The sequence below is a fragment of the Callithrix jacchus genome, chromosome 18, assembly GCF_049354715.1.
Source record: "Callithrix jacchus isolate 240 chromosome 18, calJac240_pri, whole genome shotgun sequence".
NCBI lineage: Eukaryota > Metazoa > Chordata > Mammalia > Primates > Cebidae > Callithrix > Callithrix jacchus.
In genome coordinates, this window is record NC_133519.1 from 16854166 (window position 1) to 16910181 (window position 56016).

Here is a 56016-nt window from a genome sequence, read left to right on the forward strand (position 1 = left end):
CCTTCCAAATGTTTTTGGGATGACAGGCTCCTGACTGTAATCTCAACACTTTGGGAGGTTGAGGAGGGAGGATCACTTGAAACCAAGAGTCCAAGACCAGCCTGGGTAACACGACAAGACTCTGTTATACAAAATTTAAAAATTAGCTGGGTGCGGTGGCCCGTGCCTGTAGTCCCAGCTACTTGGGAGGCTGAGGCTGGAGGATCGCTTGAGTCCAGGAGTTCTGAGCTGTAGTGTGCTATGCCGATCGGGTGCGCACTAAGTTCAGCATCAATATGTGACCTCCCGGGAGCGGGGGACCACCAGGTTGCCTAAGGAGGGGTGAACCAGCCCAGGTCGGAAATGGAGCAGGTCAAAACTCCGGTGCTGATCAGTAGTGGGATCACACCTGTGAATAGCCACTGCACTCCAGCCTGGGCAACATAGCGAGACCCCATCTCTAAAAAAAAAAAAAATTAAAAATTAGTCAAATACAATGGTATGCACCTGTAGGACCAGCTACTTGGAGGCTGAGGTGGGAGGATCGCTCAAGCCCAGGAATTCAAGGCTGCAGTGAGTTATGATTATGCCACTGCACTCCATCCTGGGTGACAAAGTGAGACTCTGTCTCAAAAAAAAAAAGTCTTTTTATCTAAGCCTTTATTTGGCAACCACTTCCAAGACCCCAGCTGAAGTGAACAGACTTATTATCTTAATATGGTTTTGCCTTCAGCCTCTGAAAGACTCATAGAGCCTTATAGTTGAAAAGAACCTTAGAAGTTATCTATATCCAAACTTCAGCTGAAGAGAGAATTGCTTCTATATTACTTCTGATCCTGATAATGGTCAGCTAGTGGCAACGCAGGGGACTCTACCTTCAGAGCCAGCTCATTTCACTAGCAGACACCAAGATAATTAGAAAGTTCTGTCATTCACCTACGAAACATGCTTACTAACGTGCTAGATACAGTACTTGGGACACTGGATATATAGCTGCACAGGGTCCCCACCGGCCTTAAGTGACTTTTAGTTGAGTTTTTTCATCTCTAACATGGAGATCATTGAAGGTTTCTTGTGAATTACCTGGTATAAAATGTGTAGAAATGCTCTTTAACCAGCTGGGCACAGTGGCTCACACCTGTAATCCCAGCACCGGAGGCCAAGGTGGCTGAATCATGAGGTCAGGAGTTTGAGACCTGCCTGACCAAGATGATGAAACCCCTGTCTCTACTAGAAATACAAAAATTAGCCAGGCATGTTGGCAGCGCCTGTAATCCCAGCTATTTAGGAGGTTGAGGTAGGAGAATCGCTTGAACCTGGGAGGTGGAGTTTGCAGTGAGCCGAGATCATGCTATTGCACTCTAGCCTGGGCAAAAGAGTGAGACTCCATTTCAAAAAACAAAACAAAACAAAACAAAACAAAAAACAAAGAAATGCTCTTTAACCAAGTGCAATACACATAAGGCTTTCCCTCTCTCTCTCTTTCTCTTTTTGATTGAAGACAGGATCTCGCTCTGTCACCCAGGCTGGAGTGCAGTGGTGTGATCTCAGCTCACTGTAGCATAGACCTCCTGAGCTCTAGCAATCCCAGCAATTCCCACCTCAGCCTCCCAGGTAGCTGGGACTACAGGCACATGCCACTACGCCCAGCTTATTTTTGTACCTTTAGTAGACACAGGGTTTAATCATGTTGCCCTGGCTGGTCTCGAACTCCTGGACTCAAGTGATCCACCTACCTCGGCCTCCCAAAGTGCTGGGATTACAGGGGTAAGCCACCACGCAGGGCCGGCTTTCCCTCTCTTCAACTATGTAATGTACTGGTTTGGGGGGGCTGTGATTCCACTATCATCTTTTATATTACATTTTATACATACAAAGAATAATTACAGTTTATATATGTGTTATATACATAATTAGATGAATACCCATAAATCTATCATTTAGCCCCAAAACTGGACCATTACCAATGGCATCCACCTGTGTGTTTTTTCTCTTCCCATCCCCAATCTCTCTATGGTAATTATTAATACATTTTGTGCTTATCATTCCTTGCTTTTCCAAAAGGTTTTTTTTGTTTGTTTTGTTTTGTTTTGAGATGGAGTTTCGCTCTTCTTGCCCAGACTGGAATGTAATGGCAATCCTGGCTCACTGCAAACTCTGCCTCCCAGGTTCAAGCGATTCTCCTGCTTCAGCCTCCTGAGCGCCTGCTATTACAGGCATGCGCTAATTTTGTATTTTTAGTAGAGACCGGGTTTCTCCATGTTGATCAGGCTGGTCTCGAACTCCCAAACCTCAGGTGATCTGCCTGCCTCGGTCACCCAAAGTGCTGGGATTACCGGCATGAGCCACCGTGCCCGGCCGCTTTTCCCAAAGTTTTATCATATATATGTAAACACTATATTGCTTAATTTTGCTTGTTTTGGAACTCCTGGGCTCAGGTGATCTTCCCGCCCTGGCCTCACAGTGTTGGGCTTACAGGCGTGGGGTTACAGTGCTGGGATTACCTTGCCTGGCCTGTCCCTAAGATTGAGCCACTCCAATTATGTACTTTGTACTCATCTTCCAAGCCCCATCTTCTTCGTGTAGTTTTCTCAGATCACAGGAGCACAAAGTGACCTTTCCCATTTCTGAACGCCTCTAGCACTCATTGTCTAGTTAAAAAAGACTGAAACGGTCTTTCCCTTGAGCTTATGTGCCATTACATCAATAAACACAAGCTCCTTGGTGAGCAAGGAAGCAGCTTACCATGGCCAAAGAGCACTGAATGGGGCCAGGCACGTTGGCTCACGCCTGTAATCCCAGCACTTTGGGAGGCTGAGGTGGGTGGATCACCTGAGGTCAGGAGTTCAAGACCAGCCTGGCCAACTGGGTGAAACCCCCGTCTCTACTAAAAAGACAAAAAATTAGCCGGGCGTGGCGGTGTGTGCCTGTAATCCCAGCTTCTCGGGAGGCTGAGGCAGAAGAATCGGTTGAACCTGGGATATGGAGATTGTAGTGAGCCACTGCGCCACTGTGCCACTAGATCGCGCCACTGCCCTCCATCCTGGGCGACAAAGCAAGACTTTGTCTCAAATAAATAAATAAAATTAAAGAGCACAGAATGTGCAGTTGGGTCTCCTGGGTTCCAGGCCATTTCGCCTTGACAGGCACTGTCCTCGGACTCGTCCCCTTCACCTTCCTGAGTGTCAGCTTCTTTACTTGACAACCTATCTGCTATCTGGAGGGTTTTTTGTGAGGAACCTCTGAGACAATGATTATAACGCATTTTGTAAACTGCGAAGCATCTTCCTCAAATCAATGTTTGCGCCATCGTTGGTCCCCCGCTCCTAGGGCCTCTGCACAAAGACCCAGGCTAAAGACTTTGCGGTGTTTGGGGACCGTCGCATCACCCCTGAGGCAGGGGCCAAGATGCTTCCTTTCTGCTGGATCTCCAAGGTAGCACCAGGTCCCAAGGCAGTGTTGACTGAGGTTAGGAGTTCCGGAAAACAGCCAGGAGGACAGAGGGCGCTGTCTCCCCTCGAACTGAGCAGCGCGTTAGATTTAGAGGCGTTAGATTTACGCATGCGCACCCTCTCCGGGAAGACCCCGCGAAACCCAGCCAAAATTGACTCTCGGCGGTTTTTCCCCCATCTAGGGGCACATCTTCTGGGTACGCATGCGTTCTGCCCAGGCTGCGGTTAGCTAATGATTCCGTCGGTCACTGGCAGAGCCAGTGGGGTGAGGCTGAGGCTCCGCTTCCCGCCCATCGGCAGGGGCGCGGAGAGTGGATTGGGGTCTTTGTCCGCGCCCACTGCAGTGTAGACAAGCCGATTGAGGATCCTGTACGGGCGGCAGGTCGCAGGCTTGGAAGCGTTGGTTGGCGGAACCATTGCCTCATTTGCTGTGTTACAGCGGGAAGGGCGCCAGGGAGAGGGATGAGGGAACTGCTTGCAGGGCGGCGGGACTGGCGCTGCATCCAAGCAGGGTCCCAAGGCCCAGTTGTCAATCAGCCATTTGTTGAGTGTCTTCTGTGTGCCATACACTTAGGAATATGGTGATCTCTGCCTTCGGGGAGTTTACAACATAGAGGAGATTAAACAAGTGACTTTATTGCCTTCCCTCGACCTCCTTTCTACCCCTTTGCCTTAGATGGAGATTTTCTTTCTGAACCCGGAACCGCTCCCTTGTCCCCGCCCGTCTCTAGCTGGCAGGGCAGGGATTGGGTGACACGGCGCCAGCCTTAGGTCTCCGCTGAGGGTAGTGAGACAGGCAAGGACCGGCCCCGCAGGTCACGTGAGGGCGGGGCCTGGTGGGCTCGTGACTCCCGTAGGCGGGGTCCGTTTCCTCCCCGCTCCGGCCGGCAGCGTCGTCACCAGCTTTTATTGGGCACGTGGCGGCTGATGCGCAGTAAATAGGAGTGACTCTCCCCTGCGAAGGCGGGGACCGCACTTTATGAGACCAAACGAATTGCCGGAGCTAAGCCCTAGAAACTAAACACTTGGCAGCAAGTACAAAGCAAAGGTGGCGCGGAGGGGCGGGGGTGTGGGGAGGGGAGGAAGGGTCAAACGTAAATCCGTCCGACTGGAAGCACTAAATCCTGAGCCCCGAGGCTGATCTGAACTAGACCTAGCAGGGAGAAGTGTGGGAGGCTGCAGGAGCTTCCTAGCGCCTCCTCTTCCTTTTGGGCCTCTGGTTTACCAACTGAAATAGGGTGGGGGAATGGACTTCGGGCAGTGACACAGTGACTTAAGACTGCAAACAAATACGAGCGGGCTGTATTGGCATCAGTAACAGCGAGCCATTCTGGAACCTGGGGTGGGTTCGCCCAGTGTCCCTTCCACATCCGCTGTTCTGAAACAAGTTTCCACAATCACAAGGCTGGAAAAGTTACTCAGCCCATGGGACTGAGGGGTGTGAGTCAGAAGAACATGAGCTACAGAGAACTGGTCTGGCCTTCTTGGCTGAAGCGAATACCACCCTTTGCCTCCCGCCTACCAAGAGCTGCCTCTTCGGGTGCAGGAGGCCAGTGAGTGCTAATTCTTCTGTGAACCAATACCTGAGCCCAGGAAACTGGAACCCTAAGGATCTGTGCTGCTTCAGGAGCTGATTTGCAGCTGAAATGGAGGAGAAGCTGCAAAAAGTTACATGCTCTTGATTATTGTTTACTTACTAATATTTTTAAAACTTTTTTATTTTTCTTTTTGATGCCATGTGAGTGGAGGAAACAGCTCTTGAGTATTATTTTTAAAAATCTATAGGGTTTGTAGCAGTCCACGGTTTACAGAGTGCACTTTGACATACATTATCTCATTTTAGCCCCACTGAATACATACTGCGTGCCAGGCATGGAGCCAGACACAAACATGGACAGAACAGTGCATTTTTTCTATTTATTTATTTTTTTTTCTGAGAGGCAGAGTCTTGCTCTGTCACCCAGGGTAGAGTGCAGTGGCGCAATCTTGGCTTACTGCAACCTCCGCCTCCCGGATTCAAGCAATTCTCCTGCCTCAGCCTCCTGAATAGCTGGGATTACAGGTGCGTGCCACCATACCTGGCTAATTTTTGTATTTTTACTAGAGACAGGGTTTCACTGTGTTGGCCAGGCTGGTCTTGAACTCCTGATCTCAGGTGATCCACCTGCCTCAGCCTCCCAAAGTGCTCAGATTACAGGTGTGAGCCATTGCACCCATCGGCTGGGAGCTTCAGTCTGGTTGTAAAGAGAAAACAGAAACTGGTACCTAAATTTCCAGGTAAAATTGGGTAGGTGCTATAAAGAAGGGGCAGATTCCTAAGACACTTCATTGGAGGCTACCACAGTCAGCTGGGCAGGACCAGGGGAGGGAGAGAAATCAGGAAAAATTTAAGGACAGGAAAATTGTAGGAGTAAAACAAAGATAGGAGCTTCCTCGGTGCTGCCTACAGAGGTAGCAGCGATCTCCTCGGCATCATGGCCACCCTTAGACCCCTTGTGAAACCCAAGATCGTCAAAAAGAGAACCAAGAAGTTCATCCGGCACCAGTCAGACCGATATGTCAGAATTAAGCGTAGCTGGCGGAAACCCAGAGGTATTGACAACAGGGTTCGTAGAAGGTTCAAGGGCCAGATCTTAATGCCTACCATTGCTTATGGGAGCAAATAAGAAAACAAAGCACATGCTGCCCAGTGGCTTCCGGAAGTTCCTGGTCCACAACGTCAAGGAGCTGGAAGTGCTGCTGATGTGCAACACATCTTACTGTGCTGAGATCGCTCACAGTGTTGCCTCCAAGAACCGCAAAGCCATCGTGGAAAGAGCTGCCCAGCTGGCCGTCAGAGTCACCAACCCCGATGCCAGGCTGCGCAGTGAAGAAAATGAGTAGACAGCTTATGTGCACGTTTTGTGTTTAAATAAAACTGGCATCTTCCTTCCTTAATTAAAAAAAAAAAAACAAAGATAGGAAGGGTTGCAGATAAATAGGCGTGTAGAGCAGTTTTTTGCTAGACCTCTTCTCGCCCAGATCAAGTATCTATTTTCCTGTCTGACAAGTAGCCGTAAGTATTCTCTTCGGCGTCTACCAAACTCATTTCTTCTCCGTCCTTCTGTCTATGCCTTCCTTCGGTGTCGACTCTATTTCTACTTGTAGAGGTTCCTGACAGGCCACTTGCCTCCAATGCAGCATTCCTTTCCAATTGCTTTTCAGTGTTACTGTCGGAGGGGAACTTTTACTGGCAGGAGCTTTCTGAAATACAAATGTGGCCAAGTCCTTCCTCTATTTAAAATCGTTTGATGACCAAATATCTTCTGCAGAATAAAATCCAAGTCTTGGTAATCAAGGCCTTTCATATTGGGGCCTCTGCCTACCTCTTCGGTTCTGTGTGCTGCTCCTTTGACCTGCGCCACAGTATTTGATTTCCCGAAGCCTCCGTAGTCTCTCCATACCTTATGTGCTATTCCTGCTATAAGGAATGTCTTCCTTACTCTCATTTGCCCAGGCAACTCCTATATGTCTTCAAAATCTAGCTTAAGCACTTCCTCTAAGGAGCCTCCTCTCATTTCCATTAGTTTGGATTTGGTTGTGCCACAGCTCTGATCCCAGAACCCCCCTTACATTCTTTCTATATGGCATTTAACACAGACTGAAGTGTAAACTCTTGGTTCAGTCTCTTGTTGCCATTAGACTGTGTTGCCTGGAGGTAGGAGCTATCTCATTCGTATGTCCCCAGTGCCCAACAAGGTTTCACAGTATAGGTGTTTGATAAATGTTTGTTGCATTTTAGACAGATTATAGCATGAGTCATACCACAAAGGATCTGTCAGGGAATGGATGGGGCTTTCTGGTCTGCCTAGACTCCAAGGGATACACAGGGAGCCATAGGGACTAAGCCTGGGAAAAAGGTTGTGCTGGCTCTTTGAAGGCCCTTCCTGCTCAGCTCATCGTTCCTCTGCCCCTATTGAGGGAGAAGTGAGGGGAAGACTGCGACACGGGCCAAGGAGTTAGCACTTTAGATGGTGGGTAGCAGAGAACCATGAGGTGTTAGATGATCAGAGCCGGGCCAAAGATGGGGAGGATGGGTTGGGGAAGGGGAAGGTGGGGGGTGGGAGAAAACAGGCAGCTATTAGCTCTGTTTTACAGAAACAGAAGCTTACGGAGAATGTGACAGCTGGTAAGTGGCAGAACTAGAGGCTGAACCAGTTACTTCTGGACTATGCCAAGTTCAGAGATCCTTGCACCACGTGAATAAGGAGTATACAGTAGATGAGGCTTCAAGGTTGTCCAAGTGTGAGAGGGATCCTGTAGCAGTCAGGATAGGTTATACTGCAAACATAGTACTCAAAATTGCTGTTGTTTAACAAAATAACGGTCATTTTCTATTCACACAAAGTCCACTATGGTGCTGGATAAAACCTTAGGGCAGCTTACCAATCCAGGCTGCTTTGATCTGCTGGCACTCCTCCTCAACCTGTGCTTCTGCAATTCCCACAACAGGGAAGGAGTGTTTGGAGAATCAGGCCCTGGCTGCATTTCAGAAGGGACACACATTACTTCCCATTATAGGCTGCTGACCTATAATGACTAGTCCAATGACCCCACTTGACTATACAGGGACTGGGATGCACAGCCTTTTGTGTGTCCAGGAAGGGAAGAGAACAGCAAGTATTTGTGGGAAATACTAATGCCTACTCAAGACATCATGGAATGATGCCTACAAGGAAGGAGGCATAGGCCAGTCTTGAACCGACAGCAGATGTGCAGAAGAGAGCGGTTTTGCTCAGGATTTGGGTGTTAGAATCAGGGCTGTTCTGGTCACCACAGAGAAAGGTCCTCTCTTCATGGCTGTGGGTGAGCTAGAGTGTACACTGTACCAGTGGGTTCTCACATGTAGCAACGTCTGCAGAATTTGGGGAACTATGAGGACAGAGGAGAGGGTGACCTCGCTCAGATGGTGGTTGGCAAGAGGCTTTGGTTCTTAGCCATGTGGGCCTTTCCATAGGGCTACTTAAGTGTCCCACAGTATGGCATCTGGCTTTCCCCAGGGCAAACAGAGAGGGGAAGCGGGGAGAGACAGTAGAAGCCATGACTTAGCCTTGGAAGTCACATGCCATCACTCTTTTTTTTTCTTGAGACAGTCTCACTCTGTCACTTAGGCTGGAGTGCAGTGGTGTGATCTCAGCCCACTGCACAACCTCCACCTCCCAGGTTCAGGCGATTCTCCTGCCTTTGCCTTATGAGTAGTTGGGAATACAGGCATGTGTCACCACGCCTGGCTAATTTTTTCATCTTTAGCAGAGATGGGATTTCACCATGTTAGCCAGGCTAGTCTCGAACTCCTGACTTCAGGTGATCCACCTGCCTTGGCCTCCCAAAGTGGTGGAAGTACAGGCGTGAGCCACTGCACCTGGCCACTCTGTCTTTTAATTGCACTTACATACCAACCATGAATCACTGTAGAAGGGGACCACACAAGGGCATGAATACCAGGCAGGGATAACTGGAGGTCATCTTGGAAGCTGCTACAGGGGAACAGGTAACCAACAAGGAGCCTTATCTGGAGGGTGGTATCCTCTTAAGCCCTTCCTGCTCAGCTCATCGTTCCTCTGCCCCTATTGAGGGAGAAGTGAGGGGAAGCCTGCGATAACCTTATTAAGGAAGCAGGACCAGTACAGAGGCTCCACTGCATGTTGCAGAAACCCAGGGCATGAAGCCTGACTCCTATGTGTTACCACAACAGGCTACATGTGCAGCACCCACAGCCTTCCCCATGCCGCCTAGGTTTTAGGCATTTGTATACAGCCCCTCGCACTCCACATTCGTCTCTGCAGCACCTGGGCTAGGTACAGAAGAGCAGCCACACCCTCTTCAGAGGGAGCCAAGCCGGATCTGCTTTCCTCCACAGCTGCTGCATCTGCCCCAGGGCACTACTGTGCTGAGTATGAGGAGGCAGGTTTTTTTTTTCTTTTTGAGACAGAGTCTAGTCTCGCTCTGTTGCCCAGACTGGAGTGCAATGGCGAGATCTCAGCTCATTGCAACCTCCGCCTCCTGGGTTCAAGCGATTCTCCTGCCCTAGCCTCCCAAGTCGCTGGGATTATAGGTGCCCATCACCATGCCCAGCTATTTGTGTATTTTTAGTAGAGACAGGGTTTCACCATGTTGGCCAGGCTGCTCTCGAACTCCTGACCTCAGGTGATCTGCAAATGCTGGGATTACAGGTATGAGCCACCGAGCCCGGTCAAGGAGGCAAGTTTAAGAGCAGCCCACCCTGGCTGGAGGACACCGTGGGGTGGTGTGGTCCTTTGGGGTGTTTGAGGAGGGAAGGTCCTCACCGTGCCACACTCCCACACCCAACATCATTCTGTTTCCAACCCCACGCTGGTGTTTCTGTTTCTGTTCCAGAATCCCTCCTGAAGCTTCTAGCTGGGCAGCCCCTCTGTAGTGCGGGCTGGGGCTGCCTCCTTCTGACAGAACACTTAGAAGAAATTCTCACCTGAAAACCCCACCTGAGACCTGTGGAACTGCCCTGCCCTGCAGGCCACCTCGGATTCTTCCCTGCTGAGGTGAAGTGCTGCCTCTCACCCTGACGGGGCCACACCAGTCCTTCCTTCCCGTCCTAGCCGCACAAAAGAAACCAAAACCCACGCCGAAGTATCAGAAACGTGTATTCTTTTTCTTTTAATAGTAAACCTCTTTACAACAAATATAGTGAAAGAGTTTTCAAACAAAACTCATAAGAATCTCGAGGACTTTGTCTTTTCTTATTGTGTAGAATACTAAGAAAGCATCACCATACAGCACGAAAAGAAATATTGAAAACAAATCAACAGCCTCACACTTGGACTCGCCCTGCCCCAGGACCCAGGAAGAGCCCCAGGAGTGTGGGTGATTGTCAGGTGTGGGGGTGGGGCACCTCCACGGCCCATCCTGCCCCTCCCTTCCTCTTTCTCACCCCCTCCCTCCCTCTGGGACTTGAATGGGGAAGAGAGAATCCAGATTCTCCATTCCAGCCTCCCTCCCCCCATACAAATGCCATTCCTTCTACCAACCAATTTAAGGGGTGGGGAGAGGCAGCAAAGGGGAGTACACGGAGTTCCCAGGCTCCCTGTCTTTCCCCTCTCAGGAAAGCCTAAACTTACCCCTCACCCCACCCCAAGGGATTCCAAAGAGTCAGTTAAAAATATATAGATATAGATATTTCTAGATACACTTTTACATTTCTGTCTCTCCAAACAAATAAATAATCAGCAAGAGAAGGTGCATTACTTCCTTCCTGTCCAAGGTGGGGAGGGCTGGGAAGGGTTCAGGGGTCAGTCTCGCTGCACTGAGTGTGCTGTTGAGGGGGAGGATGGTGTGTTCCATTGAGGTGGTGGTGGTGGTGGGGTCCTCTTGCCCACTGTCCCTGAAAGCTGTGGGAAACCTGGGGAGGGGAGGGCCATTAGATGACTCCAGTGGTTACTTTGGCAAATGCCCAGTTTTTCAAAGGGAGTGAGTGGGTGGAGGCGAATTTGGCTTGAGAGGAAGAAGACATTAAGTCCCCATCTGAGGTCTGGGTTCCCAGGGACCCAGTCATCTGGCTGCCCAGGAGCCCCTACCACTAAAGAAACCTTCGGATACTGAACTGCAGAAATGTCACATATTCACAGACCACCCGGTCCCCAGGGACAGAGAAGAAAGGACACAGAAACATCCACACATGGTAATCAAAAGCTAGGTTTGCCTTTATGAGGCAGAGGGCAAAACTGGTGAATACTGCACCGTGAACTGCAGGGGCCCTCACCCCCACCCTGTGTTTAATGGTGGCCAAGCCCAGCCTATAAAGGTGGGCAGACTAATGGTGGGAACAACCTGAGAAGGGAAGGCCAGGCATTCATTTATTGAGCACCTGTCATTTCAACCATTCACCCATTCAGCATTTATTGAGTGCCTACTATGTGCCAGGCACTGGGCGAGGCTCTGGGGATGCATGCATGAACAAGATTATACCCTGGCTTCTGCCAAGGCCTGGATCGAGGCTTGCCAGTTCTTTTTTTTTTTTTTTTTGAGACAGAGTTTCCCTCTTGTTACCCAGGCTGGAGTGCAATGGCATGATCTCGGCTCACCGCAACCTCCGCCTCCTGGGTTCAAGCAATTCTCCTGTCTCAGCCTCCTGAGTAGCTGGGATTACAGGCGCGCATCACCATGCCCAGCTAATTTTTGTATTTTTAGTAGAGACGGGGTTTTACCATGTTGACCAGGATGGTCTCGATCTCTTGACCTTGTGATCCACCCACCTCGGCCTCCCAAAGTGCTGGGATTATAGGCGTAAGCCACCGCACCTGGCTGTGGCTTGCCAGTTCTTGAAACTCCCTCTAGAAGCCTGTAGGAGAGGTGGGAAGGCTGGACATGCGGTCCCCACCCTATCAGCGGGTTGGGGTTAAGAGTGAGTAAGAACGGATCACTGCTCAGCTGAGGGAGAAACTTCAGGGAGAAAGCGGGACTTGAGTTTTACTCTGAAAGCAGGTCTGGGGTTAGGGGAAGAGGGTACTCCAGGAACTGTGTGTCAAGTGTGGGCGACCAAGTGGACAAGTGTGGGTGGAAGCAGAAATCCCTGGAGGGAGAGGCCCTGGCAGAGGTAGGGCTGCAGGGAGAAGCACAGAGGACCAACTGCCAATCCCCCCAACTGCAGTTCAATGCGTCAGAGCTGAGGGTGAGCACAAGGAAAGGAGCAGGGGAAGACGGGAGTGGGGGTCAGAGAGCTGAAGCCAGGGGTGTGGAGCTGGGACAGCCAAACGTCCCTTTGTAAACACACACCAGCCACACACAGACACAGAGATACCCCAAGAGCTCCAGGCACACACCCAGCCAGGCTTAGAGACACACAGAGGCACACCCGTGCAACCAGACACACACATAAATACAAAGGTACACCCATGCAACCAGACACACACACACGCACACACACACACACACATACACAAATACAAAGCACTCAGACACATAAATACCAGATGCCCTCATGAACACAGGTACATGTGTGCTCACAGGTCCCTCTGCTCTGGTTCCTTCCCTGCATCAAGTATGGAAATACTGCAAGAGGCTGGGTCATAGCATAGAGGTGGGCAAAGATGGTCAGCTAACAAAACTGGGCCTTGTCTAACTCTACTCTCCAAGTGGAAGGAAACCCCAAGGGAGCACCGCACCCCTTGGGCAGAGGAGCTGGGCTGTGTGAAGGAGTGGTGCAGTCTGCCTGCCCACGTCACCCCAGGCCAGGCCCCTTAGTGCGGGGGGTGGTCCTAGAGAGCAGGCTGGGGGCCTGCCCCTCTGGTTTAATCAACGATCCTGCCTGAGGTCTCAGGACTCCGTGCTTCGGCTGCCCCTGGGCCCCTTGCCACTGCCCCGCTGAGGAGGCAGCAGAGAGGGGCGGACTCAGAGGAGGGGAGGGGAGCAAGAACAACAGCAGAAGAATCTCATCTGTACAGTACGGGCCGTTTGAGTCATTATTATTACAATATACTTTGACAAAAATAGAATCTCATTTCATATCAATACAACAACAACAACAAAAAACAGTTTCCTGGACTGTTACACTGCTAACATTTTCCAAAGGTCGCTATTTACAATTACAGTAGCCAAGAGGGAAGGTGGGATGCGGCCTGGAGGTGGTGGGACAAGGAGGTAGCCAGAGACAATGGGGCACCAAGAGCAAGGAGGTGGGGTCAGGAGCAGAAGGAGCTAACAGGAGAAGCTAGGGAGAGGGGCCGAGGCAGAATGAGGGAGGTGGGCCCTCCACGGACCTCGCACCCCGCAGACCATCCCAGTGTCCACTCCCCCAGGTAGTGTGCGTGCAAGGCCAAGGACATCCCCTCACCACACTTGCCCAATGAAAGAGCTCTGGCCTGGATCACCCCAGGGAGGTCCAGGCCGACTCTCACCCCAAGCCACCTCACTGAAGACCCTCTCCCCATTCTCCCTGCACATTGTGGCCAGCTTTACAGGGCTGGCATCAAACGAGGGGCGGGGAGCTATTGCACTGTATATCTTAGAGAAAAGCTGGGGAAGGAGGGGCCCGATTTGCCCCCTGCCTAGCCCTTCTGCCCTCCGCAGCCCTCTCCTCATGGCTCTGTCTTTCTCTCCAAATGTGCTTCCAGAGAGGCCCTCACCTCGAACCCGTTCCCCAGCCTCAGATTCCCCAGGCTGCCTTCCCAGCCCAAAGCTCAGCCAGCACCCACACACCTTGGGGGTGCAGCACACACAAGAATCAGCACAGGTATGGCACGTGTGTGCAGGGCATTTGGGGGCCAGGCTTCAGTATTCTGCTCCATGTGCCTCTGGCCACATGAACCCAGAAACAGAGACCCTTTTCAGAACCTCTGCCTCACTTTCCCCTTGAGACACAAACCCACCCGTAAAGCCCACTTTAGGGTTTCAGTCTATAGTGTGGGTTTTTTTTTTTGTTGTTTGGTAGTTTTTTGGTTATTTCCCTCTATCTGGGGAGATGGGGTGGGAGGGCTCCACATGCAGGGCTCGGCACCTGTCCTGTCCCAAAGGCCTATCGGGCCCCGCACCCCCTTCCTGCAGCATATGTGTACAACGTGCAAAGTGTCCCCCCTTCCCGCGAAAAACAGAGCCCCCCCAGCCAGTGAAAATGGTGGGGGGGACAGAAAGAGGGGATGAGAGCATCCCCCTCTCCAAAGCGAGAATCCAAATTAAAAAAAATATAATAATAATAATAATAATATAACAATAATTATACACAAATGTAACCGTCAACAGGACATGGAGCACAAGAAAGGAGGTGGGGGTCGAGCGGGAGGAGCCCGGGGCAGGGAAGGGCGGGCGGTGAGATTGTCAACTCTTCATCAGGGAGGCTGAGAGGAGGGGAGTGGGAACCGTCACTTTAATGTCTGTGAAGAGAGGAGATGGAGAAGGGGGTATGAGGGGGTGGCCCAGGCTATGGGTGTGCACCCCCCACTCCCCTTTCCCCATAGGGCCGGGATTCTAGTGGCAGGGCCAGCTGTGGGGGAGGGGAAGTCATCGAGCAGAGGGACTGATGCTGGAGGGAGGGAGAAGATGGGCCTTGGGCAGGGGTGAAGGGGTGTTGGTGCTGCCCTAGAAGGACTGGCGAAGGGCTAGTGGGCCACAAGTCCTCTTGGGTGGGAAACAAAACAGGATGGGGGCACGCAGGGCAGTCCCTGGGTGTAGCAGACACTGGCAGACAGGAGAGGTGATGCTACAGTACCCAGGTATCGAGCCGCATCCTCTTCACAGCTGAGCCCTCAGCCTCAGGCTCTGCGGCTGGGCGCAGCAGGCCCAGTGTGGGCCCGAAGTCCCCCCGTCCGTCATCCCGGTCCCCCGTCTCATAGGATCCCCCGGCCGGGCTGCTGAGACCATCGCCAGGCTCAGGGCGGGCAGCTGGGAACACAGCTGGAGGGGGAGGCGCAGGGCTGCGCTCACGGCTTGGGGACACCGGTTCTGACTTGATGCTGATGTGGGGGTGGGTGGTGACTGTGAGAGCAGCACCCACGTGGGGCAGGGGGCTGCCCGGGCTGGAGGCAGGCAGTGGAAATGGGGTACAAGGGACAGAAACAGAGGGGGTGAGTGACAGAACAAGTGACAGGAGGATACCAGACAGAAAGTGAGAGAGAATGGAGGATAAGAATATGGTGGATGGGGTGTGGGGGAGAGGCAATTGGATGGACAGAGATCAGAAGAGGGTTGAATGAAGGGAAGAGAAGGGAAATAAGAAATATTAGTTCTCTTTCCATCCCGTGTCATCTTCTGCAATCCAGGGCTCCCCCACCTCCCACCCTCTACCCTTGGGCTAGCTCATGGAAGGGGCTCAGGGTGAGCCTCCTCGGCATGTACAAGAGACCCCAGTGCTGCCACTATTGCCTAACAGACTGCGCAGTGCACATCCTCACAGGATGTCCGCTAGAAACCTGCAGGGAACCCTGCTCCCCAGAGGCCCCTCCTCTTCCTGCTCCTCAATTCTCCCTTCCCACACACTCACATGGAGTCTCCCCAGGACTCACATGAGGTTGCTGAGAGATACAGGGACCAGGTGGGACTGTGGCTGAGGTGGCTGTTGCGGCTGCTGAGGCTGCTGTGGCTGTGGCTGCTGTGGCTGCGGCGGCTGCTGCTGTGGAGGCTGTGGCTGCTGCGGCTGCTGGGGCTGCTGTGGCTGCTGCCAGGCGGTGACATTGCCTAGCGACAGCCCCCCAGGTGAACTGAAGGCTGGTAAGGAGGAGAGCTCTGCACTGGTCAACTGGTAATCTGCATGGAGGAAAAGTGAGGATGAACCTGGAGTTCGGGGACAGCACACAGGCTCCTATGAGGGAGCTGCCTCCAGGAGGACTGTGGGGTTGAGGGGACAGGGAGTATGTAATGACAGATGTAAAGAATTCAAGAAGACCATAAAAATTCAGTGACGATGGTACTCAGAGTTGAAGAAACCTAAGTCATAATAACTAGACGATGGTACTCAGAGTTGAAGAAACCTAAGTCATAATAACTATGAGGTGCTGTTTTTTAACAGGATGAAAAGTTGTGGTTTTTGTTTTGTTCTCTTTTTTGAGATGGAGCCTCAATCTGCTGCCCAGGCTGGAGTGCAGTGGCATGATCTTGGCTCACTACAACCTCTGCCTCCCAGGTTCAAGTGAATCTCTTGCCTCAGCCTCTTGAGTAGCTGGGATGACAGGCATGCATCACCACGCCCAACTAATTTTTGTATTTTTAGTAGAGATGGGGTTTTACTATGTTGGCCAGGCTAGTCTCAAACTCCTGACCTCAAGTGATCTGCCTCTCTCAGCCTCCCAAAGTGCTGAGATTACAGGCATGAGCCACTGCGTCCGACCAAAGGGTTTTAAAAATATCTGGGTGTGTGACTTATGTCTGTAATCCCAGCACTTTGGGAGGTCAAGGTGGAAGGATCACTTGAGCCCAGAGTTTGAGACCCGTCTGGGCAACATAGGGAAACTCCATCTCAACAAGTAACTTAAAAATTCACTAGGTATGGGGCTGGGCATGATGGCTCACGCCTGTAATCCAAGCACTTTGAAGGCCAAGGTGGGCGGATCACCTGAGGACAGGAGTTCAAGACCAGCCTGACCAACATGGTGAAACCCCGTCTTAAAAAAAAAAGAAAGAAAAGAAAATCGTTATTTTAAAATATATTTTTTTAAATTAAAAAAAAATTTTTGCTAGGTGTGGCGGCATGCACCTGTAGTCCCAGCTACTCAGGGGGCTTAGGCAGGAGACTTGCTTGAACCTGAGGAGGTTGACCCTGCAGTGAGCTATGATCATGCCACTGCACTCTAGCCTGTGGGACCCTGTCTCAAAAAAAAAAAAAAAAAAAAAAAAAATCATAAGTAACACTTTCATAATAACAATTTTTTTTTTTTTAGAGACAGGGTTTCACCATGTTGGTTAGGCTGGTCTCGAACTCCTGACCTCAGGTGATCCACCTGTCTCGGCCTCCCAAAGTGCTGGGATTGCAAGCATGAGCTACCATGCCCAGCCTTATAATAACAGTTTTAAAAAGGAAAAAGATTGGGGAGGAGAAAGGAAAGTAGAGAAGGTCTACATCTAACTGTCATCTTTTCACCTGCCAAGTCTCCAATTGCCTTTTTTTGGGGGGGGGTTAGTCTCTGTAGAGACTGTCAGAAACTGCCCATGCCAATTATATTTCAAGTCATCATGGTGGGTATTGGTAAAATTTTCAGTTAGCAACTATTATACCTTGGATAAGCCTCATTGGCTATGATACCCCATTGCCCAAAGCTCCAATCACCTTTCTTTCTTTTTTTTTCATTTTGAGATGTAGTTTCGCTCTTGTTGCCCAGGCTAGAGTTCAATAGCATAATCTTGGCTCACCGCAACCTCTTCCTCCCAGGTTCAAGCAATTCTCATGCCTCAGCCTCCCGAGTAGCTAGGATTACAGGCACATACCACCATGCCTGACTAATTTTTATTTTTTTTAGTAGAGACAGGGTTTTTCCGTGTTGGTCAGCTGGTCTCAAACTCCCGACCTCAGGTGATCCACCCACCTCGGCCTCCCAAAGTGCTGGGATTACAGGTGTGAGCCACCACCCTTGGCCTTCCAATTGCGTTTCTAAGGTAGTGGGGAGCCCTGGTAAAAGCTTGGTGGATAGGGCTTCAGAGGCAAATCACTGCAACTACCATTCCACCTATGGCACAGCCCCCAAGCCTCCTTGACTGTCAATACCTAAAATTTATAGCAGCAGGGTTTGAGCTGCTGTGCCCACACACATAAACACAGAGAACACAGGCTGGGCACGGTGGCTCATGCCTGTAACCCTAGCACTTTGGGAGGCTGAGGTGAGTGAATCACGAGGTCAGAAGTTTGAGACCAGCCTGGCCAACATGGTGAAACCCCATCTCTACTAAAAATACAAAAAAAATTAGCCGGGCATGGTGGCATGTGCCTGTAGTCCCAGCTACTCAGGAGGCTGAGGCGGGAGAATTGCCTGAGGCTGCAGTGAGCCAAGATTGTACCACTGCACTCCAGCCTGGGCAACAGCGATGAAAAAAAAAAAAATACGGAGGAATACAAGTTAGCCCCTGAGGCCTCATGCACATGGGGTAGAGGGGCTGCAAGGGCACATACAGCTGGGGGCACAGCTGGCCAAGGTTCTAGCAGGTCTCCCAATGAGGGGCACTCATTAATTCATAAAATGTCTACCTGAAAGAACAAACTGACCTTTGCACTGTCACAGAATAAATAGGATCATGGAATGTTTCACGATTTACACAGCATTGTTATGTTTCATGCTGTATCCTGTTTGGGGCAGTTTAGAAAATGTCCTCCCTAATTCAAGACCAGCTTGGCCAATATGGTGAAACCCCGTCTCTATTAAAAAATTAGCCAGGCGTGGTGGCACGCACCTGTAATCCCAGCTACTTGGAAGGCTGAGGCAGGAGAATCACTTGAACCTGGGAGGTGGAGGCTGCAGTGAGCAGAGATCACACCACTGCACTCCAGCCATGGCAACAGAGTGAGACTCTGTTTAAAAAAAAGAAAGAAAGAAAATGTTCTCCCTGAGGCTGCATTGTGGTAGTGGGAGTGCTGTGATGGGAATGCATCCTTCAACCATCCCAACACCCACCACTACGCTATTACTCAGGGAGTCATTTGCTCTGGCACTCTGTTTTTATGCAGGGAAGATAGCATTCTCTCTGCAATACGGCAGTAAGGTTAAAGGCGTGAGCGATGAGGTCAAACTTCCGGTCTACCTCCACTTAGGCCGTGTGACCTTGGGCAAGTTACTGACTTTGCCTATAAACTGGAGGTAATAATCCTACCTACAAAACAGCTGTTGTGAGGACTCAGCAAGTTCATACACAGAAAGCAGGTACAACAGTGCCTGGTTCACAGAAAAATAATCCAAAGATTGACCTGTTACTACTTTACAAATGAGGCAACTGCAGCCTCGGGTTTGAGGAACAGGCTCCAGGTCATGGAGATTGGAGAAAGCCAGTGGCAGAGCTAAGACAGGAGCCCAGGACTCCATTACCTTTAAATCACACTCTAGAGCAGTCTGTGCTTGGCTCTAGTATCCTCACGTGGGCCAGGACTTTTGCTTATATTTAAAAAGCAAGCAAGGGCAGAAATGAGCCCTACAGTCAACTACTTCTTTCTTCTCTCTTTTTTTTTTTTACACTCAAGACTTGCCATCCAGTAACAGAGTCAACTATTTCTAACACTTGTTCTACAAACTAGGAAGCCAGGCCCAGAACAGTGCAGTGCCTTGCCTAAGGTCCCTCAGTGAGTGAGTGGTGGAGACTGACGCCCAGCCCTACACTGTCCCACCAGATTCTAGCCCTATCTACTGGGAGGCTTGGCTCCCCAGGGCCAGGAAGAACATGGCCCCCAGGCCACCTGGCAGCCAACTGGTCTGCTCCCAGAGCCACCACAGCCAGGCCTATGCAGCCAGTGTCAACAAGGGACCAGGCTCTTACACGAGGCATTACCATAGTCCCATTACCCCCAGCCGGAACTTGAACTGCAGCCAAGGACTGTAAACAGTGAACAACTAAACAGCAATGTGTTCACTGGGGTGTTGTTTATACACCTAGGGTCACCTGAAAACACCTGGTGTTTAAACTGAGATCTGCTTAGCTGCTTCTGCAGCAAAAGGAGAGGGAGCCTTTGCTCTCTGAGAGTTGATAAGAAACCTCAGACACTTCCCAGCAGGACTCCAAGGGTGGCCTAGGGGTGGAAACTGCTTTCAGGCCAAAGTGACAGATGAGAATCTTTAAGTCTAACCTTCCTGAGTGCCTATCCCAGGTTGGCTAACACCAACTAACTTTCCTCCTGCTTCACAAAGACCGTGGGCCCAAGAATAAGGCAGAAAAACAGAACCCCCCCGCCCCCCACCATAATAAACAGCTCCAGAAAAGTGGTCTAAAAGGTTGTCTGAGCTGCCCTCCACCAACTGTCCCTGTCCCCAGCCCACCCCACTCTCAGGGCTAGTTTTTCTGGTTGGACCCCAGAGCCCCAGTGGCAGGGCTGGAAAAGCCTCATAGACCTCCTGTCTACCCACTCCTCTTACAGATGGGGAGACGAGCCGACAGGGTGTGTCTTCTGAAGCAGCCGTCTCTAAAGCTGCCAGGACATAGTAGCCTGGGGCTGGGCACACACATGGGTGCACATGCAAGGGAGAAGGGGTGCACAGACACCTGGGTGGTAACTACACACAGACACACAAGCCAGAGTCTGGTTCCTGAACACGAGGCAGTCCTTCCAGCTGTCTTACCAGCCATGAGGGGCTTTGCTATAAAGAGGGGCTGGGTTCTGGATTTTTACACATGGGGAGGAGGTGGGATTTGGTGGGTATTTGCACTGGTGTCTGGTACCTAGCATGGTTCAACTCTAGGAGGCTTGGGGAAGGGGGAGAGGTTTATGGGTCTTTTGGTCCAGACTAAACTCTTCATAGGAATTGGCCTGACAAAATCATTCACATGTGAGAGAACCTGGGGAAGGCAGAGGTCTCTATCTGGAAACAGCCCAGGCTCCCCAGCCACATGAATGCTCTGGAACAAGGGGACAAGGAGGTTCCTCCTTGGCAAGTCCTTCCTAACACAGTGGCTCAGAGTTCAGGCAAGGATGGCTGAGTGTCACAGACTGTTTCTGGGCAGGTGTGAGTATGTGACACAGGCCAGGATGGTGCTGCGGACTCAGGACAGCCTGGGCACTGGGTGTCCTATCTGAATTCTTGTATCCAGAGGCCTTTCTCATGTCCTCAAGTGACTCTTTACCTTCAGATCCCACTCTCCAACTTTTCTCCCTCATCATTCTACCACCATGCCAAAATTAAACGAGAGACCCTCTTCCTCCCCCTCTGCCTTGCCCTGGAACCCCCAGTTGGCTTTCCCAAGAAGCTGGCAAACTGACCCTGACTGTGCTTTCTCTCTGGGCTCCTCAGCCTCCCTGTCTTTTCTCTCCCTCATTCCTTCATTCTCTTCCAGGAAGCCTTTCTGAACTGACCACGTTCCCTTCACCACTCCCCGGACCTGGAGCCTAGAGACTGGTCAGGCCGAAGCACCTGCTCACCTGCCCCTGTCCTGTCTTCTCCTCAGGCTGGAGGCTTTCTGAAGACAGGGGGTCCCTCCTCCATTAGGTACTATTTTTAAAACAGACAATGCTGGCCAGGCATGGTGGCTCACACCTGTAATCCCAGCACTCTGGTGGATCACTTGAGCTCAGGAGTTTGAGACCAGCCCAGACCACATGGTGAAACCCTGTCTCTACTAAAAATACAAAAATTAGCTGGGTATGGTGGCATGTGCCTGTAATCCCAGCTACTCAGGAGGCTGAGGCAGGAGAATCACTTGAACCCAGGAGGCGGAGGTTACAGTGAACCAAGGTCCCACCACTGTAATCTAGTCTGGGTGACAGAGCGAGACTCTCAAAAACAAAAAAAAAACCCCCGTCACAATGCCTAGTTAAATGTGGATTTCAGATGAAACAAAAGCATGATTTGTTAGCACAAGTATATCTTTGGTTCTGGGCACAGTTGGTAACAGCACTTTGGGAGAGTGAGGCAGGAGGACTGCTTCAAACTGGGAATTTGAGACTAGCCTAGACAACACACAGAGACCCTGTCTGTACAGAAAAATTTAAAATAAAGCCAGGTATGGGGTATGTGCCTGTACTCCCAACTACTCAGGAGGCTGAGGCAGGAGGATCACTTAAGTCCAGGAGTTCAAGGCTGTAGTGAGCTATGATGGCACCATTGCACTCCAGTCTGGGTGACAGAGTGAAACCCTGTCTCAAAACAAAAAAACAAAACCCCTAAAATTAAATATGCCGTTGGGACATACATTAGTAGAAGAATGTCTTTGGGACATATTGGTACTAAAAAACTACTTGTTTTATCTGAAATTTAAAGGCATTCTGTGCTTTTATTTGCTAAATCTGTTTACCATAATCAAGTGAGGGCTCCCCCAAATCAATGGCCCCCCTCAGCTGGGGCCTATCCAGGGGATATATAACATTTCTGCCTGGTCACTTGCCAGCCCCAAGCCCAAGTGCACACATGCACATGTCACATGAACACTCACCTGTGTTGTAGGCAGTGGGCATGGAAGAGAAGGGGAGGCCCTGGCTGAGTAAACTCGGCGTTGCCACAGAAACCACTGGGGTGGTGAGCGAATGGGTAGACTGGGAGACCCCAAGGCGCTGGGCATTGTTCTGCAGGAGAAAACCATCTGTCAGGTGGCGGCTGATAGGTGGGCAGCCTTATGCTGGCCCTCCATCCCAAGCCGAAGGTGGGGTCCCTGAATCCAAAGCCAAGGTGGGGTGCCTTAGCACGGAGGCCCCCCCAGACACACAAACACACATTGGTGCATTCACAGAGACACTCAGATCCACGGAGAGAAACATGCACACACACATTCACTGACACCAACACACGTGCAAAGATGAAAGCACGTGTGCCGGCCCTGTGGCCTCAGCCCCAACATTCGCCCAGCCTCCCAGTGCAGAGCGAGGGAAGGGAGACATCGTCCATCCCGTCCCTCAGGAGCCCACTCTCCATCCTTCACACTGCTGCACGCGCCCCGGCAGAGGCGTGCTGGCATCTGTGAGGGGAATGTGGGGCCTGGCGTGGCGTGTGCCTGCGCGTATGCACACACGTGTGTGGGGCTGTCAGCTCCATCTGCCGCTGAGTCACTTGTTTATTCCAACTCCACGCTGGGGCCGAAACTGCCGCCGTGTTGGCCGCCAAAGCCTGCCTGCCTTTTCCAGCCTCTCTGGCCTCCCGTCAGGGAGTTGGGGAGGGAGGAGCCCCCGCCCCACTCCTGGCTGGTGGTGAGTATGTAAGTGTGTGAGAGGAGGAAAATGAGCAGCTGTGCCTGCCTCTGAGTGCCCATGCCATGGGGTAAGTACAGGAGGGAGCATGGGGACACGAGGGAGGTGGGAAGCCCCACCAAGAAGGACAAGTCCAGCCTAGGCCTGGGCTTCGGCTTCCCCTGAAACACCGACTTCACCATCCAGCTGGCCTCCCTCCTAAGGAGGATCCTGTCCTAGATCCCAAGAATGCAGTGTGAGCCTGAGTGGAGTCAGAGGACTATGGGATCCAGTCCCCGTGTCCAAGGCCTAGTCTAGGCATCTGGGTGGGACCTCTTGAGTCTGGCCCACTCCCCCTTGCACACGTATATACACACAGAAGAAGGTGTGTCTGAATGAATGTAACACCACATGCAGACATTCACGTACACACAGGCACACACACGCATGTCTGACCTCTCACCCCCGCCCCCTATACCTCTGAATCCCACTTGGCACTAAGCACAGCTCCTGGCAACTAAGCAAAGAAACAGCAACAGTCCACAAACAGGCGAGAGGCCAAGGACGCACATGTACTTCATGCTGGGGGACTACAGAGCAATACCCAGAATTCAAAGCCACAGCAAACAGCTCATAGCCTCACTTACCAGATCTAAATGGTCCTCAGTCTGAGAGCAGAAACAAAACCAAGGGGATGTTCAGTCTCTGATCTCTGCCCTACACCACACCTCTGTCCCACAGCCATTCCATCCACCTCTCTGCATAAGAGTAGGATGGCTCTACCCAGCCTACAAAGGCAGAGCTCTTCACTGTCCTGACTGATTTCCAGAGCTGCTCCATCCCAATCTCCACCAGTTAGGAAATGCTCACCATCTAATCTCCATCCCTCCTGCTGAAGTGACAAATCCTTTCTATGATCTTCCCCATCACAGAACCTTCTCTCTCACCTCCTGTCCCTTTTTACTGCCTTTGGCTGATACTTCTTATGTTGCAACCTCTTAAAAGGCCCTCTGGGAAGAGCGAGCTCATAAAAAGCCATGCTTCCATGATCCCTCTTGGGAAGTCCTAACTGCTGGCTAGCCTTCATCTCTTCCGCTAGAGGTCTGCTCTTTCCCCTGTCCCTACTCTTCCATTCCCCAGCCCCTGCCCTTGGCCCAGACACCCACTTACCAAGTGATGCATTAACCCCTTTCCTGCCTGGGAAGTGATGACTCGAAGGTCGGGCTTGCGGCTGGGGGCTCCAAGCTGGGTGCTGTGGGTGGGCGGGGGTGGAGACTTGGCAGGGATGACCTTGTTTAGGCTGTTGCCATTGGCCACAGGGAGGAGGCCAGGCGAAGCCCGGGCACTGACGTAGCCATTCCCTGGAGAAGTGACAACACGAGGGTAAAAGGAAAAACATGGGCCTACCCTTCATCCCTGTTAACTTCCCCACACCAATACTCCTGTCACCCGGAACCTCTCAAAGCCATGCTTAAGGCTTTGAGTGGGGGCTGAGCTATCGGATGTTCCCCAAATACTTCATGTCTTGGGAATAATGGGAGGCGAGTACCCCTTACTCCTGAATCTTTAGGTTCATTCCTCTAACTGCAAGCTACATGTGATGGGGCTTGGTGACGGGACTCAGGTCAGTGGGAAGAAGTGAAAAGCAACCACTGCCTCTAGGCTCTGTGATGACCAAGCCTCTCCCTGTCCTCTCTGTTCTTTGGTCTTCACAGGCAGGAAGTCTAGCATTTTCAGATCCCACAGTCTGCCCCAGACAGGACCCACCATGACCCGGATGTGGAAGGGGTGGCAGCCTGGAATCCGGGCCTCAGTGAGAAGCCTGGTCACCATGACAAATCAACAACCGCTCAGACTGCTCCACGTGCTGTGACAGTGGTCGATGTGATTTGGATCAACATGTGACAAGCTGCCCACAGCTTGGGGGAAACAGGCCATTCACTGTTGGTGATGGTATTATTGGCGCTGGGAGACAGATAACAGAGCCACCACCATAATTAGCCTGGTAATAACAAATGTAATAACTATCTTTTATATCTGCTCCACACTCTACAACCCACACAAGTCTTTCACACATGTATTATCTTATTTAATCCTCACATTAACTCTGCAAGACAGACAGGACATTAGCCCTGTTCACAGAAGAGGAAACTAGAGCCTGCTTGGGAGAAGTGTAACGACTTGCCCAGGGCCACACTGCTGGCTGGAGGCCAAGCAAGGGCTCTCGGCCACTTTCCGCATGCTGGACTTTTGTATCACTGCTCCCTTAAGGTCTACAAGCATTTCTCTGGCCCTCTCCTTGAAGGAGACATATTCACTGCTCCTTTAATTTCCTGACTCTATGACCCAATTATCACCAGGGAGGGATTACATAGTACCCCCAAATGGGGTATGCTGAGGTATACCCCCAAATGGGGCTGGGGTATGCCGAGGTCCAAGGATGTGAGGGGGACTGCAGTCGGAAATGCCTCCTTGCTCTGTCCCCTAAGAGCACGCTGCTGCCCTGGAAGCGTGTGCCAGCCTCCATCCCAATTCCCGGATCACTCTGGGAATGGCAGGAATGTCAGGGTGACGTCAATTGTGACATTCGAAGTCACAGTCACCCAGCCGGACAACAGCACAGGGCAAGAGGGGCTGTTGCTGCCAGGCAGCCTTTCTTCTGTGGCTTTTTGAGATGGAGTTTCACTCTTGTTGCCCAGCCTGGAGTGCAAGGGTGTGATCTCAGCTCACTGTAACCTCCACCTCCTGGGTACAAGCGATTCTCCTTCCTCAGCCTCCCAAGTAGCTAGGATGCGTACCATGCCTCGCTAATTTTGTATTTTTAGTAGAGATGGGGTTTCTCCATGTTGGTCAGGCTGGTCTCAAACTCCTGATCTCAGGTGATCCATCTGCCTCGGCCTCCCAAAGTGCTGGGATTACAGGCATGAGCCACTGTGCCCAGCTGCTTCTGTGGCTTATGTATGTGTGCTCACATGTGCACATCTAACATCTGGGTACTTCTGTCAGAGGGAGAATGCACGTGTGTGTGTGAGTGCCTGTGTGAGTGTCTATGTGAGTCTGCCCCTATCGTTTGTCTAGGCAATGCCTGGCATTCTCATCCTTCAGATCCCAACCAGATACTCGCACTCAACTGTAAAAAAACTTGGGTCTTCCCCTCCAACTAGAAATGCTGGCCCATTTTCTCACGGTTTGCTCAGAATTCTCTGAGCCTCCATCTCTGCCGATCATCCACACCAATCATTGCTACAGAAAACAAAATCCAGGGGCTTAAAAATGTCTGACTCGTCCTCCAGTTCTGGCCCTGGGATCTTCCTCTCATCTAGGTTCCTTCCTGGTCCTTGGACCCCCTGTTGCCACTGAGCAGTTACCCTTCCCCACCTCCAGGTAGAAGGATGGCTGCACTCACCAACAGGGCTGGGGCAGGCTCCGTTAGCACTGTTCAGGTCACCCCCCAGCATGGCCCCTGGAGGAAAAACAGAACCAGGATGAGCTGACAGCACTCCCCCTTTGACAGTGAGTCTTGGGGACTGAACACAAAGAGGGGACCCCAGGAGGAGGAAGAGTCATATTCCCTTCCCTCAGGAGCCACACAAATGGGGGGATGCTGTGGTAGGTGAAGAGAGATACTCGCCACTGAAAATGGAACCCCAAAGACCCCATCACATCTCATTTCCACCTCACGTGCCCATCTACCAGCCCACTCACCTGCACTAGCTGGCCGCTGGGGCAGGCCAGGAGACACACTGTTCCTCTGTAGTGCTGGCTGCTGGGGGGACAGGAGCCGCGGGTCTGTGAGGGATGATGTCACCAGGGAAGGGGTGACCAGGGAGCCGCTGGGATTGCTGAACTGCAGTGAGCTCTGATTGGACACGGGCACCGTGACAGGCATGGCAAAGTTGGGGGCCGGGACAGCTGACTAGACAGAAAGATGGAGGGGCAGGATCAGGCCAGGTTGACTCCTTCCATGGAGCCCACTTTTCCTGGGAGGGCAGGCAAGGGTTCTTCTCATTTCTGGGCTACACATCCTGGGGCCAGCAGCTCAAGCTCCCTGCCCGGTGCCCTTGCAGAGTCCTGCCCGCCACTCCCACCAAGGAAGAACTCTGAGACCTTTTCTGGCCCAGAGAATGAGAAGAGGGCTCTCTGCTCACTGCAGACAGGACCAGGGACACCCCCTAGTGGAGGTGGGTTAGTCCTCAGCCAGGCAGGACACACGGGGAGCAGGTTAGACGTCCTGAGAACAGACCCAAATTCACACACACAGAGCTGTTAAAGGCTTGTGCCATGGGTCGGGACATCACTTCACTTGCAGTCTCTCACCCATCTGGCCAGCTGCAGCGAGAGCCCACCCCCACCTCACTGCCTTCCCCTTCAGCAGTTCTGCTTTCCCTACACAAGACTGAGCGTCTCCGCTTGGGCTATCAGAGCAGGCCCAGGCGGGCCTCTCCCCCAAAAAGCATCTGGACAAAGAGCACACTCCACTTTCCTGTCCTCTAAGGATCTCATGTCATCTACACACTTCTTGCTGGAGAGGGGGACACTCCAGCCTCTCCAACTTATGCTCCATTCCAGTTGAGTCTCAGCAAGGGATGCAGGTTTATCATGACCAAGGTGAGAGGTTCCTTAGTGGTCACTGGGAACCCGAGCATGGCTCAGAGCAGAGCACCCATCGGGGCAGCCGAGAGCCAGGGCGCGAAGCCACACCATGCACCACAGGGAGGCTCTGCTCCATGCGACTACTCACGGCCAGTCTATAACTCTGCATCATTTTATCAAACTCCTCGTCTATCTTTTTATATTTCTCTTCCGTCTGGGGGGTCAGGGCAAACACCTCGTCCACCTCAGGGCTCTCACATTCCCTGTGCTTCTTGTGCAGCGCCTGGGGGGAAGGGGCCGGAAGGGGGGGCCGACAGAGACAGAGTGAGTGGGGCTCACCCCATAGCGCCGGAAGAGCCCGTCGAGCTCCTCGCTGGCGCGCCGGTACTTGTCCTCCAGCAGGGGGCTCTGTTCCAGCGAGTCCTCCCCGTCGGGCTCCGGGCTGTCGCAGCCGTTGAAGCCCTTCTTCCTCAGGGTCTGTAACCGCACCACTGCCATCAGCTGGGTGAAAGTCCTTCCAGCCCCTCCCTAAGGGCCCCCTACTCTTCCCCACCCTCCTTCCTCAGGGTTCCCAGCATCTCCCTGGCCCCTCCCTCAATGTCACCTGCCCCTCCCCACTGACAGTGCCTCCTGGGGCACTGTGGGAAGATGGGCTTGGTGGGAGCCATCGGAACACGGAGAACAAGGCTGGAAGGTGGGCCTAACCTGCGGGTGCACTTGGCAGGGAGACATGTACTTCCAAAGGGACAGGCAGGGAGGGGGTTTCCAGGGGATGGGCTAAGGGGCTGGTGCCCTGGGCCAGTCCCTGCCTGACTGCCCTGCGGTGAACCCTGGCCAGAAGGCACTGAGTTCTCCAGGGGGAGGGAGGTAGGGGACTCTGCTAGAAGAAGAGGAGGGAGAGAGAAACAGATGGAGACAGCACGTAGAATGGGATGTGGAAAAGGAAAGGGGGATGAACATGGACCGAGTCCCTACTGTGACCACCCCATACTCCGGTGGAGGCACAGCTCATACTCCGGTGGAGGCACAGCTGGGGGGTCTGCAGTACATCCCAAAGCTGCCTTCTTCATGCTCAAAATATCTCTACAGCTACTTGCTTTGTCTTTAAAATGAATGCAAATTTTACCTTCCAGTCTACAGTCAATCTGTCTTGTCCAACATAAAAATAAGGGACTTTCCTACAAATCTGAGTAGGTCTGTGGCTTCCCGGACACCCTCTTCATCAGCACAAGTTGGGTACCCCCAAGGTGCACACACCTCAGTGTGAGAAGCAGGGACATTCAATTCACACAGCACCCTTCAAAGCCAGCCTTGGCCCCGTTTTGTGGAGCTGGGCACCAAGGTTCGGGAAGGCCTAAGCACCTGCCCAAGGCCATATGGCCAGTAAAGGTCAGAGCTGAATTCCAAGGCCTATGTCCTTCAACAGTTCACAATGTTGGCTCTCTTTGAAACAGAAAATAGAACCACCGGGCCCACAAACAGACAGAGACAGCAGGAGAGATGGAAACAAAGAAGGAGATTTAAAAAAGGAAGAGGCAGGTGCAGGAGCACACCAAAAGATGGAGAAGGGGGAAAAGAGAGAGAGAGAGAAAGACAGGATGCAAGAAGGCTGGGCAGAGATGTTACATCACGCCGGACGACAGAAAACAGACTCTCGGAGAGGGCAGGATGGGTGTGGGCTGGCAGCTTGGCACTGGCCTGTTCACCTGAACTGCCCTTCCTTCCTCCTCAGGCCCTGGGTTTGTGTGACAGGAGGAGGGTTTGTATGTGTGTGCACACAGGTGAGGGGCTACAGGGGCATGTATACTGGTGTGTGTGCACAGGCAGGTCTGCGTGTACACACAGCACGTCCACGTGGATGCAGGCAGGGGTGTCCCGGTGCCGGTGTGTGTGGCCCACCTCGATGATGTCCGCGTTGGTGCGGCTCTCGTGCGGCTCGTTGTACTCCGTGTACTTGAGCAGCACCTTGTCCATGTCGGTGCTGGCGTACTGGAACAGCTTGTTGGAGTGGTTGAAGATGATGAGTGCGATCTCGCAGTCGCACAGCACGCTCAGCTCATACGCCTTCTTCATCAGGCCGAACTTCCGCTTGGTGAAAGTCACCTGCAGAGAAGGATGAGTGGGCAGCCAGGTCTGCCTCAGTCAAGGCCTGATTGGGAGTCCCAGCCTACAGATGGCTGGACATAGCCCCTGCCCTCAGGAGCCCCCATTCTCAGGGTGACACAGCCCTTGGTCTCAGGAGTCCCTGGTTTGGGGAAGGACCAGGCTAGTACTTGTAAGAGATACAGCCCAGAGCCCACTCACTGAAGGGGCAGGATTCAGGTGGATAAACTCCATGCCTCTATGCTGGAGGCTATGAAGAGGTCAGTGGAGAAGAAGAGGGGAAGCTTTCCTGTTGGGAAAGGGGGAGTGCCTTAGGTTGACCTAAGGCTTGCATACGGAGAACACAGGCTCATCTGGCTACAGCAGCAGATGAGCCTTGGAGTCCTGGGACAGTTTCAAGAGCTGCAAAGAGGTTGGGGTTCCTCTTCTCCCCATCTTCCTTCCCCTTCTGTAATAGCTTATGGAGTTTCCCCCTCTTCCACAAGCCCTCTTGGAATGCCTGGAAGGAGCCCAGGCGAGGCCCGAGCCCTGCCCTCACCCACTTCGTGTGGCTCTAGGACTTCCCTACCTGTCGGTTCCGCTCATCGGTGATTCGCTGGATCTGAATCTTTTTCCTCCCCATCTTCTCCGGGGGTCCTCAGTGCTACGGAGGGGAGGGGCTTGCTGGGTGGTGGGTCTCGGCACACCTTACACTGTGCTCATGAACAGTCTGGGAACAGTGCTCAGTTCATGGTCTGCAGGATACCTTCTGCACAGCCTCCTGGAAGGGGAGGGTCATGAGAGGACGCTGAGCCCCCACAACCCCCAGACCTGCTCCTTGGGCACAGAGGCCAGGCTCACCGCACCCCTGTGAGAGGCTAGCAGCATCTGAGCTCCACCCTCAAAATGAGGCAATGCTGTCTGCCTGAGGCGGTGGTATGCCACAGCCAGGCATAAGTTGGAGCTCACACCAAGGCCCAGGCTCTTTCCCCTTGGTCACTGCTGTCCTCAGGCTCCAGGTCAGAGTAAGTGACCTCCTGGCTTCCAAGGGTCTGGCGCTTAGGGAATATCCCATGGCCCATTCTTCTCTCTAGAACCCGCCTGTAGCACAGACACCGGGGTGCTCCAGCTGCTCCTCTGGCCTGGAAGGATGGTTCCCATTCTGGAGCTTGGAGTGCAGACAATGCTGAGAACATCTGCCCAGTGAGTGAACAAGCATGGTGTACCTGGTGCCGGGATGGGTGTCTCTGGTGCCCCTGGCTCAAGAACATGTCGGAGCAGGTCTAGAGCAGTGAGTCTCATACCAGCTCATGGTATGAGAGGAACTCTGGGGCCTGGAGTCCTGTAGTGCAGCTTGGGGTCGTGGCACCCACATCTCCCTTCAACTCAGTGAACTGAAGCCTAAGGTTTATTTTTATTTTTATAAGCCTAGTCGAGTGCAGTAGTGAGAAAAGAGGAAAAAGTTGAACAAGGAGTTGGATCTGTAACTGACTGTGAGCAATCAATTGAGCTAACTCGCTACCTTTGGACACACCCAGCCTAAGATTTTTGTTTGAGAAAAGAGTTATGCACTCAAAACAATGAAATCATTCCTCTAGACCAGGAGACAGAAATTTTGGGGCCAGAGAGTAAATATTTCAGGCTTTGCAGACCATACAGTCTCTGTTGTAACTACTCAACTCTGTCATTGTACCATGAAAGCAACAGACAGCAACGCACTAATGAATGAGCACGAGCGTGGCTGTGATCCAATACAACTACATTCGCAAAAATGGGCACGGGGCAGATTTGGTTCACAGGCCATAGTTTGCTGATTCCTGCTCTAGAGGTATGGGCCACATCTAGAACCCAAGCTCAGTCTAAGAGTAGTGCTTCCCAACCTTGTACATCTTGAAGCACAGAGAAAACACAGGGCCAAATGATATACACTGGGGAGGCCACTGGCAGCCAGGAGGATGGAGGCAGCAGGCAGAGAACTTGCTATCTCGGTACACCTGTAACTCCCTCACAGCCCACTAGTTCAATAGCTCCATGCTAAAAAGCCAGGATGAGGAACAGCCCCTGCACTGCACAACTCCAGGAGGCACCACAGGATGACAGGAGGCTCAGGGATGGCGGCACAGCCTGAGCCAGCAAAGGTGCATGCTCTCCGGTGTGGGCAGTGCCTACACAGGCTGGGTGGGTCCTCAAGGACTAGAAGGGCCCAGGATGGGATGGAGGCACGGAATGACTTCAGGGTCCCTCCAGCAATGATTCCTTGCATCAAAAGTGGAGTTTTCTTTTTTTCTGAAAAAAATTTTTTTTTCTTTTAAAAGATGGGGTTTCACCATGATGGCCAGGCTGGTCTTGAACTCCTGACGTCAACTGATCCACCCACCTCAGCCTCCCAAAGTGCTAGGATTACAGGTGTGAGCCACCGCGCCCGGCCCAAAAGTGGAGCTTTCTGTAAGATGTTGGAGAGGACAGTGAACTGAGGCCTGTGCTTTCTAACATCACTCTATTTGGGTCCTGGGAGGAGCCTGGACCAGAAAAGGCAAGCCCTCCCCTCCAGAGCTCCCTTTCCATAGAGCCCTATGCTCAGAGACTCTACTGCAGAGTCTAGGGATGTAGACCCCAGCCACTATTCTGATCCCCTGCACCCCACCGCCCACTACCTGGGTAGAGGTGTTTGATGACGGAGAACAACTCCTACCTCTACCCCCAGCTCCCACTGCCAATGGCTGTTGAGTTTCCCTGGAGCCTTTCCAGCCCCATTCAACACAGCCCCTATGGTACCACAGTAGATGCTAAAGTTCAGCCTTGGTCTCTTGGTCATGAGGGAAGGGGGAGAGGGAAGATAAGGAATCTATGAATTTGGGAGGAGCTGGGAATACCGGCCCCATTACCAAGACTGCTCCCCAGCCTGGCTGGAGAGTTTCTGCTTTGCCTGGATATCTACAGAAAACAATCAAATGCATTGCTCTTCAAATGACTCCTTACCCTTATTTTTTTTGTTGTTGTTGTTGTTTTTGTTTTAAGATAGGGTCTTGCTCTATTGCCCAGGCTGGAGTGCACAATCACAGCTCACTGCAGCTTCAACCTTCCGGCCTCAGCCTCCCAAGTAGATGAGAACACAGGTATGTGCCACCATATCCAGATAATTTAATACATTTTTTTTTTAGTAGATACAGGGTGTGGCTATGTTGCTTAGGCTGGCAAGTGATCCTCCTGCTTCCATCTCCCAAGTAGCTGGGACCATGAGTGTGTACCACCATGCCCAGCTAATTTTTTGACTTTTGTAGAGGCAGGGTCTCCTCCTATGTTGCCCAGGATGGTCTTGAACTCCTGGGCTCAAGCAATCCTCCCGCCTCAGCCTCCCAAAGTGCTGGGATTACAGGTGTGAGCCACCTGTCCGGCCTCCTCCCTTCTTCCTTGTCCTTGAAGTGCTCCATGGGCCCTGGCCCTCCTACTGGTACCCCATGCACACGCTGGGACAAGAGCAACACCAGCCTAGCCAATCCTGAGTGGCCCAGCAGACATCTGAGCTCCAAACCAGCTCCAGAGACCCCATTTCTCACCTGTGACCCCAATGTCTGCCAGGTTCCCATTGCAAAGGCTCCAGCCCAGGGATTTCAGCTCCCCTGCTTCCTGGTGGAATCCAAAGACCGTGCTTTCTAGAGCTACAGTGGTGGGGGCTTTGGCAGGGAAGGTAAGGAAGGGGACACAGAGGGTAAGGGGAGGGGCTACAAATAGTTGGCTTTTTAAATGGGATTCTCTGGCCTACCCTTGAAAACCCAATCTAGACTGGTAAATGCAGGAACTGCTGGGCTCCTCTAGCTCGTGCATCTACCTTCCCTCTCTCCCCTTTACTATCTCCTTTGCACCGCCTTTTGTTCATAAACAAATTCTTGCTGAGATATAACCTCTGTCAGCTTATGACCAATACTGCCTCTTCCTCCAAATTGGAAGAGAAGTTTTTCTTTGTTCTCATGACCCTCAGAAAAGTCACTGCTGCAATCTTTTTAGCACTTATCACAGTTGTGAATAATTAAGGTCTGTGCTTCTGGCTTCTCCATGAGACAGAAGTTTCATGAGGGCAGGAATCATATCTGTCTTTTTCACTACTCTATCTCCTATAGGGTGGAGCTCAGGAAATGTCTGTTGAAAAGAAGAAAATATGACTTCGTTGCTGTGATGCTGTGAGAAGTCCTTCTTGCAGTCTAACCTCTATCAGTCTTGCTGCAGTACCAGTTCCTCTCACTCTATCCTCTGTGGAGTTAGAACCCTTCCTCTCCTAACTGCCCCTTAAGATTTGGACACCATCCACCCTCCAACCACCCCTGCTATCCTAGTCCTCAACCCTCCCCACCCTAAGGTTGGCTGGTGCAGAGGGTGAGACTCCAAAGTCTTCTAAGGAGCAGCCCTGAGCACATGGAGATGGAGAGGATGGGGTTGCTTAGGCAACTGTCGCCTGGCAACCAGCTCCCTGGCTGATCTCCTACACCGCCCCCCCCACCCCCGCCTCATGCTGGGGGAGCTGGGACGAGAGAGGGATCAGGGCTGAGAAGGCAGGGAAGCCACAGAGATTCACTGAGCACCGTCTGACAGAGAGAAGTTAGGGTTAAAAAGACCAGACCCCATCTATACTCAATCCCTACCAAGGTAGCCCAAAGCACTTTTTATATTTCTATGCTTCCCAAGGCCCTTTCCCTACTGTTGCTCCCACCTCTGTGCCAACACTGCCAGAGGAGGAGATGCCCCCGCCTTGGGCAGTCCTTCCTTCTATCTAACCACAAACCCTTCTACAAAGCAGGCGAAGTCTGTACTGACCTTTTTTTCATTCTGCTATCCATTCCACATTGCTGCAGGGTCTTTGAAAGCCCTGGGGCCAGAACATGAGTTTATGAGAACATAAACTCAATCCTGACTTTGAAAGAAGGAGTGGCGGGGGCCTAGGTGGGCACAAAGTACCCTCTAACCTGACCCTATCCAAGATGTGGAGGCCTATCCTGGCTAAGCTTCCCTCCAACCCAATTAGAGAGATTTTAATGAACACCTGGATTTCCTTAATTAGCCCTCTGCCTAATTACCTAACCAACTGGCAGGAGCCAGAGGACTGGGCATCTGTTCTCCAGATGTGAGTCTCTCCTCTCCAGCCTGGCCTGGCCCCATTCTTCTCCTGTCTGATCTACTCCTCCTCTAGGAAGCCCTCACAGATGATCTGGCCTTTGGCTGCTTCTCTTCTAACCCTCTCTCCTTCATCCTGCCTGGTATTTGGAGCCCAGGGCTTGGAAGGGCTTGGGCTACCAAAGAGACAGGGGCTTGGTCAGGATAGCCTTCCTGTTCTGATGGCCCCAGGGCCTGTCCAATACTGACCTCAGGCCACAGCTATGACTCCTCAGGCTGACAGTAACTATGTCAACAAAAGTTCCCTTCAAAGTCTCTAAAGGGTCTGGCTGCTTGACTCTGATTCACCTGACTCCATGGGCAGGACAAGGGTGGGGCAGGGTGAACCTCATGGTAGGGTACTGGGCCAGGCAGAGGCAGGGCCTTCTGGTGGACATGGGAGAGGCAAAGACAGGGGAGGAGGACATCTGGGTTGGCCCCAGGGAAGTGGGCACAGACCCACCAACTGTGGAGAAGGGTGGTTGAGGAGAGGCCTTCACAAATGGAGAGCAGGGAGGATGCAGGGCAGGAGGCCCATCTGACAATACCCTTGACAAGAAGGAGAGCCGAGGGGGCCGGGGGGATCCAGAAGGACCCCACTGATAGCCATTTTTCCAAGCTCAGCTACAGACCCAATTAGAACCTGCGGGTTGTGTTTACATGCAAATGAGGTACAAATGATGTGCAAAATATACCCTAAAGGAGGACTGGTTTGGAGGGAGCACGGGAGAAGAAAGGTCCCTGCCTCCCCCAATGCAACACCTCTTGGTACCTGAGCAATATTCAAACCCTTCTCGGGTTTCAGAATGATGCTATCTCAGTTCCTGTGTAAGGGTGGCCTAGGGCTAGTGGGGAGAGTGGTGAGGGGAGAGGTCAGGGCAGCCTTCCTGGAGCTGCAGCTGCAGCAGGGCTAAGCAGGGCTGTCCCCCCATGAGCTGCAGGAGAATCCTTTCCGATGGCCAGCCTCCATCCTCTCCTTCTTGCTCTTGGCAGGGGACTACCCACTTTTCCTTCTCCCCTATACCCTTCCACCCATACCTGTTCCCATCCTAGTGGGTCCCAAGGTTCAAAGAAACTACAGGGCATCTGCTTCCAGAGCTCCCATACCAGCACAGGTCAAAAGGGAGCAGGCAACAGAGAGGCTGAGTGAGCTGCCTCGCATCGCAGAGCAGTGGGCTTCAACCTGCTCTTCCACATGGTGAGAAAGGGAGCTTCATTAGGCGGGCCCTTCATCTCTCCCTCCCAGGCTGCTCCGGGCTGCAGGCTGAGGACTGGAGGGGAAGGCAGGAGGCGCTGGAGACAGCTGTCATCCCTCCTCCCGCCCCTTCCCTGTGGCTGGGCTGCAGGGCATGAAATAAGCAGCAGGCGCTGGGGGAGGGGGTGACAATCCAATCCACCTGTCACCCCCATAGTCAGGCGGCCTCAAGCAGCCTGCTCACTAACGAGGGAGGAGGCGTGGGTGAGGCAGACACAGAAGAGGGTGGCAGAGCGGGACAGACACACAGACACAGAAAAGATGACAGAGAAAAAGAGGCAGCGAGGCTAGAAGGCAGTATCGGGCAGAGACAGACAGACAAGGAGAGGGCTAGAAGAGAGAGGGAGGGGCAGGAGACCCACAGAGACAAAGCAGAGAGAGGCAGGTAGAGAACAAGAAGCAGGTTCAACAACTGCTTCTAGGACTGACTCCTGGCCCAGCGCTGGGGGAATAACTCAACAGGACACCACCCCTGCCCTCTGAGAACTTGCAGTCCAGCCAAGAGAAGGACAAGGGAGGGGCAGGTCCCACCCAAGGCAAGGACAAGGGAGGGGCAGGTCCCACCCAAGGCAAGGGCAGGGAGAGGCAAGGGGGCCCTTGGGATCCTGGACTGGGCGCAGACACAGCCCCACTAGGAGCATCCCAGAGCAGGCAGGCTGGCCCTGAGAAGCAGCAGAGGTAAGGACCAAGGACCATGGCCACCCAGCTTGATTCCCAGGTCCTGCCTTAATACACAGCCTACTCCCAGGCTCACAACCTTCTTAGTCATTCCCTCTCCCACTCTCAGCCCTGGGATCTCTTCCCTAGTGCAGACACAGGCTAAGGAGCTCTGGACGATGCAGTGGGAGGTAAACCTGGTGATGCCCCCAAAACACCCGGCAAGATGGTCTAGGATCATTCTATGGTTCTCATAGTGAGCTCTTCCTTCACAAAGGAAGTGGGATGCATTACCCCTCTGAAGGCTGAGTCGAGGTGGGAGTCTCACATAGTCCCTCTCCCCGATCCCCCACACAGCCCAATTCTCACACCCTTCCTGCAGGGCCTGCTCCCCACACCCCCGCTCCTGGACCCCTCTCGGGTCTCCCTCTCATGCTCCTTTCTCTGTCCCCACTCTGTCCCCACTCCCTCCCACAGCAGCCTCTTTTCTTGACCCCAGAGTGCTTCTAGGGTCTGATCTCAAAGGCAGGGCCCCAGCCCCGACCCTTCAAAGTTCTGTCTGGCAGGCTCACTACCCAAATCCCTGGTTCCCACCGTCTTTCCCTCCCTCAGGGACTCCCCTCCCCCAGTCCAGCAGCCTCAGGGCTGGGCAGGGGCTATTTTTAGCCTGGGCACTGAGCTAATTTTAACTCACCGACAGGGGACCTAGGGGCGGGCTGTCGGGCTGTGGGGGCGGGCAGTCCAGAAAAGCTGGGCCTGGGGCAGGGGGTGGTCTCAGGCCCCAGGCACCCTAGAAACTCAAGTCGGGGACAGGCCCTGCAGCCTCAGCTTAAGGGACAGGAACTGACTGACTTGTCAAGGGGAGCACCCGGTATGGAGAGTAGGGCTGAGCCCTCCCCACAGCTTCCGCTGGACAACTCTCCGGGGCCCCACCCTAGGCTTCCCGCCCTCTTCTCCCTGGCAAGTCTCCTGGGATGGGGTCATCCTGTTCTCTGCCCAGGAGATGCCTCTCCAGTGAGGGTCTGTCTCCTGAGCCTCTTCCATGTCTTCCCCACCCAGCTTGTCCTTCCTGTAGTCTAGCTCTCATCCTTCCTGTAGCAGCTGTGAGGCCGTATTGCTCCCTAAAAGGCAGCAACCTGTCCCCCAGGGTCCAGCACTTCCCACTCCAGTTCTGACCTTCCCCTTATGGCCTCTGGGCTGGCTCCTAGGTAACCACCCCCTAACAAGTTCCTAGAGCTACCCAGACTGATCTCAGGAAGTATCAGGGGGCAACATGAGATTGAGTCCCAGTAGAAAAGGGATGGGTGAGGTAGGGCAATGAATAGCTTAGGGAAATATGGGGACTCTGAGCTGGGATTCTGGATACCTGGGTTCTAGTCCCTGCTCGGGTCTAAGGTGTGATCCTGAGTAAGTCACTGCCTTCTATAGGCTTCACCCCACTGGCCAGTATTATAAGTAGCTGGGTGGACTAAGTACCCAGATGCCCTTCTGGCCCAAACACACAGCTCTTAAGCTCTCTGGCGAGGCCCAAAGAGAAGGGAGGTCAGAATTGTGTAATTCATGGAGAGGAACTAAAGAGATGGCCTGGCTGGGCAACGAGGGAGATAGAAGAGAGTCGGGATGGGGCTGGTGAAGGGGCGGGTGCCTTCTAAACAGATGGCCCAGAGCTGACAAAGGCTGTGGTCAGCCAGACCAAGTCCCAAGTGGGGCACACAAGGCCCTCGTGGCAGAGGCTCAGCCATCCCAATCCCCTCATACAGGAATGCCCATCAGACCCAACTCCTGCTTGTGGTTACTGAGCAGCGACTACCCCAAGGTCACTGTTATGGTCACTGGTGGGACCAGTTCTAGAACCCAAGCCTAAGGCTGGCTTCATACTCCATCCCAGCAGGCCGAGCTCAGTGACTCACCACCACCGCTCATTTGCATGAGATTTGCATAGTGTCTTGACCTTATTCCTTCAGGCTCAACTTCCCATTCCAGGACCTGGGTCACCTTTACCCAGGATCTCTAAGGCACCTGTGGACACCAAATGGAGTTCTTGGCATCTCAGGCCTTTGCTCCCATCTTTCCCCTCCAGAAAGCATTCCTGAATTTATAAATACCCCCAGTGATACAGTCTAGAACTCTCAGTCCAACTGGGTCCCCTACTCTTGTCTAGGCGGGGACGGGGGAAGGGTGTGAAATCACGAGGAATAAGCAAGCATGGCAGCTAGAGGAGTTTGGTAAGATTCACAGGGTGAAGTGTGGCTCTGCCACTGCCTCAGAGTGTCGCAGGAGAAGAATCCCATTCCCTTCTTTAGTGCCAAGGTCGGGGCAGCAGCAGGAGGATGGAGGTGAGCTGTCCTTTACTTCCATTTCTGTCTCCATTGCCAACATTTCCAAAACCCTGCAGGATGGGAGGAGATGGCCCAGGACAGCAGGTAGGATAGATACTACAGAAAAAACTCCTCAAGGCTGAGTCCTTGTACTCAAAGTAATCCCTGGGGCTCAAGCTTGCTTTGTCAGAGCCCCCCAACCAAGCATTCGAGGCTAGTGACACGTGGGAGGGCATGGAGGCCCCAGTATTGTACTTCAACCAATGGGAGCTGTGGACAACCAGTCTCCCACCTACCTTTAAGTCTGACCTACATTTGTCCAGAGTATCTACACCTCTCCCACACCCTCTGGAACAATGAAGCCCAGCAGTGGTCTCCAGTCCTGGGAAGTCCTTCCCGCTATCTAACTGCCATCCCTCCCACTGCCACCAGTCCCTCCACTGTTACCTAACCCATTTGGGTCATCTAAACGAGAGCAGTGGATGGGGGCCCCTGGGCATCAGAAGCCCTGGCTGAGGAGAGGTGGGGGCAGTTGGGACGGTTAGTGTGTCACCTTCCACCTCCCCAACCCAACTTCCCTCTGGGGTCTCAGGAGACAGAAGTGAAAGTGGCAGCTGGGGCCTTGGGGGCGGGCAGGCTTGAGAGCCGTTGGAATGAGCATAATGCCGCCAGTGCTGGGTCTGGGCTGCCTGCCATTGCAGCGGGTAAGCTAATGGTTAGATCAGGGGAGGGACTTCCCATGGAAATAAGGGCATGGGGTAATGAGGAGTGTGGGCCCCTGGCCAAAGGAAGAGCAGGCTGAAGAGAAAAAAAAATGGAAAGGCAGCAGACAGTCTCAGAAGGGCATTTTCTTCCTGGGCAGTGTTCATTCCCTTGTGTAAAGCAGCAAGATCCTTTCTTCTCTCACACAGAACTGAGACAGGGCTGCTCTGGCTGAAGCAGATTTTGAAGGGGGTCTGAGCCCTGACTGCTGGGACATGAGAACAAAGAAAGGGGAGAGAACCCAAGGCCTGGGCCCTCAGACTGGACAGCACCAATTATGAGGAAAGGGGAGGTGGAGAACATGAAGCGTTCACCTACAATGATGACAGAGGACCCGAAAGAGGCCAATCCAATCAGGGAAAGCAAATCCTCCTAGAGACATCATGACCTCGAGAAGCCACCGAGGATTTAAAGGGGCCGCTCAGGGCAATGGCTGGGTCTCCTTCTAACTCAAAGGACAGTCCTCTGAGCCCCTGGCAGCAGAGGGAGGGCGGGCATCATGGCTGCGTAGGCCTGCTGAGGCGGCCAGCCAGGCAGCTCTTACAGGATTAGCTTGTTGCTTTCAGGAAAGGTGCCAGGTGAGGCTAAGATGCCCAGCCAGATGGAGGGGGTGCCCAGAGGGAAGGGGGTGGGGACAGCAGTACCTGCACAAGGCTATGCAAATCCATGTCCCCAAATCCATGCCCCTTACCAATACCTGGCGTTTCACCCTTTCATGAGGATGCTGTGCAGGGACCCCTCAGATTTTGCCAGCAAGGACCTCCACCTACCAAGTTTTCCCTGCCATTATTATGATCTGGAGCTATTCTTCTTCAGTGGGGAAGTCCTGCCTGTTGTCTACTCTTGACCCCCCCGCTATACTTAACAACCAGGGACCCACCCCTCGGAACAGGTGAGGGGCTGAGTGGTTCCCTTATCTCCCCTCCCCCTTAGCTCCCCACCCCTAGGCTGACAGGTGGGGGAGACAAGAGGGAGCAGCTGGGCCAGGACACCTGTCCCCACCCAGCCATCATGGGCCCCAGAGGCCTGCATAAGGAGACTCAGCATAGAGGTGGCAGTGGTGGCAGCTGGAGGAAAGGGGCCTAGAGCTTAAGGAGAGAGGTGACAGGAAGGTCTGACTCGCTTCCAGATCATCTCATCCTTCTGATCTACCCCCAACCGTCATCCCTCAAACACACAATACATGCATGCTCTAAAGGGAAAATTTCAAGGTTTGAGGTCAGCCCTCAAACCCCTTGCTCCATTCCCTTGCCTCCACATTACTTGAATTGGAGTGGGAAGACCCCAGGAAAAGAGACCAAGGCTCCCTCTCCCCACTCCACCCTCCCGCCACGCATTTCTACTTGAAGCTCAGGGATGGGCTCTCTTGTATTCTTTGTTCTCTCAACCCTCAACCCTAGGTATTTGCTGGTGGGTTGAGGATGAGAGAATCACGAGGGGTAAGCAAGCATGCAGCCAGAGGGATCTGGCAACACTCGTGGGGCTAAGTGTGGAGGAAGCAGGTTCTGAGAAAAGGAGACGGCTGCACAGGGAGGGCAGGGCTGGGCCCAGCTTCCCAAACCATCCCAGGGTCAAACAGAGCCCTAGGCCAGGAGTAACCCTCCAGGCCTCTCAATCCCTACCCCAGACACCAAAGGCATTGCTTGCCCCCACCCCAGTTTCTGGGTAGCTGCCTCAGCAGGCAAGTCCCAGACCAGGCCGGGGCTGAAGGACTGAGAAAAAAGATGCAACCATCACACTTTTCCCGACGGAACCTCCTTCCTTTCCCATGTGAGGCAGGTAGCATCACCTCCCTTTCACAGGTATGGAAACTCACAGAGATAGACCTGCTCAAGGTCACCAGAAATAAGGGGCAGAGAAAGACTGACTGTCAGGCACAGGGCTTCAGCTCATGACCTGGATGGGAGTGGAAGGGGGTCTCCCTCCACCTGGGAGTTCTAGCACATTCCTTCCAGGGCCAATTCCCAGCTCTGGGCCTGGGAGGCTCACATTGGCCTTGTGTCTGCCTTGAGACAAGCCCAGCCTCCTGTGCTCCAAGTCCTCCCACTGTAGCATCTCTCCTCATTCATCCCATGTGGCAGCTCACAGGGAGACGAGGAGGGGTCTCTGAGTGTCATTTTTTCCTGCCCTCACACCCTTGCTTTGAGGGGCTTTCTCCATGACACTCAAGTCAAAGCAATACCCCCTCACCTTGCCACCAAACCCTGATTCTCTGCCCTCGGTGGAGAAATCCTAGTTTTCTCTTCCCTTCAGTTTCTCCTCCTTCTCTCAGGTCTCTTTGGGCCACCTTTCCATCGCCTCATCCTGCAGGGCAGGATCTTTCCTTTAACCTCAGACAAAAGCCCTTTATGCCTCATAACTACAAAAGCTTAAATAAGTCACTTAAATCTCTGAGACTCAGTTTCCCAATTCTAAAACACAGTTGTAGAGAGAAACAGTCTTCTTACGTTCCCATGCTCAGCACAAAGCTTGGCACACAAGAACATAAGAAATGGACATTTTCTTCCTCCCTTTTGAGAACCCGTCACCTCTCTCCATCGGGATCTCAAAAGTTTTGGTTTTTGGGTGGGGCAAGGTAGCTCACCTGGAGTCCCAGCTACCTGGAAGGAGGATCACTTGAATGGGAGGCTGCGGTGAGCCATAATGGCATCACGCACTGTAGCCTGGGCAATAGAGCAAGACCCTGCCTCAAAAAGTACAAGTAAAAAAGCTTTGGTTTTTGGCCTACGAAGTATACTGGAACCTCGGGCAAGTCAGGTAATACTGAGGGTAAAGCTCCCTTGATCAGGGGGCAAACAAAAAAAGAGCTACCTCTATATGGTTTCCTGATCTGCCCAACTCCTAGGAGAGTGGCCAGAGTACCCAGCCAGAGGCACCAAGCCAAGGTCAGTGACTAGGCCTAGAGCCCAGAGCCTCCTGGGAGGGTAAGTTTAAATGAGTAAATATGGTCCTGCCTGGGTGTGGCCAGCGACAGGCCAGAGCTTTGGACATGTCCCTCCCCTCCCAGCCTACAGCAGAAAGAAGAGAAGTCTGACAGGCACAAGTGCCTCCTGCCCCCTTGGCTATCGGGTCCTGTGCAGAATCAATGAATGCATTCCCCTGTCTCCACGCTAGCCAGGACTAACCAGAAGGATGACTTGGCTCTCAGAAAAGAGAGGCTTGTAGTCTCAGCCTCAGAAAGAGAAAAAGTCAGATGAAGAGGACCTTGGGGATCACCCAGGCCAAGGATCTACCCCCAAATGCCTGAGGGCTTAGATGCAGCCTTGATGCCTCAGAGTGGACTTGCTCATCAGGGTGAGTGGGGAGGGCAACAGAGACCAGGGACAAACCAGCAAAACACCCAGGTGTTAATCACAGAAAGGCAAAACTCTGTACATTGAAAAGGTGGGGCCTGAGAGGAGTGACTTACCCCGGGACATACGGTCAGTGTGAGGGGCAGAGGCAGGCTGTGCCAGGACCACAGAGAGGGGCATGTGTGGGAGGGGAAAGGGGCAGGGATGGAAGCCAGCCAAGGCTCCTGACTCACAAGCCATGCTCTTTATTTTGCAGACAGGGCTCTGCCTGCCCATCTGTGGTCTAACCTTAATCCCTCCTGCTCTAGTCAGCCCTCCTCTCTTCAAAGTTCTTGCTATGCCCTTCGCCTTCTTGCCTCCAGTCCCCTCAACCCCATCCCAACTCTCCAATCCTTTAATCATCTTTGCCATTCACTACCCCTCCACCTCCCGCAGTGCAGCAGCTGCTCTGTGGGTGTCTACACACCCGTGTGTATGCGCTGCACACCTTCTTGCATGTGTACCACTAAATGCTGTGGACCTGCCAAATGCATTGGGCATGCCTTCTACACAGGACCCCATCTAGCTCCCACTACTGGGGAAAGGAGCCTAATGGCTAGCTCTCCCACAGCTCCAGGGCAAATGCCTCAGAATACTGTCAGCCCCAGGCAGGGAGAGGGAAAAGAAAATAAATATTCCAGGATCCAAACAGCACTGACCCCACTAGGCCAAAGGTCAAGGCCTTTTGGGAGAGCCACTGGAAAAGAAAGTGCTTTGAGTTCCCCTCCTTTCCTATGCCAAATTAGAGCCATTTCTCTTTCCCCACAGCTTCTCCACTGGGAAGTTCTTCCTGAAGTCTAAGCTCCATCCTACCAGCTGTGATCATGGATAGACAGAGCAGCAACAACCATAATACAGTCAGACATCCAGCATCTAGAGCACAGCCTCTAGTACCTAACCGCCCCTCCCCCCATGAGCAAGTCACCAAACTGGGACAGAAGGACAGACTGTTGGCCGGACTCCGGCCCCATGACTGGCTCATAAAGCCACCAGCGATTATAGTGATGCTGAGGCTGTGCCGGCCTGCCACCATCTCCTCCTTCCCCATAAAAAAAAGATAGTTGCCTCAAACCAGCTGGCCTGAAAGAGCCTCAAGAGTCCCAGCCATGGTCTCACGGGATGGGGAAAATCCCCACCTGAGTGCTATGAGACTCAGAACCTGACCCTTGATGGGTTTGAGGCTCACATCACATCCTCATACTCACTTATAAAACCTGGATGAACACCAACAATGACCTGTGTCCAAGAGGTCAAGGCTTGTATTACCTATGCCCCCTCAAGTCCTCTTTTCCAGTAAGGCCACCATCCTCTGGACTAGAGGGGCAAAGAAGCAGGGAATCTGGCTTAAATACAACTGGGGAAATGCTGGACCCTCCCATTTGCTCCTAGACTTCCCTTGTCCCCATAGAAGTATTCAGGTGAGTGGCAAAGTGTCCAACAAGGGCCCACACCAGGCCAGGGTAAGCACTGACACTCGGGATCCAGTGCCAACCAGGGAGGGCAGGGGGCCCAGCTGGCCAGGAAGAGAAGGTTGACAAAATGGGCAGAGGTTCAGGCCTCTCTGGGGGCATAAAAGCCAGGGACACCCACAGCAGAGGGACCTTCTGAGGGCACAGTCAGAAGAGGAGGGTAGGAAGGGTTGGGCCATAATCAATGAGGGCCTATCCCCAAGGCCTCAGGGGCCAAGGCACCCTCCACCCCAAGCTTCCTTGCTACTGATCCTTTAGCCCCTCAACCTGAGGAGTCTCATTCTGCCTTCTCTTCCCCATCACATCTCCCAAGAAAGACCCAGGGAAGATTTAAAAAAAAGAAGAAGAAGAAAAAAAAAAAAAACACGCTGCTACAGAGAGATTATATAACACCAGCCAGAAAGACTATCATATCTCCCAGCCTATGAGAACAGCCAGGAGCCAAGTGGGCAGAGCCAGGATGCCCAGGCCCTCCAGCCCAGGGGCACCAAGCACAGAGTGGGTGGACATGGACAGCACCTGCCACCCTTCCAAATCCTCAACCATTCTTTCAGGCACTGAGTACAGCAGACAGAAGCTCTAGCCAATCCCCCACGCCCATCCCCCAACACAAGGATCATGATGCTCTCTGGGTCCTGCTTCTCCCCTTGGACTGGGGCTTCCATGAACAGGGACTGTATGTCTCCCTTCCTAGAATCTCCCCCTGCTATGAAGCTATGCCTGAAAGAGTGGAAAGATGAAAGCTCTGACAGATTTGCTGTGTGATCTCAGGTAAAAAACTCAACCTCTTTGGTCCCTACAGGAGTGAGTAAAAGCTCCTCCCTTCTGCCCAGAGAGATCAGAGACCCCTCCCTTTACAAATGTACATGCACACACATATATATACACACATATGCAAACATACAGGGTGTGCTGATAGGGGCAGGGGAGTTACAACAAAGAGAATAGAATCACTGAGACCCAAGGGCCCAAATGCCTATGCTGGGGCAAGTGGGGAAGGAGCTCCTTATAAGCTCCAGTGTCCCCCAATCAACCCATATAAATAGGTTCTCAGCCACTCCCACAATGGTCCCACCCCACCCCCATCTCCTGCCCAACACACTGGGAAACCACAGGAAGGAAATTCATTCCCAGGCAGGGCCGTGGGAGCTGGGACAGCCAGACTAAGTCCTGGGGCGGGTGTGACCCCGCGGCCACAAGCGGGTGGACATCTGTGAACACTGACATGTGCCTTTTCAATGCTCTCCTCTGCTACTGAGACCTTCCTGTTGGGGCTGGGAGAGGAGTGGGAGGTGGACAGCTCCCAGACGCCAAAGCACCCAATCTCTGGCTGACCTGCGCTCCCCTTCTATCTCCAGGCCAGAGCAGCCCAAGGTCACCGCCCCAGGCAGCAAACTTCCCATAGTCTAGGCTGGACCCTGAATTGCTGCGGAGACCCACTGAAGGGATAGGAGGAAGAGTGGATAAGGGCCACCCCCACCCCAAAGCAAAGAAACCAGGCCTCTGAGGAAAACTCAAATGGGGGTTGGGCACAGCAAAGAGGGACACAGGATCCCCCCACCTGCTATACCCTCCCCGAACCCATCAACAATGTACCAAGGGGAGGCAGAGGGAGGCTCCCACTCAGAAGGGCAAACCTGGAATAACCTGGTCGGTGGCTCCTAGAGTGCTTTCCTTTCAGGGGGAGCCCTCAGAAGACTGCTGAGAGGACAGCGTGATTCACTAGGGGGAGGGGGCTCCTTTCCCCCATCCCCCTAAGACCCAAACCTGGTAAAAGAGAGGCTGGCACTGGAGTGGAGGACTAAATGAATCTTGGTCTCCTTGACCCACCCTCCCAAAAGCCCCCCCAAACTCCCTAGACGCACGCTCGGAGCCCAGCTCTGCCTGCCATAAGTGGAGAGAGGGACTAGAGAACTCTTGCCCAGATGTTGAACAGCTGCAAACTTCTGGCCAGGGAGTTCTCCAGCTGGGGTTGCTGACAAACCACATCAGGGGTCTCAGAAGCGGGGCTAGGAGGTCCCAAAGAAGGGTCCTGCGTGCCCACCTCGTGGCGACTCCGCGTCCCAACTCCACAGGCACCCGGCAAACACGGGCCCCGGAGACACACACACTCACACACCTCAACCCACCACCCCGGTGTCATCTGAACAACATCCCCCCTCCCTCCCCCGCTTCCCAAACAGCTGCGGCTCCCCCCCCCCCCCCCGCCTCCACCCTCCCGCCGCCCTCCCAGGCCCCCTTCTGCACCATTTCGGGCCAAGGAGGAGGGAACAGGCGGCGAGAGCAGGGAGAGGGAGGGAGGGCCGGCTGTTAAAATGTCAGTCGCTCCCGGCTGTCACCGGAGACCCCCTCTGAGGATGGCGCCCCGTCCCAGACCACTCGAAGGCTGTCGTAAACCCCCTACACGGACAGGCGGGCGCGCCCCCAATCCGCCCGTCCCCACCCCGTACTCTCAACGCCCAAGGGAATTGCAGCCCACTCCACTTGTCCCCCACGGCCCACTCCCTGACACAAACAATCCCCTAGGTACTCCCCGCCAACGCCACACGAAAACACGGCCCGCTCCGCGAGTTCCTCCCGGTCGGGGGGCTGCCCCATCCCACCCCTCAGGGGGACGGTCTAGACCACCCTCCACCCCAACCCCTGGACCGGGTGGGGGAGGGGGCCTCTTAAAGTGGCAGGCGCGTTATTTTTCTCTACTTACCAGCCCGGCTGGGGGAAAGGGGTTGTCACGGCAAAGAGCAGGCAGCCCTCGCCCCTGGTCCGGGGATCTTCAACACCGGGAAGCCGCAGCTCCGGGCGGGGGGAATAATAATGAGGCCGGCGTCCGCGCGGGCCCTGGGCGGCGCCGGGGGGCCTGGGCCCCCGTCGTGGGCGCGGGGGCCAGCAGCGGGCGGCTGGTAAGCGGGGAACCGGGGCCGAGCGCCCGAGCCGCCTCGGCTGTTGTTGATATTTTGCTTCCTTCCTCCTTTTGGGCTCCAAAGGTAACTCCTCCAGCCCCCGGGAGTCGAGGCCGACGTAGGCACAGCTCAGCCTAGCTTGAGGGGTGGGGGAACGGGGTGACGGACAGGTGGAGGGACCAATGGGAGGCACCTGTGGGGGTGGAGGGGCGGAGCCGGGGCTGGGTCGGTCCCTAGGACGCGGCCCCGCCCCTCGCTTCTCCTGGGCTGGCCGGGCCGGGTCGGGTCGGCCCCCGCCCCACCGCCCTCCCAAGCTAGGCTGCGGCGCCGGGAGCCGCGGATCCCTCCGCCTGCCGGGAAGGAGGGAGGAAGGGACTGAGCGAGGCAAAGTAGGGAGGCGAGACCCAGAGGCCTGTAAAGGGATCGGTCCGCTCCCACGGTACCCCTCGGAGCACGCCGGCCGCCCTCCCGGCGCTGCTGCCACCGGCCGCTCCAGGAGAGTCTTTCCGGGAGGCCGTGCGAGGTGCACGCACACTCTCAACACGCGACACCTCGGCACCTCCTCGCGGCCCCGCGGCCCCGCGGCCCCGCGGCCCGGGAGAGTTGGGAGGTGGGAGCCTAAGTAGATAAATTAGGGGGAGACTGGAAGTGGTGAAAAGCTCCCATCGCCCCCACTTGGTGTGTGACAAAAGCCCCACTTAAGGGCGACGTTCTTGGGGGGTTACCTAGGGAGCTCAGTTGCTCCCTCTACCTGTGACAGGCCCCCTCCCGTCCCAGGGCCCGGCTCGGCAGACGCCCAGCAATTTAAAGCGACAGCTCATAGTTCTTGGGTGACCTAATCTCCAATGCTTGCGGGGCCCCACAGCACTTACTGCCGAGGGGGCAATTTAAAGGGGCGGGACCCTAATTCCTCCCCCACCTTCCACCTCACTGGAAACACCCAGAAATGTCTTATTAAAGAAGCAGTAGTAGCTCCTTAAAATTTTTTATTTTTAAATTCCTGGCTGCTCCAGGGTGTGGTGAATCTTTACGTGCCCTACAACAGGAGTGTGGGTGCCATGCCTACTGGACAACAGACCCGTCAGGCTTCCCTCCACCATCCCTGTTACTTCCAAGTCCTGCTGCTTTCTCCCAGGAGCGTAAAGAAATGATGGCACCTGGCTTAGATCTCAAATAACCTTGCAGAACAGAGGGGCACTCAGTTCTTCACACACCCTGATTTCTTTTTTCTTTCTTTTCTTTCTTTTTTCTTTTTTTTTTTTTTTTTTTGGAGACGGAGTCTCACTCTGCTCACTCTGTCGCCAGGCTGGAGTGCAGTGGCGCGATCTCGGCTCACTGCAACTTCCGCCTCCCGGATTCAAGCGATTCTCCTGCCTCAGCCTCCGGAGTAGCTGGGACTACAGGCACACGCCGCCACGCCCGGCTAATTTTTTTTTGTATTTTAGTAGTGACGGGGTTTCACTGTGTGCCCAGGCTGATCTCGAACTCCTGAGCTCAGGCAATCTGCCCACTTCAGCCTCCCAAAGTACTAGGATTACAGGCGTGAGCCACTGCGCCCGGACACACCCTGATTTCTGTCTGGCTGGGTCTGATACACCGGACAAAGACCCAATTCTGAGTTAGTGCTGGAGACTCCAATATATTGAGAAAGGCGACGTGTCGTGGTGGTTAGAAATGTCAACTTTACAGTCGAGCTGCCGTGCTTCAGATCCTCACTCCACCATTCATTAACTGAACACAGGCACGTTGTTTAACTTTCCCCTACCTCATGGTCCTCATGGGTAGACTAAAGATGGTGATAATAGTAGCTAACTCAGAAATTTAGTGTGAAGATTAAATTAGTGCTTCTAAGTAGATTGCTGAGTAGTGTCCCATGCTGTATAAAAAACTCAAACCAGACCATTGGGCCAAGAGCTGGTCTGCAAATAACTCTCTAGGCCTCCATTAGTCCATGCAAGCCTCAAAGGAGGTGAGTTCAGTGGGATTGTTCTACAAATAGGTTGGAGACTTATCTTGTGCGTCCTAAGACAGGAAGCCAGAAGGCTCCTATTTCCTTGGCCTCAGTTTCTAACCCTTCTACCTGACACCCCCCTTTCAGGAAACGGTGTCCCACTTTGTCCCCAAATATAGCTTCTCAGTTCCTCATTGGATCTGGGAGGCTGGGCTCCCAACACCCGAAGATGTGAATTACCCCCGACAGGTAGGGCTAGCTTGCCCAAAAGACTTCAGGTAGGCAGGGGGAGCCCATCTGCCTCTTCCCCCAAGGACGGAGAAGAACAGAGCCTTGTGCCAGGCTTCAGGCTGTGGCAGTAGCAGGATGGGAAAGTGCCAACCCCCCTCAAGTGGGGAACCTCCCCTCACTTGTGGCCTCTATTTTTAGTGCTTCCCTAGGCTCTAGCTGGAGAAACCGTTTAGTCATCAGGGTGTTTATTTTCCGGCTGTTTCCGACGTCGGGAAAGCAGAATGTTGAGACTGAAGAGATCCAAGGCTGCTGGAAGGCTTCTTAGGATCAGGCCTGGGAACTCAGTCTTCAGACCCACTGGGTCTCAGATCATAGAGAAAAAAAAAAACAAACAAAAAAGAAAGTGGGCAGGGGTCAGCCAAGCCCCCAGGAGACCAAGGGAGCTGGGTTCTCGGCCACCTCCAGTTTCGAGGCTCTCCAAGCCGAAGAACCCTCTGGCTCCAGCTCTACTTGAAGGAGTCTCTCCAAAAACTAACCAAACCCAGAACAATTCTTACCCAGGGCCGACTCCCAGAAACCCCCTCCCCAACATCCTTTATATCAGCCTGGTGAGCCTCCCGCCAACCACAGCTGCAGCCAATCTCACGCCTGAGGCAGTCTTGCCAAGGCTATGATTGGCTGATTGATCCTCCAGTCTTGGAATGTTGGGTCCTTAACAAAGGAATGAGGAAAGAAGGTGAGTCACCTGGGGAGAGTTTTAAAGGGCTAGGAGCAGGAGGGAAAAGGGAAGGGAGGGAAGAGCTCAGTGGGTGAGGTGCAATGTGCTGGACCCCCCAAGATGCTGACATAATTCCCTAGAGAACAGAGTAGGAAAGGCAGACATTGCAAGTGGGATAGAATTTATAATATAGAGAAAACTAAATGAGAGAGCAAAAGTAACAAACATGGGGCCTTGATTCCCATGGAGGGGTAAGAACAGGTCTAGGGAGTAATGTTGCTGCAAGTTAGATCAAAATAAGGACTTTCTGAATGTGACTCACTAAATCTTTTTCTTCTGGCCCCTGGATTTCCCATTCCAGAATCTTCCGGGTGGAAAATACCTGAGCCAACTCAGATGCCTAGATCTCATTTTTCCTCCTCCCACTCTGGCTACCCATCCATCTTTCCTAGAGAAAAGTTACCTAACAGCCCAAAGCTGCTATAAAATCCTCTAGGAATCAAACACTTATATGCCCATTGAAGTCTTTTAAAACTGTGTGTAAACTCCTCTCCACCATATCATCTTCCTAAGTTTATATGGCAAAGGGGCATCAACATCTCCTTTTTTTGGCCCCTTCCCTAGCACCCCTAATCCAACTTAATTTGTAAAAGTCTTCCTCATCCTCATGTCCCAAGGGCCATTTCTCCGCCTGCCTGTCCCGTAGTCCTGGAAGTCATTACTGCTGGTCTAGCCTCTAATCTGTCTGGCAGCTTGGTTGGCCCCCTCTCACCTTCCCCACAGCCATCTGGACAATCTCCAGCCCCGTAGTCCATCCACCTCATCCCTTCCATTGAGCTGATCATTTCCGCCCACAGTTTTCAAGTGATCCCAGCAGTCTCTCCCCACATCTGCCACCGTGTCTCGTGAGAGTAAAGGCCATCAGCAGGTGAACAGCAGTTCTGTGTATACATGCTCTGTGTGGACTAGTGTATTATCCTGCACCTGCTTGTATAGTGCACTCTACTCAGTATCTGCCTCCTCTGTACACACTCCTCACCAGATCCTGGGCCTCTTGAGGGCAGCAATCTAACTCCACTTTGGGTGAAGGCCTTGCAGGACCTGGCATAGAATGCGCTCAGCAAATGTGTTAACATGAATCTGTATTTGTGTGTGCATGTGTGTGTATGCAGCTATGTTCCTCAGTTCAGATTATAAAAACTTTCATTGAACATCTCATTTGTCCATTGATAACTGTGCTAGCCCAAGGATGGGGCTGTGGCCTGGCCTGCACCACCACCCCGCACAAGTAACACTTTAGGTGAGGCCAGAGTTGCGGGGAAAGGCAGAGTCAGGCAGAAAGGTGTCAGGCTGTACAGGCAGAGTTGTGCCCCAAGCTCAGAGCTAGGGTGCCTGGGGACAGGCCTGGGGCAAAGGGCAGACGGTCCACCTTGGAGCTGAAGGGGGCAGGGAGGGGGTACCAAAGCCGGGTCCTCGGTCAGTGCATCACCCCCACAGAAGCTCCCTGCCCCCGGCTGGGCAGGATGTGGTGGCAGCTGCAGCAGGGTGGGCAGGATGTGGGGGTGGGGGCAGCTGAAACACAGCCTGACAGTCGTCTCCCCAGCTCCTCCCTTCTTCTCTCTTGCCCCCCCCCACATCCGCCCCCTGCCGGTCACGTGCTCCCAGCCGGGGCACCGACGGACTATTTCCCCCTTTCCGCGGAAGGACATAATTGTCATAGCAAACTACAGTCGCCGCTGACTTCAGCTGTACCACGCCTTTTTCTTGCCCCATAACCCAGGACAGAAAGTTTGCCGAATACACATTTCTTTAAGGCCCTGATTGCTAACCAGGGAGTGGCCCCTTTAAATGCAAATTAACCGCCTTCTCTCTCGCCCCCCCCCCCACCCCCAGCCCAACTTCGCTCCTCGTGCCCAGACTCCACCAGCTGCCATTGACGTCACGCGTGCGTCAGCGTCGCCAGCCCAACCAGACGGCACGTGGGGGGAAGAAGGTAGACTTAAAGGGACAGACGCTCGCGGCCTGCCAGATTTTGGCTGTGAGACTTGGCCTGGGGGGAATGAAATGGGATGTGGGGAAATATCTTAGAGCATAAAGAAATGCAGGGTAGAGACGGGCGCAGTGGCTCACGCCTGTAATCCCAGCACTTTGGGAGGCCGAGGCGGGTGGATCACCAGGTCAGGAGTTCGAGACCATCCTGGTCAACAAGGTGAAATCCTGTCTCTACTAAAAAATACAAAAATTAGCTGGGCACGGTGGTGCGCGCCTGTAGTCCCAGCTACTCGGGAGGCTGAGGCAGGAGAATTGCTTGAACCCAGGAGGAGGAGGTTGCGGTGAGCTGAGATCGTGCCATTGCACTCCATTCTGGGTAACAACAGCGAAATTCCGTCTCAAAAAAAAAAAAGAAAGAAAGAAAGAAAGAAATGCAGGGTAGAGCCAGGCGCAGTGGCTCACGCCTGTAATCCCAGCACTTTGGGAGCCCGAGGTGGGAGGATCACCAGGTCAGGAGTTTGAGACCAGCCTGGCCAATATGGTGAAACCCTATCTCTACTAAAAATACGAAAATTAGCTGGGTGTGGTGGTGCGCGCCAGCAGTCCTAGCTACTTGGGAGGCTGAAGCAGAAGAATCGCTTGAAGTCGACAGGTGGAGGTTGCAGTGAGCAGGGATCGCGCCACTGCACTCCAGCCTGGGCGACAAAGCAAGACTCCTTCTCAAAAAAAAAAAAAAAAAAAAGAAAGAAATGAAGGGTAGACCTTAAGAAGGACTTCCCAGAGTAGGAGGATGTATTTGCTCGTGGGAGAGAAACCCAGGAGCAGAAGAAGCAGAACCACTGTGAAGGTGGAGGCTTGGCATTTAAGACTCACCCAGTTATAATTTCAGCCTTTCCCTCATCCCTGCCCAACATGTCCACAAGCACGAGGACTTTGCTCACTTCTGTGTCGCTACGCAGTACCACATAGTACTACGCGTTGTGAATGCAGCACCTAGAAGGGACTCAATTTAAGTCTGGTCCTTCCTCCGTACCTGGCGGGGACTGGTTCCAGGACATCTCCCATAGCAAAATCTGCTGAATCTGTGATACAATGTAACATTTGCATGTGACCTCCGCACCACTTCTGATACACTTTAAATCTTCTCTAGATAACTTATAATATCTAATACAATGTAAATGCTATGAAAACAGTTGTTATACTGTATTATTTAAGGAATAATGACAAGAAAAAAAGTCTGTTCATGTTCAGTAGTACAGATGCAATTTTTTTCCTTAATATTTGCCATCCAAGGTTGGTTGAATCCGTGGACGCACAGTATTTGTAGAATGAATGAACTGATCCATTGAGTCCAGTGCAAAGCCACCTCCTTTGGGAGATTTTCCTTGATTGCTCCATCCAGCATGCATAGCACAAACAAGCTGAGCTCAAGACAATCGCACTGTCTTTTGCACATTCACAGCAGTTAATAAACCTGTCGTTTCCTTCCATGCATTAGAGACCATGAAAGCAGTGGTTAAGAGCACAGAACTAGGAATAATGTCAACTTGGGTTCCAATCCATTAATACCGTTTACCAGTTGAGCGACCTTAAGATAAGTCTCTTCATCTTAGTTGTAATAACTGTCCTATGAGGTCAATGCTACTTAGACCTAGACTTGCTATTTGAATTAAATGCAACCATTTCTGTGAAGTTCTAGTATGGCACCTGTTGCAGAGTAACTGTTCAATAACTGTGGGGAGTAGGTTTACCATGGCCCTCTCCCCCACTAAATTGTGAGCTTCTTGAGAACAAGGACCTTGCCATCTTGATTTATTCCCCAGCATCAAGCTGGGGGATAAATGCTTATAATTGATGCTTTAAAAATGTTTTTGAGGGCTGGGTGCGGTGGTTCACACCTGTAATCCCAGCACTTTGGGAGGCTGAGGTGGGTAGATCACGAGGTCAGGAGTTCAAGACCAGCCTGGCCAAGATAGTGAAACCCTGTCATTACTAAAAACACAAAAATTAGCCAGGTGTGGTGGCGGGCACCTGTAATTCCAGCTACTTGGGAGACTGAGGCAGAGAATTGCTTGAACCTGGGAGGCAGAGGTTTCAGTGAGCCGAGATCACACCACTGCACTCCAGCTTGAGTGACAGAGGAAAAAAAAAAAAGGTTTTTGGGCCAGGCACGGTGGCTCACACTTGTAATCCCAACACTTTGGGAAGCCAAGATGAGAGGATCACTTGAGGCCAGGAGTTCAAGACCAGCTTGGTCAACATAGTGATACTTGGTCTCTATTAAAAAAAGAAGAAAGTTCTAAAAATGAAAGGGTGAGGCTTTCATTTGTCATCCCAGGTTCTCAGGGTCCGAGGCAGGAGGATCTCTTGAGCCCAGGAGTTTGAGACCAGCCTGGGTAACATAGCGAGACATCATCTCTTAAATAAAAATTTAAAAAATTAAAGAATATATGAACAATTTCAGTTTTCCCTGAAATTTGACCTCCAAACTCAGCTCTGAAGTTGTTATCCAAAGGAAGAAAGCATTATAAATACCCCTTAACCACTTCCATGCCCCTCTGTGTCCCAGGTTTTAGGGCTCTGTGGTAGAACCTCAAGGTAGAGTTGAGGTTAATCTCTGCATTTGAGCCAAAAGTACTGTATTATGCAAACAAGCCACAAAGAATTGGTCTGTGATGAAGACCGGCAGGGGTTGGGGGTTCCTGACCTCTCCTCATCCCCAGCTTAGCTACTGAAACCCTGTCCCGAGAAAGCCAGGCTAGGCTTCTGCCAAAGACAGAGGACACTAAAAGAGAGCTGGAAGAGCGAACTTTTCATCCAGACACTAACCCACCTTCGAGCTTTTCTTCTCTGGAGCCTCATCTTACCTCAGCCCCCAGCCCATTCCTCTCCTGTCCCTGGCTCCCACTCTCCACCCCAACCTTCATTCCCTCCACAGCTCCCCAGTGGTTATAGTGGAGGGGGACAAGACCTCCTATCACCTGATTCCAGCTCCTTGGCCAGAGGAGCAGTAGCCACCTTGTCCTTGTTCAGCCTGTCTTGTAGCTGCTTATTGATCTGATTTGCAATATCTGTCACCATCTCTGAAGTAGACAGACAACAGGAGGGACTTCCTGCCAGGGGGATAGCTATGATCAGAAGGCAATGAGAGCCCTCTCTTTCCTTGAGGAGGAGGAAGAAGTGGTGAGACCCTCCTCTGGCTGAGAGCAACCTCCTCAACCCAAGGAACCTTGAGGGTGTGGGTGGGTTTCCCCCACAGGAATCTCCCATCAGCCTTGATGCTAGCTCCGCCCCACCCTGCAGTGGTGGGGTGACACCCAGGAGCACTGTGTTCCAGAAAACCCCAAAATAACCTGCCTCACTGTCCGGCTGCTATTTCTGTCCATCTTGTTTAATTATTCAAACCTAAGTTAGGGAGTGAACTATAAAAAGCTCTCCTACTTGGGGACCCAGGAGAGCTGGGAGACTCGCCAGGCTGCAATAGCAGCAGACCACAGCTTTTGGGTGAGGTTGCTTGGTCCGGCCTCCTGCCTGAAAGTTCCATCTGCTGTGTGGCTACTTCCTCTGCTGGAAGGCAGAACCCAGGCCTCCCTCCCAAAGCTCCCTCGTGCCCTCGCTCCAGCACCCCTCCAGCTCCTATCCTGCCTGGGAGCTGTCTTCCCCACGCTTGACTCTGACCATACCTACTCTCAGCTGTCCCTTTGCTGACCTGCTCCCTAGTTCAGGCTTCTTAACCGACAGATAATATTGCTAGACTCAAACATCAGCAGTGGAAGGAGGTGGGATGGCAGAGGACTAGTTCGGTGGACACAGAGACAGGGAAATGGCAGCAGGCCCTTGGGTGGCATCACCATCAGCGAGGGGTGGAGAACACTGTTCTGGGTGGAGCAGTTCT

The 56016-nt window shown here is 52.9% G+C and overlaps 1 protein-coding gene, 1 long non-coding RNA gene, 1 other non-coding gene and 1 pseudogene across 9 annotated transcripts; 2 read left to right on the top strand and 2 right to left on the bottom strand.

Annotated features, from left to right (window-relative positions):
- The first annotated feature begins 3544 nt into the window (after positions 1–3544).
- Positions 3545–10162, top strand: LOC144580238 (uncharacterized). Its single transcript, XR_013529431.1, has 2 exons — positions 3545–3628; positions 9828–10162. It is a non-coding gene; the product is annotated as an uncharacterized LOC144580238 (long non-coding RNA).
- On the top strand, positions 4293–10162 carry LOC108589042 (large ribosomal subunit protein eL32 pseudogene; annotated as a pseudogene). The gene has a single exon (XR_013529430.1). The product of XR_013529430.1 is annotated as a large ribosomal subunit protein eL32 pseudogene (transcript).
- MEF2D (myocyte enhancer factor 2D) lies at positions 10078–47338 on the bottom strand. Of its 6 annotated transcripts, XM_078355987.1 has the most exons (13): positions 34201–46474; positions 32949–33065; positions 29981–30172; positions 29209–29412; positions 27649–27786; positions 26422–26632; positions 26123–26179; positions 23887–24077; positions 23364–23384; positions 21990–22119; positions 15440–15680; positions 14647–14953; positions 10078–14311 (listed from the first exon to the last, which is right to left on the bottom strand). In XM_078355987.1, the coding sequence occupies exons 3-13, from the start codon at positions 30032–30034 to the stop codon at positions 14300–14302; spliced, it is 1566 nt and encodes a 521-aa protein (XP_078212113.1). In that variant the 5' UTR covers positions 30035–30172; positions 32949–33065; positions 34201–46474; the 3' UTR covers positions 10078–14299. The 6 variants fall into 6 exon arrangements, with proteins under 6 accessions (XP_078212113.1, XP_035136031.1, XP_035136030.1 ...); XM_035280140.3 differs by lacking the exons at positions 27649–27786; positions 32949–33065; positions 34201–46474 and adding exons at positions 27458–27592; positions 47034–47338; XM_035280139.3 differs by lacking the exons at positions 32949–33065; positions 34201–46474 and adding an exon at positions 47034–47338.
- Positions 17051–17188, bottom strand: LOC118149407 (U4 spliceosomal RNA). The gene has a single exon (XR_004736776.1). It is a non-coding gene; the product is annotated as a U4 spliceosomal RNA (small nuclear RNA).
- Positions 47339–56016: the final 8678 nt, after the last annotated feature.

What these genes read in the sequence shown, in the direction of transcription:
- MEF2D (XM_035280139.3), bottom strand. Translation starts at nt 30,034, where the DNA reads ATGGGGAGGAAAAAGATTCAGATCCAGCGAATCACCGATGAGCGGAAC. An exon ending in AGGGGTTAATGCATCACTTG is followed by an intron (nt 23,385 to 23,886) that starts GTAAGTGGGTGT and finishes TTCTGCTCTCAG; the next exon opens with ACTGAGGACCATTTAGATCT. An exon ending in GTATCTCTCAGCAACCTCAT is followed by an intron (nt 14,954 to 15,439) that starts GTGAGTCCTGGG and finishes GCCTGCCTCCAG; the next exon opens with CCCGGGCAGCCCCCTGCCCC.